At 37.0% G+C, this 72,089-nt stretch overlaps 4 protein-coding genes across 7 annotated transcripts; all 4 read right to left on the bottom strand.

The window, feature by feature from the left end:
- Nucleotides 1-57: 57 nt before the first annotated feature.
- Nucleotides 58-4,111, bottom strand: LOC141647529 (UDP-glycosyltransferase 87A1-like). 2 transcript variants are annotated; one of them, XM_074455744.1, is made up of 3 exons: nucleotides 3,582-4,111; nucleotides 1,536-2,088; nucleotides 58-1,079 (listed from the first exon to the last, which is right to left on the bottom strand). In XM_074455744.1, the coding sequence occupies exons 2-3, from the start codon at nucleotides 2,038-2,040 to the stop codon at nucleotides 211-213; spliced, it is 1,374 nt and encodes a 457-aa protein (XP_074311845.1). In that variant the 5' UTR covers nucleotides 2,041-2,088; nucleotides 3,582-4,111; the 3' UTR covers nucleotides 58-210. The 2 variants fall into 2 exon arrangements, with proteins under 2 accessions (XP_074311845.1, XP_074311846.1); XM_074455745.1 differs by having other exon boundaries at nucleotides 1,536-2,085.
- On the bottom strand, nucleotides 2,334-3,582 carry LOC141647530 (UDP-glycosyltransferase 87A2-like). Its single transcript, XM_074455746.1, has one exon. It carries the CDS (start codon nucleotides 3,271-3,273, stop codon nucleotides 2,524-2,526), a length of 750 nt encoding a protein of 249 aa, XP_074311847.1. The 5' UTR covers nucleotides 3,274-3,582; the 3' UTR covers nucleotides 2,334-2,523.
- Nucleotides 4,112-29,461: 25,350 nt separating the features above from the next.
- LOC141647528 (UDP-glycosyltransferase 87A1-like) lies at nucleotides 29,462-65,858 on the bottom strand. Of its 3 annotated transcripts, XM_074455743.1 has the most exons (4): nucleotides 65,785-65,858; nucleotides 55,130-55,404; nucleotides 30,938-31,502; nucleotides 29,462-30,590 (listed from the first exon to the last, which is right to left on the bottom strand). In XM_074455743.1, exons 3-4 carry the CDS (start codon nucleotides 31,434-31,436, stop codon nucleotides 29,725-29,727), a joined length of 1,365 nt encoding a protein of 454 aa, XP_074311844.1. In that variant the 5' UTR covers nucleotides 31,437-31,502; nucleotides 55,130-55,404; nucleotides 65,785-65,858; the 3' UTR covers nucleotides 29,462-29,724. The 3 variants fall into 3 exon arrangements, with proteins under 3 accessions (XP_074311844.1, XP_074311843.1, XP_074311842.1); XM_074455742.1 differs by lacking the exons at nucleotides 55,130-55,404; nucleotides 65,785-65,858 and adding an exon at nucleotides 31,829-31,913; XM_074455741.1 differs by lacking the exons at nucleotides 55,130-55,404; nucleotides 65,785-65,858 and having other exon boundaries at nucleotides 30,938-31,630.
- On the bottom strand, nucleotides 33,995-36,978 carry LOC141648926 (uncharacterized). Its single transcript, XM_074457633.1, has 4 exons — nucleotides 36,899-36,978; nucleotides 35,895-36,080; nucleotides 35,199-35,763; nucleotides 33,995-35,107 (listed from the first exon to the last, which is right to left on the bottom strand). The coding sequence occupies exons 1-4, from the start codon at nucleotides 36,976-36,978 to the stop codon at nucleotides 33,995-33,997; spliced, it is 1,944 nt and encodes a 647-aa protein (XP_074313734.1).
- Nucleotides 65,859-72,089: the final 6,231 nt, after the last annotated feature.

The following is a 72,089-nucleotide window of genomic DNA, read 5'->3' as shown; positions in this document are numbered from 1 at the left end:
GGAAATTTCAATTCTCAAGTCGGGTCAGTTTTGCTATGTCTAGCCAAGGGCATCAAATGATATGAACCAAAGTCCCTTTAAAAAGATCCTTTATGTTGAAGGAAAATAACCAATTCACTTATGTTAAGAAAACCTTATTGTTTGAGCAGGAAGTAAATTCAGAAGCAAAACGAAATGGAGTACAAAGTAGAGCAAAAGTGCCAAGTGCTGTTAAATGGAGTTGATGAAAGATTCAATATCAGAAGCAGCTGAACCTCCTTCTGCAACTGCCCTTTTAAAAGTATTGCTCAACTTTTCTGCACGTTCAACCATCTCTTTGCGGTCATCGCTTTCCGGGTCCATCAATTTCTTCACAAGTCCTGCTACCTCTTGGCTAGTCACCACCTTTTCTGGATTAACATCGTTCTTCGTCACCCGCAAACCAATCTTCATATCATTCACTAGTAGCTTACTATTTGGGATTTGATCCCAGAATATAGGAGAAGTCAGCATGGGCACACCTGCATAAATGCCTTCACAAGTAGAGCCCCACCCACAGTGTGTCCAAAACCCGCCTACTGAAGGATGGCATAACACCTTCAATTGATCACACCAAGGCACCAAGAACCCGGTCTCCCCAATGCTGTCTGTTAATTCAGGACTAACACCCCGGGTAACCCATAAGAATCGAACACCGCTGTCTTTGATCCCCTTAGCAAACTCATTTGTCTGAGCACTTGAAACTGAGAGATAACTTCCACCGTGTGAAATGTACAAGACAGAGTCTTTAGGTTGAGCATCCAACCATTGGAAGTAGTCACTCTTGTATATCATTGAGTTTGGTTTGAGGTCGAAGTACGGTATCATAGGGCCAATGTGGTGTACTGGGAATCCCAGTTTGGCTTTTAGACAATCTAACGCGGCTCCTTCAACTTCATAAACTGAAGTGCAGAGAGCATACTGAGCTTTTTTTAGAGCCTCCATCGAATCCAGGGTTCTAGGATAGGTAATGTTACCCATTCCATGAAAGATTGTCGTCAAATCTGCTATAGTAGTTGGAGCATGTCCCGGAATGTAGTCCACCACTTCATGTCCTCTTTCTGACAACAAAAATTATGTTACCGATTAGCAATACAAGGACCATTAACTACTACTCCGTATATAAGAGTTTAGTGATCTGGTTAAGATGGACGCCATTGTTGCCCTCACCTAAGACGAGATGTGTTCAGATTTACAGACCATAAACATTGAATGAGCCATAAACATTTGATGTCGTAAACCAAATTTGAATGCATACTCAGAACAAAAAGGTACTCCAAGATTGTGGTATCATATTTGAATGCATACTCCAAATTTGAATGCATACTCAGAACAAAAACGTTTGATCATATTTCTTCCGTTTTCTCTCCAAATTTGAATGCATACTCAACAAGCTAAGAAAACTCGGTTGCATCAAACCGCTACCCAGAACAAAAAGGTACTCCAAGATTGTCGATTCGGGGTGACATAAATAGGAGTGAGTGATGAGAAGCAATACAGAATGGAAAGGAAATTACCAGAGATATCAATAGGGAAGTGGCCATGTTTAACCAACAAATCGAAGTGGAAGAACATAGTGAGGCAAGAAGCAGACATAGTAAAAAACGCAGCCAGCGGAATATTCCTGCGGATACCCACGTCAACAGGCCAAGAAAGATACGAGTCATAAATAATAGCACTAGGTGGCTGCTGGAGGCTGTCCAGGAGTTGCTCAAAGGGATCCTGGAGCTTGGTGTTGATTGCTTCTATAAAACCAGGAAAGTCATCAGCTCGAACAAACTCAGAAGGGATTACCTGAGGGATGGCGGATAAGCGGATGTTAGGCGGCAGCTGAGACTCAGAGCTGAGGAGGCCGTGCCACTCCTCGGTGACTACAAATGTAATGAGCAGGTCCGGTTTAGTTTGGGCAATGAGTTTGCAGAGGTTCAACAGTGGGTTGATGTGGCCTCTTCCTGGGTATGGCATTACCAACAGGTGCCGCCCGGACCCGGTCATTGGTGTTTCTTTAAGGTTGAGCTCCATGATTGATTAAGGAGTAACTAGTGTTCCCTTTTTAATGCTTTTCAGCTGCTGCAGGTAAGAAGCATCTTGGAGATTAGTTCAAGAACCAACACTCAACATTCAGTTCAAAATATATTATTGTAGAAAAGGAAAAGCTGAAGAAATCATGCCAAACAAAACTTGTCTGCTTTCAGAGAGTAGAGTATCAAATTATATTTAATGTGAATAATGTTCAAATACCAATGACCGGGTCCGGGCGTTTTGAAAAGTGAAGGGGTACTATGAAGAAATCGCAAAAACATAAGGATACTAGGTAGAAAATCTTTTAGATATATAAAAAGTAACCGCCTCTTATATGTGAGGTGTCACAATACTGTTATTGCGAGACCGTCTCATAGGAGAATAAGTGATTTCTAAAACATACACATACACACAAACTCCCTTTCTTAGTCTCCTAATATTACATGGCAGTCGTCACAAATATAGCAAAAGTGCAGAGTGTTGTTAAATGGAGTTGATGAAAGATTCAAGATCAGAAGCAGCTGAGCCTCCTTCTGCAACTGCCCTTCTAAATGTATTGCTCAATTTGTTTGCACGTTCAACCATATCTCTGCGCTCATCGCTTTCCGAGTCCATGAATTTCTTCACAAGTTCTGCTACTTGTTGCCTACTCATCACCTTTTCTGGATTAACGCCATTCTCCATCGCCCTCAAACCAATCTTCATATCATTCACTATTACCTTACTATTTGGGACTTGATCCCCTATTATGGGACACGTCAGCATTGGTACACCCGCATAAATGCCTTCACAAGTAGAGTTCCACCCACAGTGTGTCCAAAACCCGCCTACTGAAGGATGGCACAAGACTTTCAATTGATCACACCAATGCACCAAGAACCCGGTCTCACCAATACCATCTGTAAATTGAGAACGCACACCCCGAGTAACCCATAAAAATCGAACACCGCTATCTTTGATCCCCTCAGCAAACTCGTTTGTTTGAGCACTTGACACTGATAGAAAACTTCCGTGTGAAATGTACAAGACAGAGTCTTTAGATTGAGCATCCAACCATTGGAAGTAGTTACTCTTGTATATCATTGAGGTTGGTTTGAGGTCGAAGTACGGTATCATAGGGCCAATGTGGTATACTGGGATTCCCAGTCTAGCTTTTAGACAATCTAACACTGGTCCTTCAAATTCATAAATTGAAGAGAAGAGAGCACATTGAGCTTTTTTCAGAGCCGACATTGACTCAAGGATTGTGTCTATATAGACAAAAACAATAATCAAATGCAAGACTGAGAGAATAGTATAACACTCAACAGTGTGTGGCTGGCTAGGATAGACTTCAAAGTTTAAAACTTTTTTCTGTAGAAAAGGGAAAGGCTGCTCTAATTTTCTATTAAAATCAAGGTGACGGAATCGTGAACCACACACCCCCTTTCCTACAAGTTTCTATTAATTAATTTGTCTTGAAAAGCAGCATAGCATCACATAAGCATCATGAGAAAAAGAAAAACCAATCCTATGTAGGTTTACAGGGAAACATCACTGACCGCAAATGACAGCAATCTGCAGAATAAACTATCAGAAAGATGTGGAGCAGGTAAACTCTTGATAGTGGACTGCTGCTCCAAAGTTTCTTCAGGTGTATATACATGGTTGCAAATCTTCTAACCGCCAATTTTAGACGGGTTCAGTGCAAACTAATCGCCTTATGTCATATGTGTCTTTGGGTGAAAAACCAAGAGTATACCTCGCATCTGACAACAAGAAGAAATAGTTTTTCTCCGCTGAAAGCTTGGATGTCAGGTCCCTGACAAGGAGATGCGACCATAATTCCTGGTTTTCCTGCTGCATATATCTTCGGTTGGCAGGGACAAAGCAGAGAAGACTAATGTCAAGATATATCCAGACTTGTGTTATTAGATGCATAAAACTCCACCACAGCATCAAATTAAAGAGAGAATGCAACTCTTTTATATGCTCAATCATTATAACTCCTAACATAAGGTGAGTTTATGATCATCACCCTCATGGACTAATGGCGGCCATTCAAACAGAATCAGATTAAATAAAAAGTGATGACACAGAATACTTGTATAATGATTGCACAAATTCTTGTTTTAGACGGATCATTTCCATCTTACCAAAAAGACGAGATTTTGTGATCATTTTATGGTCAAATGTAACCACAATGGTCCAGCTAGTGTTACAACTTATGGTAACTTGTTTTCCAAAAGTAGTCACATTTGGCTGTAAAATGGTCTCAAAATCCCGTAATTAAGGTTGTTTCATAGATGGATAAGTTCTAAATAATATAATGCGAGTTTGGGAAGTACGGAGTGTACACTTGCATAATTATTTACGGAATTATGGTATAGTTTTCGTTCGAATAACTATGAGGGGTGCGGAAATTAAATTCACGCAGCAATAATTAATTCTTTTAGAAAATCCAACCGTTGCAATTGTTCGGACATTCATTCCCCTATTTCCCGATCTTGCCTATATAAGTATATATATAGCCAAGGGATAAGATGGAAAAGATATAGAAAAGCAATCCATCTTTTGCATCTAAGAAATTATAACGATCTACACAAAATACTTCTCTGATTCTTGTGCCAGATAACAGAGGACACCGTCTTATCTCAATAGAAAATTCGGTATATAACCCTGGCACTAATATAGGGTCGAATTATTCTATTAGGAAAGCGAAGTCGATTCGGTGTGGTTTATTATTGTCAATTCTTGTTTCGTGCATACTCAATATCTAACAATCTAATAGAATAATTCTGAAATCTTTTAAGATGACGAATGTTAATGAAATGACAATGAAAGTTATCAACTGGACAAGTTTGAGGGTATTAATGAAATCCGTATACAGGACGTTGTCGACATATGGAATTAGGGAGGTTTGTTTGCGGTTTGATAAAGATGCCAGAATGATTCTAGCAAAGTTGAGGGTTAATGAATTTGGTTAGAAAATTGAATTCATTCATGGTGGTACGTATGTAATTGTATGCATCAAGTTGAATATGATGATCACAAGGCAATGTTGGCAAATTCAATATGGCAACCTGGCTAAAGATAAGTTTCCTTGCATTTGTTTTAGGGACGTACTAAATCCCGCACACTATTTTACTTAGGCTCTGTTTGGTAAACGGCGGATTAGTTTCAGCATAAGCAGATTACAAAAGCAGATTATAAATGATAGATTTTATGACCAGGTTTGACTAGCATATTATAATTATCATAATTAGTTTGAGTGTTTGGTAATTGGCAGATTACAATTAGTAGATTATAGTTTTCTTTGTAAAATGTTGTAAAATTTCCTATTTTAGAATATGCTAACCAATATGCTAGGGGAAGCAGCATATTGTGAAACAGCATATTGACCCCAAATATGTTGTTTCAATATGCTGTTTACCAAACACTAGAATTAGCATATTGATTCGTCAAACATGCTAAATTCCTTGAATATGCTAAAAATCGACCAATATGCCGTTTGCCAAACACCCCCTAATCCCACACATTTTTCCCCCGAATTCCGAATCTATCCTTCTCATTTCACACCCCAATCAATCAAGAGAGAAACAAAAAACCTAAATAAATTGAAAACGTACATTCGTCCTCCTCCAAATCCCCAACCACCCTCTCTGCATCGGCCAACCTCCCCCGCCCCTCCCTGCACCGAGAGTCATCTACACCGGCCGAACACCACTACCTATCCAAACCACTGCACCTGCCTTCCTGAAACACCTAACCACCTACGGATCGATGTGATAGCACTATCTCACTGATGTTCAATCTGTCGTACCGACAACGATTTTTGCTAGCAAACCCAGTAATGAGGGAATTACTCAGTATGTCAATGCTGCAAGTTAGAGTTTTATTCACTTGATCAGGGTTGGGACTTCAATGCATTAACCAAGAATTTCTATGCTCCCGAAACAAGCAATTGGATTTTTACAAACTGTGCCATTAAGGCATTAATTAATGTTGTTAGTTGCATTTTACAGACTGAGTCGAGGCAGAAATTGATTGCTCAATGGCTCTTCATACTTTCGATTAATGGATTAATTAAGTTTATAAGGGATTGAGCAATCAATTTCTGTCGATCGACAATTATTGATTGCTCAATCCGTTAATCAATATGTGCATTATTTTTCTATAGGCTGTGCTAATCTTCTTAGTCAATAATTGTGGATCTATTAACGGATTGATTAAGTTTAGGGAGAAAAGTCTTTTTAATTCTTTTTTAAGAGGAAGGGCAGTTATGGAATATTAGGGCAATACGTGTGTGATTTAGCAAACTAATGTGTAGGATTTAGCAATTGCGTTGTTTTAACACACGGTATTATTCAGATTATGACAAAACAAAGTAAAAATAGAAATTGTTATTGTATATTGTTCTTTGTTCTTGCCTTAAGACAAAGTAATCGTCTTATCCTACAGAGATTTCGTGCAACCCAAAGGTTATAGGGTCGAAATACTCCAAGGAAAACGCGTTTAGCGTGATTCGATTGGGTGTGATAAAGCGTTTTTTGTATCGTTTTATTTCCGTTATTATTGTGCCTTGTTTCGTTACATTTTTGTAAAAAAAAAAAAAACATTCTTAGAGTATTTTCGTTCTTTGATAATGACGGAAATGGTACGTACGATACGATATCAAAAGTTAGATAATCACGGACGTTTGACAGTTGGTGTTCTTGAATTTGTTTTGAAAAATTGACATAATCAATTGGAACTATGGACATGGATGAGAATTGCAAATTGTTATGGATGTCATGCTGGTGAAATTGCCAAAATGGAAGCACCATGTGAGATAAGTAAAAGAAATTTGTCTTTCTCTATATAATTTTTGATATTGCTTACGATCAAATTTATCACATTGATGTTCATTTAAATTCCTCCTGGTATTCATCTTGTTTAATCATGGTGAAAATGGTAGTTATCAAAATCATATTTGTTTGATACATGATGATTTCATGTATGGTAATAGTGGTCTTATTATGCATGATAACTGCTTTTATGATTTGTGTTAATAGGCAGTGAAGAGTCGAGGACGAGGGCACCTAAGAGGGGGAGGGGGTGAATTAGGTGTCTATTTAAAATTTAAGCTTAATGAAAGCTTCTCTTAAAACTCTTAAACACTTTAAACAATGCTTAGATGAAAGGAGAAGTCGATACTTAGAACTATAGAGTTAGAAGTATTCAACAACGATTCAGCAAGCAGAAGTTACAGTGTACTCAACAGTTGATTCTGTAAATAAAAACGTGAGTAGAGTGTGCAACGGAAATAAAACGAAATAGACACGACTAACGATGTTTTAAAAACTGGTTCGGTCACTACTCCGCGACCTACGTCCAGCGCTATTTTATTAAACGTCTCAGAAGTAAACTCATACAAACTAAGACCACCCCGAATAATAAAACAACTCCCCAACCTACTCCGGTTGCTAATGCTTAAAAGCTACTCCGCTTCCAAGACTTTTGCTTTGGACTACTCCGCCGAAAGACTCCTTGCTTAAAGCTACTCCGCAATAAGACTCTTGCTTTGGGCTACTCCGTCGAAAGATTTCATGCTCAAAAGCTACTCCGCTTCGAAGACTTCGTGCTTAAGGATAACTCTATCCTAAGACTTTGGTTCTACCCGTTTGTTACAAGACCACTTATCTCAATGTTGTTCACTCAATTGAACGGAGGAGATAAAGTTTAAGTACAAAACACGGGATCCTTGAACACGACTAAAACGACTAGGTGCAACAACAAACTCAAGTAAAAGACTCAAAAGATAAATAAACAAACTTGCAAAAGATTCAAAGATTTTGAAATGATAAACGGTTTTGCAATGTTAATTTACTCGATTGAAAGCTTAAGTCTTTTTCAGTTTAAAACTCGTTTGTTGCACACTTGTAAAAATGAATTAAGCAAGCTATTTATAATGTTCAAGTAGTATACTTTACATTAAAATATCTTACACTCATAAGCACAAGTGATTAAAATAATGTAAGTAGTTTACTTGGGCAACATGCAAAGCCATCCAAATTCCTCACCAAGAAACCGAGTATTCTTCCTCAAGAAATCGGTGCCTAAGATTGCAAGAAATCAGGTTGTGCACACATACAAAAATAGGCTGGGTTTTTCAACAAGAAACAAGCATAAATGGTTGATTGTGTTTATGGGAACCATAAACATTTCCATAAATGTAAAAGCAAACAACCCATTTATAGTAAGTGTCTTATTGTGCAAGCAAACCCCTTAGCAAGTCATTGAAAGCTCAATTTTCTTTAAAAGATTTCAAAATAATTCCAGAAAACATTTGTGAAAGTTGAAAGCACTTTAACAAAGATTCAAATATTTTCGAAATATTTCTTTCAAAGACGAGCCTTAATTAACTGTTGACTCAACTGTTGTTTTTGCACCTAAACGTAAATTCGTGTTAAACGATCACCTTACAACACATGACATTAGCACTAATGACTATCTTCATCTTTGATCTTCATGATGACATTCTTGATAACCTTGAATTGACAATTGGAGCTTCATGCTACATGGTTAAACTTAAGAGGCACACAATTAAATAACAAATGAGATTAATTTGTCTTAAGGCATCATCAACACTAACTTAATCAAATTGAGTTTCTTCAATTTCCCCCTTTGATGATTGCAAGACAAATAAAATTCAGTGTGCAATTCCCCCTTAATCCATGGTCAAGGTTAACAAGTCAAAACATGATCAAAATAAGATGCATAAATACATGGTCATTGAAAATTAGTCAAATTTTTCGTTAGCCTAGGTAGAACATTTAATCGCCAAGTAAACATAGTTACGGTGTACGCAAGCCTAAGAGTCATTGAATCACCACCTGCAATTTTAAACAACTTCCCCCTCTTGACATCATCAAGTAGGAAGAACACAAGTCGAAATAAGGATTAGAGTTATACAAAACAAATTGTTCAACAACTAACAACATAACCAATGATTAGCAAAATATATCACAAACATAAAGCCAAGGTAAAAAGGGATAGAAAGGCTTTTGTTTTGATTAGGCATTAGGCATGGTTATGGCAAAAGGCTTGGTACGGCATTAGGCATAGGCTAGGCACGGCTATGAGCAAAAGATCAATCATCAACTTCATCGGTATCCTCTTCTCCAACCAACCCGTGAACCATCTCCAAGAGTTCTTCATTTTGACCCTTAACCTCTTTGAGTTCCTTACGCAAATCCGACACTTCCAAACGAAGACCCGCAATCTCACTCATTTGAGCATGTTGGAGATCCAACAAGGCTTTAACATCCTTAGTGAGACGTGTCATAGAAGACGATTGCATAGAGGAGGAGGAGACATCCGTAGCCTTCATACCCGACCAAATTCGAGCAAGTTTATCACCATCAATTTTCAAGTACATTTGTGATAAAACTCCCGAGGTCATAGTGTCACACATGTGATCCACACCAAAACTAGTCGAGTCCACAACATCCATTTTCTCGAAAATGACCGATAACCACATCCCATATGCTAACACGGTGGAACTATCAACCTTACGCTTCTCTACTATCTTAGCAAGATGATCAATGTGAAAGAACATCAAAGCGGGTAGGTTAATTTGTAGGTGTTTAGCAAGATAATAAATCAGCCACATGTCTAGCACACCACACACACCACGGCTCTCATTACATGGAATCAAGGTTCGATAAATGAAATTGAAAAAGAACCGGTGGTTTATTTTGATTTCTCTCGGTTTGAGTGTGATAGGGGACGTAGCTTTGGGACTTAGAAACTTTGTTACGGTCAAGGAATTTATACCATCAATAGTCGGCCAATCACCCTTAGGAAATGAGGACAACCCGGTTGTAGGAATACCGAGCAATTTCCCGACAATTTCAACATTGAGACACAAGGGTTTGTTATTGATAACGGCGGTAAGACTACCCGATTGGACATCGACTTTGACCGTAGTATAAAATTGAACAATCTCCGCTAAATAAACTCGGTTATAGAGATTAAGAAGACTCTCCCACTTTTGTGCATGAATTGCATCTTTAAAGAATTTAAAAGCGGGGGACGAATCATACCATTCGAGTTCATAGCGACGGCCCGATTTAAAGTTCCCTTGGATGACATGCTTGCAACAATCAAATATATCCTTTGGAAAGCGATACCCATGAAGAATCTCGAGTGCCTTGGACTTGTTCTCATCAAGAGGTTGCTCAATAGCAATCATAGCACTATTCGATTCATCGACTTCCTTTGCCATTTCCTCCACTTTCCTTTTCCTTGAGATAACCCGAGTGGACATTCTCCTTGCTTTGCCTTTCGGTTTGGGAACGGTTTCCACCTTGAATAACTCGTCATCATTGAAGACGGCATTCAATTTCTCCGTGTCAAGTTCCGTTTCCACAACCGTTGCCTCACTCACGGTTTTGCCTCTCCTTTTTCTCCTTTTATTTCCAACCAAATCTTTCAACATCTCATCATCACCAACACTTCCCTTCGATTTCGATTTCGATTTCCCATTACTCTTCTCACCGGATTCCTCAACAACATTCTCAACACTCTTTTCTTTTTCCTCACTTTTTTTCAATTGATTTTTCAACACTCTTTTCTTTTTCTTTTTCAATGTTTTCCTCATTCTCCTCTTCACTTTCATTTTTCTTTTCCTCACTGTTTTTCTCTCCTTCCTTCTCGGCATCCTCATCAACAATCTCCTCATCTTTTTCACTTTCCTTACCAACACCAACATCAACTTCCTCAACTTCTTGAATGATTGGATTTCCATCATCATCAACTTCACCAACAACCCGTGTGCTTCCTTCTTCACCCTCGGTTTCGGTTGCATGCGGCATATTCAAATCGAATTTTTGATTGAACACCCGACTTGAGAATCTCTTAGCCTCGGCAGCTGTTTTAGGACGATTAGCAACTGATTTCTTTCTTGTCATTGGGGCGTTTGGCACAAAGACTCTAGGTTTCTTTGGTGGTTTTTTATTTTGGGCAGTTTTTGATCCAAGACTTTCGATTTGCGGTTCAATCGATGGTATTTTCGATTTGTAGGAGTCTCGGATTTCCTTCAAGGTTTTCTTAGTTGATTTTTGAGGCATGATTCTTATAGTGAAAGTAAAAGTGACAGTTGGGAGAGGTATGCTTTTGACGGTTTTGGAGAATATTTGGGGAAGGTGTAATTTTTTGAAAATTTTGAAAGTGAGTAAGGAAGTCATGATTTAAGAGACATGTAGTAAATGAGGTGAATAGTGTTTTAGGCTTTTTTATTTGATTGGTTGAGAGGAAGGTGGGTGTAACCGGTTAGGTGGGGTTTAGGCGGCTAGGACATGGGTAATGGGGAAAGGAGATTTGATGGTTAGATGATGGTTGAGTGGCTCCATGTGAACAATATCTTTACCCATTGGATTTACATGCAAATTAATCATCTAATTCATTGAGTAATACTAACACATAATCACTTATAAAAACAAATGTAACATCTACTCTAGTCAATCATCGAGGACAAGTCGTCATAAAATTTTACGCGGAATCCAACAAACCAATTTCCAACCGAAGTTTTACGAATTGTTCTCTTTCAAGCGGTTTTGTAAAAATGTCGGCTATTTGATCTTCCGTTCTACAAAATTTAAGACGAATTTGACCTTTTTCCACATGATCACGTAAAAAATGATGTCTTATATCAATATGCTTAGTCCTTGAGTGTTGTATAGGGTTCTTTGAAATGTTAATGGCACTAGTATTATCACAAAAGATAGGAGTTGAATCAAAGATAATACCATAGTCCCTTAGTTGCTGTCGAACCCAAAGAACTTGCGCGCAACACAATGCGGCACTTACGTACTCGCTTTCAGCGGTGGAAAGAGCAACGGTGTTTTGTTTCTTTGACGCCCATGAGATCAAACACGGACCTAAGAAAGTAGCCATCCCGGATGTACACTTTCGATCAACAACGCTTCCGGCATAATCTGCATCCGAGTATCCTAAAAGCTCTAAAGGACAATGTGAGAGATACCAAAGATACAAATTAGACGTTCCAACTAAATACCTAAGAATACGTTTTACGGCAATGAAATGCGATTCTCTAGGACTAGCTTGGAAACGAGCACATAGACATACACTATATAAAATATCCGGTCGACTAGCGGTCAAATAAAATAATGAACCGATCATACCTCGATACATAGTTTCATCAACTTTTTTACCATTCTCATCTTTGTCAAGCTTTGTGGACGAAACCATAGGTGTAGAGAAAGGTTTAGAATTAGTCATACCGAACTTACATAGCATATCCTTTATGTACTTTTGTTGATGAATCATCACACCATCTTGAGTTTGCTTGATTTAAAGTCCAAGGAAGAAACCTAGTTCTCCCATCATACTCATCTCAAACTCAGATTTCATTAGTTCCGAAAAGTACAAATAAAGGAGTTCATTCGTTGCACCAAATATTATGTCATCGACATAAATCTGTACAATCAACAGTTCACCACACTGTGACTTTATGAACAATGTTTTATCCACCGATCCACGCACAAAACCATTTTCCAAAAGAAATTTTGACAAGATATCATACCAAGCTCTTGGAGCCTGTTTTAAACCATAAAACGCCTTGTCCAATTTAAAAACATGGTTTGGAAATTTATTGTTCATAAAACCCGGTGGTTGCTCCACAAAGACCTCTTCTTCTAAATAACCATTTAGAAAAGCCGTTTTGACATCCATTTGAAACAGTTTGATGCCTTTGTGAGATGCAAAAGCTATGAGCATACGTATGGCTTCAAGCCTAGCTACTGGTGCGAAGGTTTCATTATAATCAATTCCTTCTTGTTGTTTAAATCCTTGCACCACTAGTCTAGCTTTATTCCTTACGATATTGCCCGAATCATCTAGCTTATTGCGAAAGACCCATTTGGTACCAATCACGGTACAAGCAGTAGGTCTAGGGACAAGATGCCATACCTCATTCCTTCTGAATTGATTTAGTTCCTCTTGCATTTCCATCACCCAACTCGGATCTTCAAGTGCCATGGTGATGTTCGTCGGTTCAATTTGTGAGAGGAACGCATGAGATGCAAAGAAATCATTAAGGGATGATCTTGTTTTCCTTCCCGAATTCAAGTCACTGGTCAAGTTAGAAAGGGGGTGAGATTTTTGGTGTTTCCACTTCTTTGGTACGATTAAGAATGGTGAGGCTTCTTGGGGTTCTGACTCAACAGTTCGCTCAAATGTTGGTTCTGGTTCATTTTGTGTTTGAGGGTTTATTTCTGTTTGTTCGTTTTGTTCAAGTGTACCCTCATTCCCCCTGGATGTCGTAGCCTCATTTTGTGGTTCAAGTGGTTCTGTTCTCCCTGTCTCTTGGCCAATTCCTTCAATCAACAGTTGATCCGACTGTTGATTCTGCTCCTCTTGTTCGTTTTCCTCGTGTACATCATCCATGTCATGTCGGATCATTCCAAGCTCATAGTCTTCATCATCTTCATCATCCTCTTCCTTTGTATTAGAATGTAAAAGATTAGAGTCATCAAATATGACATGCACACTTTCTTCCATTTTCATGGTTCGTTTATTATACACTTTATAAGCCTTGCTACGATCCGAATAACCGACAAATACGGCCTCATCACTACGAGCATCGAATTTACCCAAATTATCCTTTCCATTGTTGTGAACAAAACATTTGCTACCAAAGCATTTCAAATAGGATAAATTAGGCTTTCTTCCTTTAAGCAACTCGTAGGGTGTTTTGTTAAGCATTTTTCGGATCATAACACGGTTATAAATGTGACATGATGTGTTGACGGCTTCGGCCCAAAAATTCTTTGGCAACTTACTACTAATGAGCATAGTCCTAGCCATGTTTTCAAGTGTACGGTTCATACGCTCTACAACCCCGTTTTGTTGAGGTGTAGCACGCGCGGAAAAGTTATGGCTTATACCGTGCTCATCACGATAAGTAATAAATGAGGAATTTTCAAATTCGGTTCCATGGTCGGATCTCAAAGATATGAGCTTTTTATCAAATTTGTTTTGGACCTTTTTCAACCAAATTAAAAATTCATCAAATACTTCATCTTTAGAACTCAAATAGAGAAGCCAAACGAATCGTGAGAAATCGTCAACAATCACACATAAGAAACGACTACCTCCTTTACTTCTAACACGCATAGGACCACATAAATCAATATGAAGTAACTCAAGAGGTATGTACTAACGAACTTTTTGGATTTAAAGGAGCTTCTTACTTGCTTCCCCTTAGCACAATCATCACACAAACTATTAAAGTCAAATTTCATATTAGGAATGCCGTCGACTAAGTCAAGTCGCTTAAGGGTGTTCAATGTTTTAGCATTTACGTGACCTAATCTCTTATACCAAAGCCATGGGCCGTTCTTTTTCAAAGCACTCATACAAGACATGGTACGACTAGACAATGCAAAAAGATTAATCAAGTAAACATCTTTAACACGTTTTCCTTCAAGAACAACTTCCCTTGTATTACCATCTAAGACACGACATTCACTAGCACAAAATTCAACGATATTACCATTATCACACATTTGAGATATGCTAAGGAGATTATGCTTCAAACCTTTGACAAGCAACACTTTGTCGACACATTGTGACGATGACTTACCAACCTTCCCGATTGCAATAATTTCACCTTTCTTATTGTCACCAAACGTCACGGTGCCACCATTGTAGGCTTCTAGTGAGAGAAATTGGTTTCTACTTCCCGTCATATGACGTGAACATCCACTGTCCAAGTACCAATTGCTGCTGCCTCTCACTAATGCCTATAAGAAATCAAGAGGTTAGTTTAGGAATCCAAACGAATTTGGATTCCTTTTTGTGAGTTGCATTGTTAATCAAATCTTTGCGAACCCACTCCTTTTTAGCAACCTTGATGTTCTTATTTAAGTCGTTTAGTCGGTTAGGACAACCACTAAAGTCATGACCAGTCTTACCACAAAAGTTGCAAACAATATACTCAGGAAGGCCTGCATATTTTTCTCCTTCGAAAATCAGTCTTGCTTGGTTCCTGGTTTCTGAAGTTACATTCATCAATCACTTTGGAAACCAAGTCCAGCTTTCTCTTCAGATTTTTGGGACTGATTTATGAGGGAGTCTAAAATGTTTTGGCTACCTTCCCATTTCCTGTAAAACTCTTTAGCATCATGCAACTCTTTGGTCAATGTTTCAATTTTAGCAAGATGGTCAAGATTTAGTTTGCCTACTTTATCGAAAGCGGATTTAGCATGACTACATTCATCACTAAGCAACATAGCAATTTTTTCAAGTTGCTTATTATCATGTCGACACGAGGTAAGGTCAGCTAGCAGTGAGTATCGTTCTTTAATCAAAATATCAACTTGAATAATTAAAGGCTCGTTTTCTTTTTCAACATCAGAAACAACAATTGAGGCAACTGTTGATTTTGACGAGCTAGCAATATTCGTGAGAACAAGGTTTTCTTTCCTCAATTTTTTAATTTCTTTTCTGAGTGATGGAATGATGTTACTTTCTTTTATCTCGTCTAGACACTCTCTAAGACTAACATTTTCTTCAGCAATTTCCTCAATTTGAGTTTGCAAGTCATAGAGTTTATCATTTTTAGCAAGACTCTTGTCAAGTACATCATCAAACATCAAACAAAGCTTATCCTTAGAAAGATTTCTCACCTTGTTCTTGAGATTCATTACCTCGGTGTCGGAGTCATCGCTGGAGTCGTCGGAGTGCGCCATAAGACAGAGTGCGGATTCTTTCTTTGAAGACTTGGGTCCGTCAAGATCAAGACGAGTTGTCATACAAACTTTGGCATCTAATTCTTCCTCAAGGACTTCATCCTCATCGGAATCAGATACACCCCATATTGCATACATGACTTTATGCTTAAAATCTTTCTTTGCAAAATCTCGTTTTTCTCTAGATTTGAACTCATTCCACTTGGGGCAATCTTTGATAAGGTGACCTTTCTCACCACATTTGAAACAAGCCACCGTGGAATAAGATCTCTTTTTTTGAAAACGTTTTTTGTTAGTATTGTTGAACTTCTTAGGATTGTGACTATTGATCATATCCGCCATGTTACGTGAGTACATGGCTTGCTCGTCATCTCCATCATCTTCCTCATCACTTGAGGTTGATTTGAGAGTGAAACCTCTAGCTTTGGAACTTTCACCCGAGCGCTTTGCGAGACTTAACTCGTGTGCCATGAGTGAGCCCATTATCTCATTGAGGGACAATTTGGACAGATCTTTAGCCTTCTCAATAGCCGTCACCTTCGGTTGCCATTTATCACTTAGGCTACGAAGGATCTTTCGGACTATATCCTCGGAATCAAACTCTCTACCTAGACCTTTAAGTTCATTAACAATACTAGAAAAGCGAGAAGAAAGACAATTGATTGACTCATCTTTCATCATATTGAACATCTCATATTGTTGCATGAGAAGGTCAATACGATGCTTCTTGACTTGGGACGTTCCTTCATATGCAAGATTTAACGTGTCCCAAATCTCTTTAGCCGAGGTACATCCGGAGATGCAATTGATATCTTGTTCACCGATGCCATATTGAAGAATGGACATGGCTTTAGAATTTTTCTCGACTTTACGATAGTCAGCCTCGACATAACTTTCCTCACTTTTCACTAAGACTTTGTTCCCATCGAGTCGATGAATCCGTTATAGCAAGGGGACCCTTTTGAATAATGACCCAACACTCATAATCCGTACTTTTGACGTAGTGTTCCATACGGTGCTTCCACCAGGAGTAGTTATCCCCTTTGAAGATAGGGTACTTAGTATGTTTCCCGTCCATGACTATAGGATCAACTCACTGGTAGTTAACCAGTTATCAAGAGCACAAGGCTCTGATACCAATTGAAGAGTCGAGGACGAGGGCACTTAAGAGGGGGAGGGGGTGAATTAGGTGTCTATTTAAAATTTAAGCTTAATGAAAGCTTCTCTTAAAACTCTTAAACACTTTAAACAATGCTTAGATGAAAGGAGAAGTCGATACTTAGAACTATAGAGTTAGAAGTATTCAACAACGATTCAGAAGCGAAGTTACTGATGTACTCAACGATTGATTCTGTAAATAAAAACGTGAGTAGAGTGTGCAGCGGAAATAAAACGAAATAGACACGACTAACGATGTTTTTAAAAACTGGTTCGGTCACTACTCCGCGACCTACGTCCAGCGCTATTTTATTAAACGTCTCAGAAGTAAACTCATACAAACTAAGACCACCCCGAATAATAAAACAACTCCCCAACCTACTCCGGTTGCTAATGCTTAAAAGCTACTCCGCTTCCAAGACTTTTGCTTTGGGCTACTCCGCCGAAAGACTCCTTGCTTAAAGCTACTCCGCAATAAGACTATTGCTTTGGGCTACTCCGCCGAAAGATTTCATGCTCAAAAGCTACTCCGCTTCGAAGACTTCGTGCTTAAGGATAACTCTATCCTAAGACTTTGGTTCTACCCGTTTGTTACAAGACCACTTATCTCAATGTTGTTCACTCAATTGAACGGAGGAGATAAAGTTTAAGTACAAAACACGGGATCCTTGAACACGACTAAAACGACTAGGTGCAACAACAAACTCAAGTAAAAGACTCAAAAGATAAATAAACAAACTTGCAAAAGATTCAAAGATTTTGAAATGATAAACGGTTTTGCAATGTTAATTTACTCGATTGAAAGCTTAAGTCTTTTTCAGTTTAAAACTCGTTTGTTGCACACTTGTAAAAATGAATTAAGCAAGCTATTTATAATGTTCAAGTAGTATACTTTACATTAAAATATCTTACACTCATAAGCACAAGTGATTAAAATAATGTAAGTAGTTTACTTGGGCAACATGCAAAGCCATCCAAATTCCTCACCAAGAAACCGAGTATTCTTCCTCAAGAAATCGGTGCCTAAGATTGCAAGAAATCAGGTTGTGCACACATACAAAAATAGGCTGGGTTTTTCAACAAGAAACAAGCATAAATGGTTGTGTTTATGGGAACCATAAACATTTCCATAAATGTAAAAGCAAACAACCCATTCATAGTAAGTGTCTTATTGTGCAAGCAAACTCCTTAGCAAGTAATTGAAAGCTCAATTTTCTTTAAAAGATTTCAAAATAATTCCAGAAAACACTTTAACAAAGATTCAAATATTTTCGAAATATTTCTTTCAAAGACGAGCCTTAATTAACTGTTGACTCAACTGTTGTTTTTGCATCTAAACGTAAATTCGTGTTAAACGATCACCTTACAACACATGACATTAGCACTAATGACTATCTTCATCTTTGATCTTCATGATGACATTCTTGATAACCTTGAATTGACAATTGGAGCTTCATGCTACATGGTTAAACTTAAGAGGCACACAATTAAATAACAAATGAGATTAATTTGTCTTAAGGCATCATCAACACTAACTTAATCAAATTGAGTTTCTTCAGGCTGAATAGCCATCAAACTGTGGTATGGTTAACATTTTAACATGTTTGTCTAATGAACCACTGCTTGCAAGTTTTGATAATTTAATGATGATAAATGGCCATATATCTTAGAGTATGTGGTGAAGTTTTATGCCGTATCATGTTATGGTGTGACTGGAGATTATTGATTATCACTTTCTAAGTTGAGATCTGTGAATAATATCATTTGACAATGGCCATGATTAATTATGATTATGGTTCATTTGATCGTAAATTCTCACAAGTGTATATGTCTTATTGATGACATGGTTAATAGTGGTTATACTATGGTTTGTAGATATTGGGTTTTAATATCTATGTTTCATGTTTTGTTAAATTGGCATTGTTTACAAAATCACAAATGGATGATAATGATACTGGTTATGGTACGATCATGATAGTCGTTATTATTAATTTATAACATGACTATGTACTCACTTTAAACATGCTAGTATATACGAGTATTTAATTTGAGCATTTTTAATTAATGAGTGGTTTAAACTTAATATGGTGTAATATTAAGTGGTTATCTTTTTATGTCTATTTATTATATATGACATGTTTAACAGTAATTTCTTTGACTCGCAATTCACGTGATGTTACAATAGTTGAGTACTATCAGTTATATGAATTGTGTGTGTATTATATAACAATAGTGGTGTACTATTGAATGCACAACAAGGTCGTAGCTGTGAATGTCTCTAATGAATCATTATCCTTGATAAGATACACGGTAATGCGAAATAGAGCGGTATAATATAGTGCTTGTATGGCTCGTTAGCAAGTGTATGTATTGGTTTTGGATGGTGTCAAGTTTCGGTTCATGGTGACTTGAGACACCCTAAGTTGATCAAAGGAGAAGTTGGAGAATCAATCATGCAAAGAGACATATTTTATGTCGTTTTCATCTCATTGTTGTTAGCCCTTGTAACTTATTTAGGGAATGTTCAATGAGATGGGTTTTATTAGTTTCAAACTTTGATAAAGTTGATTATTGAACATGAATAGTGTATATCATGTTGAATATGTTTTTAACATATATATTCGTTTGATCAATTGGTTTAAAATTGATCATGGTTCTTGTTGTGATTATTAATGTGTAATAACTTTATGCTCATATGAATATTAGAGTGATTAATAGTTTATTAAAGATGTTTGATCATCATATGTTTTAATAATCATGTTAGAATTTGTGTTGACTATGATTTAGTTGAGTAACATTTGTATTTGATGATTGATAATTTATTAATATGGTTTTTGTAGTGTTTTTCACTATGCTTGTTTTCTAGTAATTATGCTAGTATTGTTTTCATAAGTTTTTATTATATGGTGTTATATAATGTGTGAAAATGAGCTACTGAGTGAGAATGACTTTATTTTGTCTCTTGAATGTAATACATGAAAATGTGGATATTAAGCGGTAGCATATGGATATACATATGTGGCTTGATAGCATGGTGTATTGATATAGGGCGGTATTAAGGGTCCGCAAAATGGCACCTTAGGTAGCCTAATTTTCAAAGAGGAGATGAAACTCACCCATATAGGACATAAATATTAAAGTTGTGTTAAAATCTCACATTGATTGTTTATATATGTGAATTTAATATGTAAAGTAATATTTATGAAATATGATGTTTTGATCAATGGATCGGTTATTTAATAATATTGTTAGTGTGCTAACTGTCTTGTAATGATTGCTTAACATTGTAATGTCTTGTGTAAAGTATTTAAAGTTTGCTGATATAATTGATTTTCTTATATAATCTCGAGAATAATGGTTTGTGATAACCATAGTGAGATTATGTAGTTATGGTGGCAGCATTGAAAGTACAACTATTGACAATCCGATTGTGGATTTGTCATTTGTTTTAGGATTAATGACAAGTTGATCTTTGACATAGACTAAAGATGATTTACCTTGTAAAAGGTGATTCTGTCATTGTGTTCTTCTATGAAGGACATAGGGGAGGTAATATGATCCTTGGTATTAGGATCAAGTGTGAGAATATGATTACTATTCTACGGTTAATACTCCCAAGGGTCGAGTATGTCTCTTTTATTCTATAGTGATAGTGGAGTCATTACTCGGGTTTTCACAATGGCTTAATTATTGCGGTTTGACAAGTTGAGTCAGTATACTAGTATAACTAGTACTCATCTTTAGTAAGCTATTAGGCAAGTGTGAAAATGTATAAAGTAAACCATAAATTATGGTTTGTCCTATGTCGTTTTTCCTTCTGTTATAGAGGGAAAATGTTATGTAAATTTGATTGATTTACCAATGTAGATGGTCTTTTCTGCAAATGGTAGAATATTCTTACCTATGGAAGACACCATTAGCTTACGGGTTTCCAAGAAGCAAATTTACATTATGAGTTTGATATTGGCGTTGGTATGTGTAGTGTTAGCATAGCCGGTTAAGGCTAAATAGCTAAAGAAATTAATCTACGGTATTACTTACAAGTATTAGACCAATTTCATTCATGATTTTTGATAGTGAATCACAGTGTGCAACGGGGTGTTTGTTATAACGTAGTTTATGGACTATCATAAATGGGAATTGATATTGGTTGTTTTGTGAGATCTCAGTTTTAGTTGATCACTTTGCATAAAGGGTCAATTAAGGACTTGGTTATTAAGTCGGTTGACGGGATGGGTCTAAAACTCTTATAGATCCTTGGCGATAGGATATCCAATTCCCCTCTAATACAATGTTAGAGGCTGAATTCAATGTGCAAGGTCTATTGTTAAGAGATTGAACCACACAATAATTATGTCCCGAGGTGTGTGCTTAGACTTGCATGTTGTAAGGTTGATCTTTTGAAAAAGTGTGTTTGCAAGGACACGATGAAAAGAATCAACCTATGTGAACATGAAGTACAGCCGCTTTAAGGGAGTATGGGTTTGACTCCTAAAATGTTCGTGAATAGATATGGCCATATGGGACACTAGGCTTGTAATTAAGTGTCGGTTTATGTAATTTTTAGAAGTAAATTAGTTTATGTGTGAGTTATCTTCATGTATTCAAAATGGGTAGAAAGGGTTCACTGCTTAGTCACACCCCGATACTCGAATATTTGGAATGTGTAATTTCACTAAGTGGAAATTCAATATTCGTGACATTTTCATTTATGCATAAATTGGTATGTTTTTTAGCTGTTTAATCTTGTATTACGCTTAAATGGGGGAGGAATGTTGGTGATTTAAGAGTAATTACCGGTTTATTTTGGCGTAATTAAGGTTGTTTCATAGATGGATAATTTCTAAATAATATAATGCGAGTTTGGGAAGTACGGAGTGTACACTTGCATAATTATTTACGGAATTATGGTATAGTTTTCGTTCGAATAACTATGAAGGGGTGCGGAAATTAAATTCACGCAACAATAATTAATTCTTTTGGAAAATCCAACAGTTGCAATTGTTCGGACATTCATTCCCCTATTTCCCGATCTTGCCTATATATATATATATATATATATATATATATATATATATATATATATATATATATATATATAGTAAGGTTCAAATGAGTCCCTTACATCTATTGAGTTCCTAAGTCCTCTTATGGGCCTTTGGATGGAGTGGATGAAGAGTTGAGATTAGATCTAAATGAAGGGCCACAAATGAGCCTCAACCAATTACCTCCTTAAATCAATCATCTCCTCACTAATCCTCACTAATCATTCATCCCCTTCTCATACACACATCTCCTCTCATTCTAACACCCTCATCTCTCTCCCTGCTCACTTCTCTCATCTCACATCTCTCTCAATAAACAAAACAAAACCAAACCAAAACAAAACCAAACCAAAACAAAACAAAAACAAACCAAACAAATTTGAGAATTAAAAAAACAAGGCACTTCCTCCCTGCGTCCTTCATCCGGCCTCCTGCCGCACCCGACAACCACCCAACCGCCGCCACCCACAACTTCTCGTCCCCAACACAACACCAGCCGCCACCCACCATTCCACCCACAAAATAGCCCGCACCCACCACCGACACAACACCAAGGCGCCGCCACCACTACGTCCGGGTAACACCAGCTCCTGTCGAGCTGACATCACCGTCACCGCCTTTCTCGCTTCATTTTTTCAGATCTGATGCGGGTTGGGGGTAGTTGTCGGCTTTATCTTGTTCGTTTTTCTTTTCTTTTTTTTTTTTTTTTCAAAATGGGTGGCCTGAGATTCATCTTCTCTTGCTGAAATCCGTCTTATTTTTTTTTTCCTGATTATGTATTTTTTAAATTTTAATTTTGATTTCGATTTTTTTTTAAATTTTCGGATTTTTTTTTTTTTAAATTTCGATCTGGTTTCACAAAATCTGATTTGTTTTTTTGTATTTTTATTTTAAGAATTTGTGTGATGATATTGGAATTTCTGTTGCAGCATTTTTCGATATTGGTATTTAATTTTGTGTTTTTCGATTTTGTGTGTTTTCTATTTTTTTGTGTTTATTATTCAGATCTAGTTGTTCTAATTTTAGATTTTTATGTCGGTTTTAAAATTCAGATCTAGTATCTCCGCCTTTCTCGCCTCATTTTTTCAGATCTGAGGTGGGTTCGGGGTAGTTGTCGGGTTTAGTCGTGTATCTTGTTCGGTTTTTTTTTTTTTTTTTCTTAATGAGTGCCTATGGTAAGATTCCTCCTTTATTTTTCATCTTCTGATGTATGTTTCACGATAGGGTGTCGTCTCATAATATATATTTCAAATCTTGTTAAAATTCGTCTTGAAATATTGTTTTGGTATATATATCTATATTTCTAATCAATAAAATAAATCGATTGTTCGTGGTTTAAGTCGTCTTTTTTGCTATCTCGGTTTTTTAAATCTAGTTTTGAAGTCCACCATTTTCATACTTATTTGTTGATTTTTTTCAGATCTAGTTATTCTCATCCTTATTTCCGTTTTTTTTATTTTTTTATTTTTTTATTTTTTTATTTTTTTATTATTTTAGATCTAGTATAGTTGGTTTTTATTTTGTTTTTTTTGATTAAAGTTACATAAACTTTCATGTTATGGTGTATGTTAGTTGGGGTTTAAAGTTACATTCATCCTTATTGAAGTTACATATCTCCTATATTGGAGTTACATTCAAATTTATATATTCAAAATCACTTTAGTCATTGGATATATTAATTTGAATTTATATTGTGTTGGTTTGAAATTTAAATTACGACTAAAGTTACCCGATTTTGGACTAAAATTACACAATTTAGGACTAAAGTTATACAAAAAATGACTAAAGTTACACTGAGACTAAAGTTACATAAATTTCAATTAGTTTATAAAAAAGGACTAAAGTTCCTCAAATTTGGACTAAAGTTACACATATTTGGACTAAAGTTACAGTCGTCATATGCTAAAGTTATATCAAATTGTTTTAAAATTATATAAATTTAAATTTATATATTCAAAATCAATTTAGTCATTGGATATATTAATTGAATTCATGTAACTTTAATGTTTAAAGGGTGTAACTTTAGTCAATAATACTATAATTTCAGTCATATAGTCCATTTTATATATTATATTGAGTTTATGTAACTTTAGCTTGTTCTGAGTGTAACTTTAGCCACTGACAGTGTAACTTTAGTTCATAATAGTGTAATTTTAGTCCTTTTTGATAAATTCATTGGAATTCATGTAATTTATATATTTTTAAGTATGTAACTTTGGTCATTAATACTATAACTTCAGTCGTGTAGTTTATGTAACTCTATTTATTTGAGTGTAACTTTAGTCCACTGACAATATAACTTTAGTCCATAATAGTGTAATTTTAGTCCTTTCTTATAAATTCATTAGAATTTATGAAATTTTAAGACAAGCATATATTTTTAGTCCTACTGTAACTTTAGTCCATGATGGTGTAACTTAAGATAAAAATAAACAAATTATATGAAATCTATATTAGTAGATCTAAGATCAAAATAAAAGTATCTCACAAAATAAAAACGAGATTTAAAAACCGGAAATCTTAGAAAAAAAAAGTATAACAAGACGAGATTTGAAAAGAATAAATAACAAGACAATAATCAAAATTAAAAACAACAAAAATTAACAAATAAAAATAAACGACTCAAAAAAAAAACAAAAAAAAAAAAAAAACCGAGACCCAAAATCTGGGAAAAAACGAAATTTGAAAAAATACCCGTAGTGGGGTAGGCGGTGGGGGGGGGGGGGGTGGCGATGGGGGTTGGCGGTGAATGAAGAAGAGAAGAGTGGATGATTTATTTGGGTTATTGGGTTTTTGGTTTTTTGGGTTTTGATTTTTTGGGTTTTTGTTTTATTTATTTATTTGGGTTTTTTAGTTATTGGGATTTTTGTTAGGATTGTAGAGAAATGAGAGAAGAGTATTTTTTTTGTTAGGATGAGAGAGAAGTAAGTTGAGGAATAATAAGGTAAGAGAGAGAGAGGGGGGAGGGTATATGTAGTGGGATTAGTGTTTAGTTAGGGAGTAGATAAGGGAGAGTCTTAATTACCCCCATAATCCTCATTTTGCCTTTCAATCTAAGCCCTCTATTCTACAAGATCCAAGGGCCTCTAAGAGGACTTATGGACTCAATAGGAGAAGGAGGACTCTCTTGATCCTTATACTATATATATATATATATATATATATATATATATATATATATATATATATATATATAAGTATATATATAGCCAAGGGATAAGATGGAAAAGATATAGAAAAGCAATCCATCTTTTGCATCTAAGAAATTATAACGATCTACACAAAATACTTCTATATTACTTCTCTGATTCTTGTGCCAGATAACAGAGGACATCGTCTTATCTCAATAGAAAATTCGGTATATAACCCTGGCACTAATATAGGGTCGAATTATTCTATTAGGAAAGCGAAGTCGATTCAATGTGGTTTATTATTGTCAATTCCTGTTTCGTGCATACTCAATATCTAACACATGACTTTGTCTTGCAAAAGCTTAAAGGCTTGGGGTTGGACTCCGCTCCTATTAAGCTTTTCATTAAGGGCATGAAGCCTCTCCAACTGTTCCTCCCCCCATGGAGGTTCAGAGATTATACAGAACTTGATCCCCTCACCGCTTCAAATCCAACTCTGGATCCAGAGGGGCCATCTGTCTAAACAAGACAGGGACTTTCGACTTGGATTACCAGTTTTTCATTCACCACTTCCTTCAGAAAGATTTGTAGGAAGTTTTACTGAACTCTTTCATTCATTCAACTCGTCTGGGTCGAAAGCATAGATGAGAAAAGCGAGAACTAACTATCTACGGATTATAGGAGCGCTTCGCCTTTCCTGACTGAGTACGAAAAAGTCATACTGGTATCAACCAATGTCCTCAGGAACCACCACAAGCAGGGGTATGAAAAAAAAATGTAAAGGTATCTGCAGACTTTTATTCATTCCAGTTGCCAGTCAAAACTCAAAAGGGGGTATAACATAACTACATAAGCCACCAGTCACATGTTCGAAAGCGTGTCAGATCCTCAAGAGATAATGTTCCTTCCCTGATATATCAACTGTGATTAGCTAATTGCTATTCGCTTCAACACATTTGGGGCAGCCACCCCGGTCGAGACCTATTCACCAAAGGGGCAGCAACCCCGTCCCCGGGGCGGCCTCGAAAGAAGCAAGAACATGCCAGATTACAGCCACCCCGGTTCACCGGGGCTGTCACCCCCTGACCAGGGCCGAGACAACCAAGGCCAAACATGCGAGTTTGATTGATTTTAATGCTCCATCATATTACCTTTTCACAAACTCGGAATATGATTAAATGAGTGTGCACTCCGCACTCCCAAACCCACTATATGGCATTCCGAGTTCACCGTTCTTTGAACCAAATCCCGACCACACTAAATGGAACGACGATTTCACTTAAATCACCAACAAAATATAATCGTAACCAAAATATGTACACACCAAATGCCCAACCAGGCACAAACTCTCAATAGCTCTCTTCATTGACCAAATTTAACCACCAGGCAAAGTAACCTAAACGTCAGGAAATATAACCAATAGCACATCTTTTCAAACTACAAAGCATAACCAATCGCACATCTTTCCAAACTACAAAGTATGTCAATCCAGCAGAATCCTATACCAGAGTAACTCCTCTATATCTCAGGCAATACATCATACATTTACCATGAATCCTACACCAGAGCTACTCCTATTTTAGTCAATGAATCAAACATTCAAGCAGGACTATCAGTGACGGGACCAAGATTTGGAGTTAGGGACGAAAGTTAACGGACTTGTAATTCCATAAGGTAAACTATGAACAAATAAGTAAATTTTAACTAAAAGTTAAAATATTAATTTTATTGCTCGGGGCCTTGGGGGCGAGTTTAGTAGAGCTACTCTGGAACTCTTTGACATACTATCAATCAATATACTTAAAAGAGGAATTTTTCAAGCGATGTTAGTGGTTCAAATTTTATGAATTATTTAAGTTATAAAATATTAAAATAAGATAAATATATTAGTACTTAATTGTAAACTATTGAAAAGTTATCTACTTATATCGGTTAAAAAAAATATAAAAAGATAAATATCTAATTTAAATATTGATTCAACTCTATTAATGGACATAGGACTCCTCGGTCCTCATAATATCAATCAATATGCATATGTATATATGTATTCTTCCAAACAATTGTAGGCTTTGTAGCATTAAGTTATTTTACATTTATGTTTTTTTTTGTCTATATGAACGAATTGTATAGCTCCTGTATTTTTATGTCCATTAATGAGCAATGAATTTATTCTTTCTTCCTTACTTTGTCATTATTTGATTATTTATGTATTGATTTCTCCCTCTTGATTGTACGGTTTCATGTATTCATTTGTTTCTTCAATCGCATCTAATACTTCATTATTCATTGTGGTCTTAATTTTTGTCACAGGTCACATGACTTAAGCAGGGCAATATTAATGGACACGAATACTGATTAAGATGTATACACTCTTGATACTGTAAGCTATTGCTCTTATATACGGATTACGGAGTATATGGTTATTACTATTATTATCTTTGACGTGTTTTAATTTAATAACTCTCATGCAGTATGCTTATAATGCATGGCCATTGCATTGGTGCATAATTCTATCTTTATAACTATGCTCTATGCTTCAACTCTTATACTAATCTTATAAACTTGATTTGTATAGATTGTAGCCGAATCGGCCTTTCTTTAGAGTCCTCTAAAAAGGGCTCTGATATCATGGTAGAATTCGATAGAGGAAGGTTCATAGAAGATAATTGTATTGATAATTGTTCGTCACATAAATTGTTAATTTACCCATGTATAAAGCAACTATAAACTATTTACTGGGACCGGGAAAGTAATAATTAAATAAAAAATGAAATTGGTTAATGGGTTTGCCATGTTATTATTATTTACTTCTCCGGTAAGTGCACAAGAAAATCTAATTATGATTGTTATTCTAACTATTAATAATCTAATTTTCGCGGCGGAATTACTTAATATTTGAGAGTAGGTAGTAAAAAGTTCACAAACCAATCATTTACAACGACTCTTACAATTTGGCCTGTGATTATAGACTTTGCAACAAATAGAGAGCATGATAATTGCAATTTAATTAAGATTATAACATAAACGAAGACAAACATGCCTCAAACACGACACCTATTTAAAAGATCACAAATTTACTAATAATTAGAAGGTCTATATAGTTACTCTTAACAGTCTCACATAAAAATGGTTACGCTTTACAGTCTCACATAAAAATGGTCTATATTCAATCACAAATTCTTAAAAAAGACGATAAGACACAAAATAAATATAGTCTATACTCAATAGTATTAATAATCATACTAACACTAAGTCTCATGATAATTATATCACTGTTTTGGTCTCTTCAGTTGGATTAGGGAATGAAATCTTACAATTTGCTTGACGAAAGTTAAAAAGTGTTCACATCTTAGAAATTATTATTGTGTATAACCCGGGCAACCCCTGACATGAAATCTATTCATACATAATTGAAGAATAGGAAAGAACGTTTATCACAAATTGAAAATAAACTACTGCAAGAATTTGATCAATAATAGAATAGGTTATATAATTTTGAACGTAAGAGAATTCTAGCTGCGCAACTATACAATATCTATTTGAGTAGGATACAAGGTCTATTTGTATACCTAAACATCTTTTATATTATGAGCATGATAGATATCGTTTTCCTCAATATTGGTTTGTTATTATACTGTTACTATATATTTAAGCAAAAAGCATTTCTCTAATATTACAATTTTGATCAAATCATATGTGTAAGAGATTTGCACAAATCACGATCCTAGGTGTCGAACCCCAAATATTATGCAAAATGGTCTACCCAAAAGAGCAATCAATAATTATTATGATGTTCTTTGGAGAGTAACAATTATCACACAAATTGACCAAAATATAGGTATATATTAATAATAACTAAAATGCTTTAAAGCAACAATCTCGATCAAGATAAATATTTAGAAATTAATTCTAGATATTACCCGGCCAACGGCCGGGCATGAAATCTAGTACAATTAATATACAAGAAAAATAATGATTTCCGATTTCAAAATCAAATTTCCAGAGCAGAGAACAGAACAAAGTATTAATTACAATTAATTGGTTGAATAAATAACAGGAGAGATTTCGTAACCGAATTATTAAAGCCGACATAACACAGAAGAAGAGTAAACTACATATGGACTTACTTGGTGTAGAGGGGAGAGAAGCAATCAAGAGTAAAAGAGCGCCAAAACAAGCAAATCATGTTGGTATAGGAAAACTGAATGGATATCGGAACTCGGAATGGTTTAATCGGCTTGCTATTTGGAATTAAGTATACTCGTAACATTTTTTTACTTTATCCGTCATCATATGTATTTAAATTTTGATCCGTCAACGTCAACAATTTTATGGTACTAAGACCTGAATTCAGAAGCAAAACTTCAACAAAAAGTAAGGAGGCAAGTTTCAAACCCGTACCTCTCAGTCTCCTTCAATAGAACATCGATAGAACTCCATCCCAATATTACATGGAAGTCGTCACACACATCATAATTCATAACCAGACATACTGAAAAGTAAAAATAATAATCAACCTCAAATTATTGAATACTGAACTCCCTTCAATTATACTCATGCCAGTCACATGGAAATGGGGTAAAATTGTACAAGTATAACAAATCTGCAGTGTTGTTAAATGGAGTTGATGAAAGAATCAAGATCAGAAGCAGCTGAACCTCCTTTCGCGACTGCCCTTCTAAAAGTAATGCTAGACTTTTTTGCACGTTCAACCATCTCTCTGCGCTCATCACTTTCAGGGTCCATAAATTCCTTCACAAGCTCTGCTACTTGTTGCCTACTCATCACCTTTTCTTGATTAACCCTGTTTTTCATCACCCTCAAGCCAATCTTCATATCATTCACTATTACCTTACTATTTGGGATTTGATCCCAGAATATAGGACATGTAAGCATTGGTACACCTGCATAAATGCCTTCACAAGTAGAGTTCCATCCGCAGTGTGTCCAAAATCCGCCTATCGAAGGATGGCACAACACCTTCAATTGATCACACCAAGGCACCAAGAACCCCGTCTCACCGATACCATCTTTGAATTGAGAACTAGCATCCCGCATAACCCACAAGAATCGAACACCGCTCTCTTTGACCCCCTCAACAAACTCATTTGTTTGAGCACTTGCAAGTGAAAGAAAACTTCCTTGTGAGATGTACAAGACAGATTCTTTAGGTTGAGAGTCCAACCATTGGAAGTAGTCGCTCTTGTATATCATTGTGTTTGGTTTGAGGTTGAAGTATGGTATCATTGGGCCAATGTGGTATACTGGGATTCCCAATTTAGCTTTTAGACAATCTAACACTGGCCCTTCAAATTCATAAATTGAAGAGAAGAGAGCAAACTGGGCTTTTTTCAGAGCCAACATTGATTCCAGGACTCTTGGGTACGTAATGTTACCCATTCCATGAAAGATTGTCGTCATATCTGCTATAGTAGTTGGAGCAAGTCCCGGAATGTAGTCAACCACTTCATGTCCTCTTTCTGACAACAAAAATTATACTCCGTATTAACTATTAGCATTACAATGAACAAATAACTACTACGTACTGTATCAATTAGAGTTTAGTGATCTGGTTGAGATGTATGCCATTGTTGCCCCATAGTAACAACAATATCATCCATTGCCTCAAAGGCTCCCATCAATGACGAGATGTGTTCAGATGTACCGTGTACAAATCGATCACACACATTGAATTAGCCATCCTAAGTTTAATTATGTTTTCTCTTATTCTACAAATTTTGAGAAACAAATGACTAAACATGAAAACTGTGTTGCAATTTGCATCAAACTGCTCTTTCACAACAATAAAGAATGGAATGGAAATTACCAGAGACATCAAGAGGAAAGTGGTGATGCTGAACCAACAAATCAAAGTGGACGAATACAGTGATGAAGGAAGCAGACACAGTAAAAAACGCAGCCAGCGGAATATTCCTTTGGATACCCACGTCAACCGCCCAAGAAAGATACGAGTCATAAATAATAGCAGTAGGTGGCTGCTGGAGGCGGTCTAGGAGTTGCTCAAAGGGATCCTGGAGCTTGGTGTGGACTGCTTTTATGAAACCAAGGAAGTCAGCAGCTCGACCAAACTCGGACGGAATTACCTGAGGGATGGCGGATAAGCGGATGTTAGGCGGCGGCTGAGGCTCAGAGCTGAGGAGGCCGAGCCACTCCTCAGTGACTACAAATGTAATGAGCAGGTCCGGTTTAGTTTGGGCAAGGAGTTTGCAGAGGTTCAGCATTGGGTTGATGTGGCCTCTTCCTGGGTATGGCATTGCCACTAGGTGACGCCCCGTCATTGGTGTTTCTTTAAGGTTGAGCTCCATGATTGATAAAGGAAGAACTAGTCTTCTGTCTACCTTAATAGGGATTCGCGTTTTAATGCTTTTCAGCTGCAGGTAATCAATCATCTTGGAAGATAAGTGGCTATATAGACAAAAACAATAATCAAATGCAAGACTGAGAGAATAGTCTAACACTCAACAGTGTGTGGCGGGCTAGGATAGACTTCAAAGTTTATAACTTTTTTTCTGTAGAAAAGGGAAAGGCTGCTCTAATTTTCTATTAAAGTCAAGGTGACGGAATCGTGAACCACACACACCCTTTCCTAAAAGTTTCTATTAATTCATTTGTCTTGAAAGGCAGCATAGAATCACATAAGCATTATGAGAAAAAGAAAAACCAATCCTATGTAAGTTTACAGGGAAACATCACTGACCGCAAATGACAGCAATCTGCAGAATGATGTAAAATCCGAGCTGTGTACTAAAGTTTATTTATTTTACATTTATTTTGTCTTGAAAGGCAGCATAGCATCACAAAAGTGCTGAGAAGAGTCAACACTCAACGGAGGGGTATATTTATTTTTGGGTTATTTCATGGAAATACTATGAACTATGAGTGCCCTTCTCAAATTATTATGACCTATTGATTAACTACGATTACTATCTACTATTATACTATTCACCACATACTAGTATTAGTTGATAGGCAACCGGTTTAGCAGGTCTTTATTTGAAAGCCACCAGGATCAACTCTCACTTAAACAACTGTCCCCTTTTGTATCTTCTCTTACTCTCACCATAATACCTCCCCAGATTCCCAGAAAAATTCATCAATCATCACCATTTTCTCCATTTTCTCCATTAATCATCCTTACTAATTTGACGCACGCAATCTCCATTAATCATCAAACTTCCCAGAAACCCTATGTAACACCCCAGAATTTCTCATTCTGACATTTAAAATTTATTTAACCGTTCGATTACTTTATTTTATATTTTTAAATTATTTAATTTAATTGATCTCCTTTTGAACATAAATTTTATAAAGGTCACATTTTCACAAGCTTGTTTATATAAAATAAATATTTGTGTCGGATAGTATTAATAGAGATAATAATAATAATAGTTTCCCGTCTTAAGTTAATATAGACTCGAGACATTTTTCCGTCTAGTTATAGACCGTCACTTTTTCACTTGTGAGACTAATCTTTTCTCAGACTAACCATATATCGACAACACATACCCCTCACCTACTTTATTACACACTACATTATATATTACTATTATTATTATTATTATTATTATTATTATTATTATTATTATTAGGCTAATTTGATAACTTATACCTTGAATAATCCATTTTTTCAAATCTTATACCTAAAATAACTTTCTTTAAAAACTTATACCTGATATAACATTTTCTTTTATACTTGATACCAAATTAGACTTCCGGTGAGAAAAATTGCCTGAGTTCGGTGGAATTCAAAATTTGGACATAAAATGTTGTTTTTTATTCCAATATTACCCTTTAGTTTGTTTATATAACATCCATCTACTCTTTACCTCTTTTATTTCATCATTTATTATTCTCTATCATCTAATTATTCCCAAATCCATCTCTTTCAATTTCATCTTTTCATCAACACTACAACGTATTAAGGTAAATTTTTTCACTCTATATTCTTTTATTTTTGTTCTAGATTGATTAATTTTAAAAGTGTGTGATTTTTTTGATTAATTTATATCTAGAACCCTATATTAATTAGGGTTTATATCAATTTGGGGGAAATTTGATATTTGCATATATGTCAACTCGGAATGTTGGGTTAGAGTCTTCGAGCAAAGTACGAAGGTGTGGATGTGGTGTTCCTTTGGGTCTTGTAACAACTTGGACGCAAGACAACCCTGGAAGACGATTTTGGGGTTGCAAATTCTACAACACAGTAACTGATTTTCGTGGTTGTGGTTATTTCAGTTGGTACGATGAATCCCAAAATGAATGGCAGAAAAATGTTATCAACCAATTGTTAATGGAGAAGAAAATATTGCAGCTTGAGAACAATATCTTAAAAACGGAGACTACACATATGAAGGAACAAATGAAGAATTTGAGGGATGATATTGAGATGTTGAAGGAGAATAGGAAGTGGGTTAACAATCAGGCATCATCTAGCAAAAAGATGTTGAGAAGCAGTGTTTGGAAGATCTTATTTGTTTGCCTTTTGGTTGTTGTAGTCACTTATTTTAGTAGTAGTTATTAGGTGTTGTTTAGCTGCTGTTTAGGTGTTATTTAGTTGTTGTTTGTACTCTTAATAGCTCAATTTATGAGCCAATTTTCTATATCTTGTATTTCCCGAATGGTTATTCAAGTATTAATGCAAGTAAGTGTTGAAATTGTATGTCTAAAACATGTTGCCATTACAAGAGCCAACTTTTTGCTGCAACCAAATTACTTGCTGAAAATGGTAAACTTGTTCATAACACCACAAAGGCATGTCAACAGAATGCATTACATTAGCCTAAAAATTGATAAATTGGTCCAAAACATAAAACATAACTTGTCCAAACACAATACATAACTTGTCCTAACAATTGAAGAACTAATTATCTAGGACATTAACACTAGCTTGACTTTCTTGGATTATTGAAGTAGCCATTTCAGAAGTCATTTCCTTGTGTGCTTTCCTTCTTGCAATATTTTCTCTTACCTTCTTAGACCATTCAGATTTGCTTTTGGCTCTTGCAACCATAGGTTGTTGTTGATGCTCAGGTTGAGTTTGATTCTTTTCCGTGGTTAAAGTTGGATTTTTGCAAGTCTTGGTGTTATGACCAAGTACACCACAGTTACCACATGCTCTTTGCCTCTTTGGCCTCTTGACAGACTTGCTTGTTCCTTCTCCAGCTTCTTTCTTCCTCTTCTTGTGACTTGGTCTTCCAGAAAGTTTTCTATGAGGAGGTGGCAGTGGCTCATCTAGGCCAACTCTATCCCATTGGTTCACACAAGGCATAGGGGTGATGGACTGTCCATAAGCCCTCAAATAAGTGGCTCTAGAATAAACTTCATCAACATACATTTTTGAATTCCCTCTATTCTTGATAATGCAGGATATTGCATGAATGTAAGGGAGGCCAGTCAACTGCCAATGGTTGCAGGTGCAACTCTTTTCCTTCAACTTGACAGCATGTTGTTCCCCTCTATAATCAACCTCATACTCATAATTCAAACCTTCTAATACTGTTCCAAACCTTGCCTCATTCTCAGCCCATTTCAAATAGTTCTCCACATAAGGCAATTGGGTACCCTTCCAACTTTTCAAACCCTCTCTTTTCTCAGAATGTCTTTTCATTACATACCTTCGTATCCATTCCATATGAGTTAAAATTGGTTTGTCTCTAGCATCTTTTAAAACTGAATTGAAGGTCTCACAAATGTTGTTCAACAACAAGTTGGACTTACAATTGGGACTGAAAGCATGTCTAGACCAGGTTTGAGGGGGGATTGCTGCCAAGTATGCATGAGCAGGTTTTGAGAGAAACTTCATACCTTCCATGTGTTTGTTAAATTCAGCCTTTGTTGTACACCTTGCTGCACTCCAAAATGTATCTTTTAAAAGTTGACCTGTGAATTGCAACTTGAAGTTGGCCAATATATGCCTTACACAATATCTCACTTCAGCTTTTGGGGTAATCACCTTCAGTGCATCCACCAATCCCTGCATTCAAATGTTAAAACATCATAAACAGACAACTAAAATGGAAATTTTTAATAAAAGACAATGAAAAGATTATATATGTTTGTTATACCTTCTGTCTGTCTGACATAAAAGTAAGGCCTTCACCATCTTCCTTCCCCAAATCCTCAACTAATAACTTTAAGAACCAAGACCAAGTAGTACCATTTTCTACTTCCACAACAGCCCAGGCAATGGGATAAATGTTGTTATTTCCATCCTTACCAACTGCTACCAAGCACATACCTGGGTATGCTCCTTTTAAATGACACCCATCCACTCCAACTAATGGTCTGCATCCTGCTAAAAAACCATCTTTCACAGCCTTAAAACATAAATACATCCTCTGAAAGATAGGAGGGGGTCTTTCAATGTTATCCACCATAACAATTGCAGTGGATCCTGGATTATACTTCCTCACAGCAGCCACATAGTCCCACACTCTAGCATACTGATCAGCCCCATCACCAAAGATCATCAGTTTGGCTCTTGCCCTTGCCAGCCAACATAATCCATACTTTACTTCAATACCTAAATCTCTATATATTTGCTTTTGAAAAGCAGATAATTTCCAAGTTGGGTCACCCCTCCATGTTTCAAGATATCTTTCTGCCAAGTACTCAGATGGTACCCACTTCCTGCCAAGTCTTTATTAGAGTTCTGCTACTACTTAAATCCCTCCCATACTTCTTATACCTCACCCACTTCCTGCCAAGTCTTTATTAGAGTTCTGCTACTACTTAAATCCCCCCCCCCATACTTCTTATACCACACAAATGGTACCCCATCTGTACCAATCAAATTATATGCAGCTTTAAAGATGAAGCCATTTGTTAACTGATTAACTGAAATACCAGCCATTAACTGCGTACTACCTCCAACATATTCAGTTTTACCATTACTGAGTATAAAGTTACCCCCAAAGAACATTCTAACAGTAAGAAGCATCTCCATCCTACAAACCCATTAAATAGCAGAAATTCAAGTGGATTTCAGAAAACAATAAGAATTTAAGAAGATTACAGCATAAAAGACAAGTAAATCCTAAGTGTATACACTAGTACAACCTAACAACTTTAAATATGAAAAGGGTAAGAAAAAAGCACAAATAAAGACCTTAATTAAGTAAGGTTATGAAGAATACAGTACAAAACATCAAAAAAACCTTAACTATGAAGAGAAGTTTAGGGAATAGAGCTTTACATACCTGAATAATTGGTTAGAATTGACTGGAGATAGGCACGATGAATTTGATTGCTTGTTTGTAGATGGTGATGCGATTAATTTGGGGCTTCTGATTAGATTAATTTAATTTGGGGGTTTTTAGATTTTTAGGGTTTTTACATCGATAAGTTTAAAGGTGGAATGGAATAATAAGAGGTGAAGAGGGTAAATGAACACACATCCTTAAATAAGGGCAAAACGGTCAGTAAGCAATTTTTCTCACCGGAAGTCTAATTTGGTATCAAGTATAAAAGAAAATGTTATATCAGGTATAAGATTTTAAAGAAAGTTATTTTAGGTATAAGATTTGAAAAAATGGATTATTCAAGATATAAGTTATCAAATTAGCCTTATTATTATTATTATTATTATTATTATTATTATTATTATTATTATTATTATTATTATTATTATTATTATTATTATTATTATTATTATTATTATTATTATTATTATTATTATTATTATTATTATTATTATTATTATTATTATTATTCATTATTATTATTATTTATTGTTTTTGGTGTACGTGTCCCCTGCATCCCCCACCCTGGCTTTTCCTCATTTCTCCTTCTCCTTTTCGAGTAAGCAGCAGCAGCAACAATGAACAACCAACAACAAACACCCATTTTCGTTCCCTCCAAACCCGGTTTTCTCTCTCATTTCTCAACCAAACTCCATGAAATTTTCACCAATAGCTTCCCCATCTCCTCCTCCTCCTTTATATGCAAGAAAGAACTCAGCTTTCGTCTGGTTTCTTTTCGACCATCTTTCAAGGATGCGATTTCTGGGCTAATATCTTCCATGTTTGGGTTAAGAATCACCCTTGGATGGTTCCTTGGACGTCTAAGAGATCTAAACAGGTAACGGTGATAGGTTACTCGACAAAATGTCAAACTTTCGTCTTATGGGTCGTTTTATGTGCTTTTATTCGATAAAGTTCGGTTCTTGCGTCTTTTCTCCTTCATTTGTAAAGTCCCGTCTCATATTGTTGTTGGTAAAGGCGGTTTTGGGATGGTTGTCCTCTGTTTTGGGGACCGTCGTAATAGTGGTCAATTAGATGGGGTAATGGTGACTGTTGAGTGAAGATATGAGACGGTTTGGGTGCGTGTTTGATCTCTGCTCTAGAACGAGTGGAGTGAGTTGTTTTCGGGATTTTGAATCTTGTCGTAGCTGTGCTTTGGTTCCGTCTTGGGAATGTTTAAGAACTCGTATTTAGTGACTCGGTTTTCCTACTTTTTCGCTGTAAAGTTCGAGCCTTTAGTTGCAGCTGAAGTCAAATACGTCCGTCTCAACCTTGCTTACACTCCCGTCTTATTTTGACCCGTGTGGACTGTTTTGAACTCGACTTTGGGAGCCGTGACAGAGCTGAGTTGGGCTCTGTTTTGGGCATGAGATTATGATGTTATGGGGACAGTTTTGGGACGGGAATAGGGCGTATGTCAGGGTTGTTTGAACTCTGTTTTGGAGCGAATTTTTGTGGTCTTTCGGGACCGATTTAAGCTTGCTTTATATGTGTCAAATTCCATCTTGTTTATACTCGAACTTCTCGTGTTAAATGCCTAGTTGTACACCGTGTTAGCACGGTTCTTAGTGACCGTTTCTCGGGCTGCTGAGCAGCCGTGACCAAGTGTTTGTGGGGTCTTCGTAGGCTGGCCGTGGTCGTACTCGGTGATGCTCTTGTTTGCTTAGCCTGGTTGCACCATCCCTCCTTTCTTTCTTCCTTGTTTCTCTTGTTCTCTTAGGTGTTGGGCATGACTCACTTGGGCTTGACATGTTCTACCATTTGGGTTTGCCATACCCTATCCTTTGGACTTGTTAGGTTTTATGAAATAGATTTGAAATGTTTATTAGATTGGGCTTGTCTTCGGGACCGATTTAAGCTTGCTTTATATGTGTCAAATTCCATCTTGTTTATACTCGAACTTCTCGTGTTAAATGCCTAGTTGTACACCGTGTTAGCACGGTTCTTAGTGACCGTTTCTCGGGCTGCTGAGCAGCCGTGACCAAGTGTTTGTGGGGTCTTCGTAGGCTGGCCGTGGTCGTACTCGGTGATGCTCTTGTTTGCTTAGCCTGGTTGCACCGTCCCTCCTTTCTTTCTTCCTTGTTTCTCTTGTTCTCTTAGGTGTTGGGCATGACTCACTTGGGCTTGACATGTTCTACCATTTGGGTTTGCCATACCCTATCCTTTGGACTTGTTAGGTTTTATGAAATAGATTTGAAATGTTTATTAGATTGGGCTTGTCTACATCTTATGTTATTGGGCCACACTCATTATGGGTACTTTTGGTGCCAATTTCGGGTTAATTGAAATGTTTAAATTCCGTCTCTTGTTTTATATAACGTAATCCGTTAAATATAGTTTATCTATATATTTTTCTCATATGAATTATAATTATGGAATTCATTATTTGATCATCTCATTCATATATATAATGACATTCTTTCATTATAATACGCATCTAATTCAATCACATATGCTTTGTAAGTAGTGAATTGTCTATCTTACATTTGAGCAATTTATAATTAAATTCTTGCTTTGCTCATTATAAATGGTTCATTTCCGTTTATTTACATTTTTATTCAAGTGACAAATATTGAAGAGATGGGTTACTCATTCATGTTCATGAATATAATTTTGGCATGAAATGTCTTACTTGAATTATCATCGGTTCATTACACGTAGTAGTCTCTTTCCAAGTTGATTCGTATCGCTTGGTTGAGTTGTATTCTTGATAATGCCCTTATGCTATACCGTATTGCTTGACTTATCTTTACGCCTCTTTCGGACTGTCCTGCCGATTGTTGGTTTAGCTCATATCTTCCGCCTCTTTCGGACTGTCCTGCCGATTGTGGGTTCTCGATTTCCGATTTAGGGTTCGGGTCTTGGATGCGGACTGTCCTGCCGCATGTCGAATCGGGAACTGTCTTTGTCCCGAGAGTCTGGCCAGATTTAGACTAGGACTGAGTGTTGGGAGTACCATTGTCGTCCTACCAGGGGAATTATATATTGATATATGAGTAGTAAAGGTCTTGCTTGGTTATAGATATTGGTATTTGTCTGTTATTTGTCTTGGTCCTATCGGACACTAGGGGTGAGCTATAAGCCCTCTAGTTGCGATATGATCGTCGGGATTGATGTTCCCATCCGTTCTTATGGTGAGATGCAAGCCATAAGTATGAATGTGACATTAGTAGCCACTTCCCGTGCAATGTTTGCTAAGTGATTTTCCAAATAATGGCTACGATTTCTATTCTTGTAAATTGCATTGGTTGATCCCTCACTTAACTGATTCACATGATTCGGATTGTAATCCCATATCTATGTTGTGTTTCTTGAAATGCGTGCTTTTGTATAATGACCGTGTTCTTGTCTTTCATATTATTTAATTGTTTCACATGATCAGTTGAATCTTTATTAAGCTAATGTTGGCCTATCTTGTTCCATCTCAATTATTTGCCATGTTTACATATAAACTTGATATTCTTATCTTTTGTATGTATCTTATATGACTTACCTGTTTTAGTTCCTGGTTATGTTCGTTTTGACATTTTGTGGCTGGGAGAACCTTGAGTTACTCCCCACTGACTGTGGCGTTCATGTTTACATGAATGACAGGTATTAGTGATGCATTCATGGAGTGAAGACATGTGTGAGCTAGCGAGCACTTCGGCCTAGTAGTTGGTTTATTAGGATTGTTTGGACCTACCTTTTATTGTATTGTCATTCGAGGGATATATTTTCCCTCACCTCGACTATCACATTTGTATAATTTAAACTTTCTTTCCGCATTCTTTATTTATGTTTTGGATTTTAATGAACCCGCGCTTTAAATTTGAAAAGTTTCAAAAATTTCCTAATTTCCGCTTGAATTTATAAGTTATGTTTTCTGCTTTATCGCGGGGTGTCACAGTTGGTATCAGAGCCTATGTTGCTCCCGACGCACACACGTGTACCCCAAACTTAAATGTGAACTTGACCTTGAATAATGAATGAGAGATGGGTAGACTTAAGGACCTAAGGTGGTAGTCTGTATTGTGTTTGCTCTTTGTTAGGTTCTAACATGTTTGTTGAATGTCAATAATTTTTTTGCTCTTGGATCATTGACCGTGAGCTTACCTACGTGAAGATCCGGACTTGGTGCCTTTGCCGAGAATTGAAGATTGTTCAACCTTTGACGAATGCTTCTTCTTCCTCGAAGATATTTCTCTTTTGTTGTGTACCTTGTCTTATCCTTTGCTTCTCAATGCTTATTTCTTCTCCTAAACTCTATTTTCCTTTTCCTTGGAGGTTACTCTTGTACCCTCCCAACTTGTGCTTTGTTCCTTACTTATCCTCACTTAACGCCTTTTGATGGTACTCTTTCTTTTGTGGAATGTTGACCTTGGTTGAAAAGTTTGACTTTTGAGGAGATTGTTTGTGGTTGACCCATAACCCTGGTTTTGAGAGGTTGTGATGTTGGAAAGACTTAGGTAGTGTGATGAGACATACTTAATGATTCTTATACCTAGTTCCTTGATAAAGTGAGTGTGCTTGTTTAGTGGAATTATTAGTGTTGTAAAGTGTGAGTTGCATATGTTACTAAGGTTATAGAACTTGGCCTTGTTGTTTATACTTGGAATTCGAGAATTTGGTAACTCGAGTATTGTTGTTTGGGGCTTTGACATGGCGTAAAGTTTATGATGAGGGCTTGGAAGGAAATATCTTTAGGACGTTGTTGGCCATTGGTGATGAAAGTGTTACTTGGAAGTTTGAGTTGAGCTTGAGGATAGCATAGTCGGTATACTTTTGTGGGTGTTGTGATGATTACATAAGAACCATGTTAGGCGAGAGTTGCTGTTAGTTTTGGAATCTCATTTGGGTATTCACTTTGCGGTAATGAGGATTAGTAGCCAGAGTTCTTTGGGATGTGATTATAAATTGGGATCGATAGATGTTGAGGATTTGAAGTGGTGAAATCACACTTATAGTGAAGTACCTTGTTTCATGGAATAGCTTAAGATGATGTAACATGAGTGTTTGGAGGAAATCCTTGGGAGTGATGTAGTTATAAGCCTTGTTGTTAGGAAGTTTTCGGAACCGTTCAGGATGATGTTGTTGTTGGAGATTTGAGTACCAGACGTTTCCTTGTTGTCTAATTCCCTTTCTTCTTTGACCATAAGCGTTACCGTTCATACCTCTCTTCCTCGCCTCATCTTGCTCCTCCCTTAAGTTTGATGCTAGTGACCTATCAAAACTCTATCTTTGACATCCTTGTTGACCTTACTTCGATTCTTATCCCTAGGAAGTTCATCATAGTTCTTTTGATTAGTTAAATTTGAACTCTCTTAGCGTACCTTATATTTTGATGTCTAAGTTACTTTTCATTTCGTACAATTTCTAAATATTTCAAGCTACCATTTTCGATTCGTTGTTAAAAGTTGATTTTACTTTTGGAAAGCCTTACCTATTTTAAGGATTTGAAAATGAAAATTCGATTTAATTCCATATTTGTTCCTTGAGTATAGACTTCTCTACCATGATTTTAATTGCTAAACCTGATATTTCTTTAAATTTTAACCAATTTCTGTTAACCTTGATCTATTTATGATTTCTTTGTCAAAGTTTAATATTACATTTTCAGAAATTTGACTCCCTTTTGAGTTTAAAAGTGAAATCTTCATTTCTATTTTGGCTTTTGCAAAAGAAAATTTGAGTGGATTACCTTTTCTTTTGGTTTTAACGTTGATAGGATGTTAGAACTCGTTATTAGAGACGTTTAATAACTTGTTCTACGCTTGTCGGCGAGTGATTTTTGTTTTAAACTTGTCTTTGACTTGGAAAGTTAGCGTTCTTGTGTGCACGACAAGAGCAATTTCGTTCCATAAATGAGACCTATACTTTTGAAAACTCTTCATAAAGGTTTTGAAAGCATTTTGATCTTCGATTTATACAAATGATTCGCCTTTTGACCTTATCTTTGATTTGGAATGTGATGTTCTTGAATACGTAACGAGAACACTTCCGTTCCTTTGATGAGAATCTGGTTCTGTCGGAAAATTTGATTTGAAACTCTTGAAAGAATTTTAATTCTTACGATAAGTAACATTTTAAATGTTTTGGTTACCGACTCCAAACTTCCAGTTTTATTTTTATAACCTTTCTTTTCTACTTTCAAGTTTCGAGGACGAAACTTTTTAAAAGATGGGGTGATTGTAACACCCCAGAATTTCTCATTCTGACATTTAAAATTTATTTAACCGTTCGATTATTTTATTTTATATTTTTAAATTATTTAATTTAATTGATCTCCTTTTGAACATAAATTTTATAAAGGTCACATTTTCACAAGCTTGTTTATATAAAATAAATATTTGTGTCGGATAGTATTAATAGAGATAATAATAATAATAGTTTCCCGTCTTAAGTTAATATAGACTCGAGGCATTTTTCCGTCTAGTTATAGACCGTCACTTTTTCACTTGTGAGACTAATCTTTTCTCAGACTAACCATATATCGACAACACATACCCCTCACCTACTTTATTACACACTACATTATATATTATTATTATTATTATTATTATTATTCATTATTATTACTCCGTATTATTTATTGTTTTTGGTGTACGTGTCCCCTGCATCCCCCACCCTGGATTTTCCTCATTTCTTCTTCTCCTTTTCGAGTAAGCAGCAGCAGCAACAATGAACAACCAACAACAAACACCCATTTTCGTTCCCTCCAAACCCGGTTTTCTCCCTCATTTCTCAACCAAACTCCATGAATTTTTCACCAATAGCTTCCCCATCTCGTCCTCCTCCTTTATATGCAAGAAAGAACTCAGCTTTCGTCTGGTTTCTTTTCGACCATCTTTCAAGGATGCGATTTCTGGGCTAATATCTTCCATGCTTGGGTTTAGAATCACCCTTGGATGGTTCCTTGGACGTCTAAGAGATCTAAACAGGTAACGGTGATAGGTTACTCGAAAAAATGTCGAACTTTCGTCTTATGGGTCGTTTTATGTGCTTTTATTCGATAAAGTTCGGTTCTTGCGTCTTTTCTCCTTCATTTGTAAAGTCCCGTCTCATATTGTTGTTGGTAAAGGCGGTTTTGGGATGGTTGTCCTCTGTTTTGGGGACCGTCGTAATAGTGGTCAATTAGATGGGGTAATGGTGACTGTTGAGTGAAGATATGAGTCCGTTTGGGTGCGTGTTTGATCTCTGCTCTAGAACGAGTGGAGTGAGTTGTTTTCGGGATTTTGAATCTTGTCGTAGCTATGCTTTGGTTCCGTCTTGGGAATGTTTAAGAACTCGTATTTAGTGACTCGGTTTTCCTACTCTTTCGCTGTAAAGTTCGAGCCTTTAGTTGCAGCTGAAGTCAAATACGTCCGTCTCAACCTTGCTTACACTCCCGTCTTATTTTGACCCGTGTGGACTGTTTTGAACTCGACTTTGGGAGCCGTGACAGAGCTGAGTTGGGCTCTGTTTTGGGCATGAGATTATGATGTTATGGGGACAGTTTTGGGACGGGAATAGGGCGTATGTCAGGGTTGTTTGAACTCTGTTTTGGAGCGAATTTTTGTGGTCTTTCGGGACCGATTTAAGCTTGCTTTATATGTGTCAAATTCCATCTTGTTTATACTCGAACTTCTCGTGTTAAATGCCTAGTTGTACACCGTGTTAGCACGGTTCTTAGTGACCGTTTCTCGGGCTACTGAGCAGCCGTGACCAAGTGTTTGTGGGGTCTTCGTAGGCTGGCCGTGGTCGTACTCGGTGATGCTCTTGTTTGCTTAGCCTGGTTGCACCGTCCCTCCTTTCTTTCTTCCTTGTTTCTCTTGTTCTCTTAGGTGTTGGGCATGACTCACTTGGGCTTGACATGTTCTACCATTTGGGTTTGCCATACCCTATCCTTTGGACTTGTTAGGTTTTATGAAATAGATTTGAAATGTTTATTAGATTGGGCTTGTCTACATCTTATGTTATTGGGCCACACTCATTATGGGTACTTTTGGTGCCAATTTCGGGTTAATTGAAATGTTTAAATTCCGTCTCTTGTTTTATATAACGTAATCCGTTAAATATTGGTCCTGCTGCTTACCGTTTAGAATTGCCTCCAAATCTGAGCAAGGTTCACAATGTCTTCCATGTTTCTCAATTGAGGAAGTACATTAGTGACCCTAGCCATATCATTCAAGAAGAGATTTTTGAATTGGAGCCTAACTTGGTGGTTGAAGAAAGGCCAATTCGGATTCTTGAAAAAGCCAACAAGCAACTTAGGAGCAAAGTTGTACCTTTAGTCCGTGTTCTTTGGCGTTGTGGAAATGTCGAAGAAGAGACTTGGGAAACTGAAGCTTCTATGTTAGCTAAATATCCTGAATTATTCTCGTAAGGTATTCCTTTTCTTACTCTTTTTCCGAGTTACTAAGCCATGTTTAATCATAATTAGTAAAGATATTATTCTTACTATAGAACTTTAAACTAAAAGTTTGAAAATACTTTTATGATTTGCAATGGTTTTAACATTAATGAATGTTAAATCTCGTTGTTGGTGACGTCCCAATAATGGGTTTTCTCATTTATTGGCGTAGAAATATTTTTATGTCTTGATATGAATGTGGATGTTCTTGTCTGATCAACGAGAGTATCACCGTTTCATTGAAAAGATACCTATATTTTCTTATAACTATAATTTCTCCTTCTAAGTTTCGAGGACGAAACTTTTTAAAAGGAGGAGTGATTGTAACGCCCCGTAATTTTAATCGTTAATATATTTCGGAAATAATTTATTAATCAAATAAAATTTGATATTTAAGTATTTAAAGTAAAAATAATTCAAAGAAATATAATTTTATTATATTTTGAAGAAAAGTATTTATTTTGATAGTTTCGAAATGTTTAAAAATAGTTTAAACCTTGTAAAACTTTTTATTTCGAAATAAGGGCGTATCGGGGGGGGGGGGGGGTAATGACAATTCTTTTGAACATTGGGTAAACGAATTTGGAAATGGGTCGTATGAATACTCAATTTTCTTGTAATCTCGTGTTTAAGAACTTTGGTCTTGTCGGAATTTACGTTTGACAAGCGGATTTAATTATTATCGAAACGAGTCAAAACCGACTCGTAAAATCCCGACTAAACCCGCACCTTTCCTCTCTTTCTCCTCTAACCCGCGGCACCCCTTCCCCCTTTCCCTTTTTTCTGATTTTTCTTTGTCTTATGTTCATCTTCATCAACAACTTTCCCAAAAACCAAACACCATTAAAACTTATACAAATTCAAGCTAAAAACCATCGTAACTTACTCATTTCTACTCGGATTTTCGCAAAATTTACATTTCCGGAATCCTCTCGTCGAGATCTACAACCTAGTATGTTTTAATTTCAGTTTTCTTGAAGTTGTTTTAAGACGAATTTTGGTAAATTTCGGTATTTATACTTATATATTGTGTTTTTATTGTTTAATTAGGTGAAGAATTGGAGGACGAGTTTGGGGACTCGTATATTGTTGAGGATAGCGGCTAGTTTCTTGTTAGGGTTTGGGTTTTAAGGTGCTAATTGCTCATTTTCTAGCTTAAGGTAACATATTTCGAGTTACTCGACGAAAAATCGTCACATGCTTTGATTTTTGTATGTTTTTGTGATTTTTAATTAAGTAGTTAATTTCACATGTTAAAATGATTGCATGCATGTTTAATTCATGTATTTTTGTTAGTTTTAGTTAACAAGTTAGTATTGGGAACGATTAATTATGTTTCAGACGGTCTTATACTGAACAAAAATGGAGAAATGGAGGTGTGGGGGTGGCGGCGAGCCGGCGGCGGCCCATGGCGGCCCACGGCTGGCCGGGTCACCCGTTGCTTGTTTCGTGGTTTTTCATGCAATATTTGTCATTTCGGGTTCATTAATGATATGTTTAGTATAAGTTACACTTGAGTACACTTTGAATTGAATCATGTTAGTAGTGAAAATTGTGTTAATAGTAAAAAGTATGCTTATTATGGTAGTTGACACATGTTAGGATAGATTTTAAAATGAAATTGTAATGAATAGGCTCAAAATAAATTTTATAGCAATAATTGCCATGTTTTGATGATTGTGCCAAAATCGAGCCTTAGTCCCTTTGATGATTCGATGTCGATTAATTGAGTGATTGGTCGGCCCCGCAATTTAACCCGCACTGTCCGCAGGGTCAGTTGCGGGTAAAAATTCGGTTGGATGAAATTTTATATGAATTGGATAATCGGCCTTTTTCTTGTTTTAGGCCATTTATTATATTTATGTTTCACATGTGTAGTTAGTTGATTTGAGTAGCTTCTTATATTGTAAAAATGGCCCTAGATTCCCTAAAGCCTTTAATATTGTTAAAATTGCTAGAATTGAAATGGGTATTGAATATCTCTTGCAGGTTGTTGTGTTTGTCATAGATAGGTCTTTATAGTCTCGACGTATATGTTCACCGCTTAATAGCCTTTGTGTTTCTGACTAGTGGATTTATATCCAAGTTGGGGCATGACCTCGTTACTTATTTTGATAGTAAGTGGTCAGCTTAAGTACTAGCCAACCCTTTGGTGGACTCCTTAGGGTACTCACTTTGTTTTAGAAAGATTGTGGGTCTTGGGTGCGGTGGTGTGTATCCGCATGTCTAGGTCTGCGCAGATTTTAGGCTAGGGTTGTGTTGTGTCTTGGCCATGTTTTATTAATATTAACCGCTGAGCCAAGATACCGGTTCGATTACCTTCCCTACCTCGTGGTATAGACTCGAGTTACAGAGTGACTATTGACCGTACTAAGAACTTATGCCTGTCTTTGATATATTGCCCTTTCTTGTATGGTGATTTTATGAATTGTAATAGGTGAGATGTAAGCCGGTTACAATTGATAAAGTTTGGATTATAATTTGTTATATGTTTCACATGATAGTTTAAATTGGTCAATTTAGTATTCATATGTTATAATACTTGGAAATTAGATTAATTATCTTATTGTTTACATGTTTTACTACATGTTACATTAATTATGACGATTCGTGGCTGGGAGGACTCGAAGTTACTCCCCACTGAATTGTGGCTTTCGTGTTTGTATAAAATGCGATTGACAGGTTGATGATGCTTTGTTGGGGTCACAGACGAGCTAGTGAGCATAAGGAACCTTGGACCTAGTTTGGCTATTCTTATAGTAAACCTTTTTCTATTTTGGCTTTGTATATAATTTGAAGGGACATATGTCTCCCTTTTCTATTTTGGCTTGTATCACTATATTCCCGCGTCTTTAGTTATGTATGTAAATTAGTTTGTTAGAAATTGCAGGTTATGGCACTCTTCTTCTGGAGATGTTTGTGAATGGTTTAGGAAAATTTTTGAAATTACAGGTTTTATCTAGTTGAACCAATTACAAACATATCCTGTCAGTTTTTCCGTAGAATTTACGTCTTTACTTAAGGCTAAAACTTAAGGGTGTCACATTATCTATATATTTTTCTCACATGAATTATAATTATGGAATTCATTATTTGATCATCTCATTCATATATATAATGACATGCTTTCACTATAATACGCATCTAATTCAATCACATATGCTTTGTAAGTAGTGAATTGTCTATCTTACATTTGAGCAATTTATAATTAAATTCTTGCTTTGCTCATTATAAATGGTTCATTTCCGTTTATTTACATTTTTATTCAAGTGACAAATATTGAAGAGATGGGTTACTCATTCATGTTCATGAATATAATTTTGGCATGAAATGTCTTACTTGAATTATCATCGGTTCATTACACGTAGTAGTCTCTTTCCAAGTTGATTCGTATCGCTTGGTTGAGTTGTATTCTTGATAATGCCCTTATGTTATACCGTATTGCTTGACTTATCTTTACGCCTCTTTCGGACTGTCTTGCCGATTGTTGGTTTAGCTCATATCTTCCGCCTCTTTCGGACTGTCCTGCCGATTGTGAGTTCTCGATTTCCGATTTAGGGTTCGGGTCTTGGATGCGGACTGTCCTGCCGCATGTCGAATCGGGAACTGTGCTGTCCCGAGAGTCTGGCCAGATTTAGACTAGGACTGAGTGTTGGGAGTACCATTGTCGTCCTACCAGGGGAATTATATATTGATATATGAGTAGTAAAGGTCTTGCTTGGTTATAGATATTGGTATTTGTCTGTTGTTTGTCTTGGTCCTATCGGACACTAGGGGTGAGCTATAAGCCCTCTAGTTGCGATATGATCGTCGGGATTGATGTTCCCATCCGTTCTTATGGTGAGATGCAAGCCATAAGTATGAATGTGACATTAGTAGCCACTTCCCGTGCAATGTTTGCTAAGTGATTTTCCAAATAATGGCTACGATTTCTATTCTTGTAAATTGCATTGGTTGATCCCTCACTTAACTGATTCACATGATTCGGATTGTAATCCCATATCTATGTTGTGTTTCTTGAAATGCGTGCTTTTGTATAATGACCGTGTTCTTGTCTTTCATATTATTTAATTGTTTCACATGATCAGTTGAATCTTTATTAAGCTAATGTTGGCCTATCTTGTTCCATCTCAATTATTTGCCATGTTTACATATAAACTTGATATTCTTATCTTTTGTATGTATCTTATATGACTTACCTGTTTTAGTTCCTGGTTATGTTTGTTTTGACATTTTGTGGCTGGGAGAACCTTGAGTTACTCCCCACTGACCGTGGCGTTCATGTTTACATGAATGACAGGTATTAGTGATGCATTCATGGGGTGAAGACATGTGTGAGCTAGCGAGCACTTCGGCCTAGTAGTTGGTTTATTAGGATTGTTTGGACCTACCTTTTATTGTATTGTCATTCGAGGGATATATTTTCCCTCACCTCGACTATCACGTTTGTATAATTTAAACTTTCTTTCCGCATTCTTTATTTATGTTTTGGATTTTAATGAACCCGCGCTTTAAATTTGAAAAGTTTCAAAAATTTCCTAATTTCCGCTTGAATTTATAAGTTATGTTTTCTGCTTTATCGCGGGGTGTCACACCCTAATCTAAATGATCCTGTTGTTTTTTGTTCATTGAAGGCGGATATTTTCAAATCGATCTTTGCTCTAATTTCCAATCACGAGGACACAAGTATTTTAATTGTTCCCTATTTTCTCCAATGTTTGATTTATGTCTATCATTTTTATTGTGTTTATTAATTATTTGTTGTAGTTGTTAATGATTTAATTTCTTGATTTGTTATTCAAATTTCGTTATTAATCAGGGAAATCAATTGAAAACCCTTACTTTGAAGTTATGGCATGGTGGGTGTTGTAGAAGGGGTGAAAATGGTCTGGTTTTTATGGGTAGTACATTTAGGACTGTTGGCATTGACGCAGATAAGATGTGCTGGTTTACATTAGTTGAGGAAGCGGAGAAATGTGGGTTTAGGAGGGAAGTTGATGCTATATTTTTCATGAACCCCAAAGATGGATTAAAAAGGGCTATTGATGACAGTGATGCTCTGCTTATTGGTAAGATGGTTGTTGATGAAAGAGTGAGTGAGTGTTATATAGTACCTGAGTGTGATGTTACTGAGTTAATGCAGCTGATAGAGTGTGGGGATGGTCTTACTTTAATGAAGATGCCAGCTAAAATGATTCCTAGAAGAAAGGGAAGTAGTTGTATAAAGGGACCACCTTTGTCTTCACCCTCTGCCACAATTGATACCCCTCCATTATTTAACACAAAAAGCACAAGTCCTAATCAAACAAGCAAAAAGAAAAGCAGAATCTCATCACAGCCAAACACTAAAAAAACCCCACCTACATCACAATTAAGCACCTCAAAAACCACAATCACAATAAAACCAAGCACTTTAAACCCACAACAACCTCAAAACCAAGCAGCAACAAAAGCACAACCACATTAAAATCCAAAAAAGCAAGCACTCAAACTGTCTTAAGAAGCTCACCCAGATTGAACTCAGAACCAGACATCATTGTTCATAGCTCAATACCACCACCTTCCACAGAACCAGACATCAATGTTCATGAACTGCCTTCTGAAACCTCATATAATTGCAATGAGCTGACCTTAGCAGATCTTTTTAATGAGTATGAGGCAAATGCTGATTTAGCTTGTGTAAATGCTACTGAATCAAGTGAGGACGAAGTTGAGGACCCTGGTTATAACCCTAACTTTGATTCTGAGGATTATGAAACTGAGTCAGATGTGGAATTAGATGATGAAGCTGAGGTTGTTAATGAAGCACTGAATGAAGGAGACTTGGATGATCTGTCTGATGTTGATGATGAGTTAAAAGAGGCAAGGGTTAGACTGAAACAATTCAATGCAGATGCCCTTAAAGTTGTAGAACAACTTCAACTAGAAGCAGCTGCAGGCAAACTGAGTGGACAAGAAAAAATAAAAGAGTCTTCAACCAATACTGAGCACCCTAATCAGCAATTGAGTGATTATGATGAGAGTGGGGATGAGGAAAATACCCCAGGTAACAGTGATAAAGAGAGTATACCTGGCAAGAGGGTTCAAGCAAGGGTTCCAGTTGTAAATTGTAGAACTGACTTCAACAAATTGAGGTGGTGTGTGGGAATTAGTTTCCTAACCAGAGAAGTTTTTAGAGAGTGTGTCACTAGATATGCCATTGCTCAAGGTAGAGATCTGACCTTTGATGTTAGTGACACTACTCATGGGAGAAAGCTTGGAGTAAGGTGCAAAAGAGGTTGTCCATTTAAGCTATATGGTAGTTGGGATAACAAAAGTGCAGCATTTGTGGTAAAATCAGTAGATCCAGGACATACTTGTCAAAGGACAATGGAAAGCAACAGACAACTGAAGTCTACATGGTTAGCAAAGCAGTTTATAGATGTATTTAAAGCAAAACCACATTGGCCTGCTGCTGACATCATAGAAACTGTAAGAAGAGCATATAAGGTTTTAATAAAGAAAGGGTTTGCATACAAAGTGAAGTATTATGCTCATAAGCTGTTACATGGTTCTATGAAGGAACATTATAGTAGGCTGGGTAGTTATATGGCAGCCCTTGAAGAGACAAACTCAGCAAGTGACTTCACCTTGTTTACCAACCCAAACATCACATCAAACCCTGCTGTATTTCAGAGGTTCTACGTGTGCTTTGATGCTCTGAAGCAAGGGTGGTTGCTGGGATGCAGAAGAATTCTGTCGGTTGATGCTTGCTTTCTGAAAACATTCTTAGGGGGGCAACTAATTGCAGTTGTGGGTAGGAATGGCAATGAGCAAATGTATCCTTTGGCATGGGCAGTAGTTGAAGGTGAGAACCATGAAAGCTATGAGTGGTTTTTCAAACAACTGAAGCAAAGTTTAGGGATATCTGATGGGGAAGGAATGACCATTATATCTGATCAGCATCTGGTATATTCCATTACTTTTCTCTCTTTTAATCTACATTGTGGCTTTACTTTTCTCTTATACATTGTTATTTCTCTTATACATGGTTATTTATTGTCCTACAGAGTATAGTGGCTATGGTAGCTAAGGAATTCCCTAGAGCTGAGCATAGACATTGTGCCAGGCATATATTTGCTAACTGGCACAAGACATACAAAGGGGAAGATATGAAGATTCTGTTTTGGGCTTGTGCCAAGGCCTATAATGAGCCTGACTTCAATGAAGCACTTGACAATTTGAAGGAAGCTGATCCTAAAGCTGTTGATGCTTTCATTGCTTGCAACCCAACTTTATTTTGTAGAGCATTCATCCAAAAGCACACCCAAAATGATGTCATAGTAAGTAACATGTCTGAAACATTTAATGCTTACATAATTAGTGCAAGATCCAAACATCTCATATACATGCTTGAAGAGATTAGGACTTTAATTATGCAAAGGCTAGTTCAGAAAAAAATTGAGATGGAGGGGAGTTCACATGTGGTATGTCCAAAGGTCCAGGAAAGGCTTGAAATAGAGAAGGATAAGGCTTCTATGTGTAAAGCCTTACCATCTAGGCCAACTCTATTTCAAGTGCATATTGGGATTGATCATGTAACTGTTGACTTAGAGGCTAGGACATGTACCTGTAAAAAATGGGAGTTAACAGGTATCCCATGCTTTCATGCTGTGAGTGCTATATTTGAAGTACATGGTCATGCTGAGGACTATGTGTCTGACTACTATAAGAGGGATGCTTATCTGAGGTCCTATAATCTTGGGATAGATCCTGCCCCTGGTCAAAGACATTGGCCAAAATGTGAGCTTCCTCTGAATCCCCCTCCCATTAAGGTAGGGCCTGGTAGGCCTAGGAAGAAAAGGAGGAGAGATCCTCATGAGGATCCAAAGAAGAAAGGTAAGTTAACCAGGCATGGCATTGAAATGACATGCTCTGTTTGCAAGTCAAATACACATAACAAAAGGAAGTGTCCTGATAAGGACAAAGCACAACCACCACTACCAAAAAGACCCATGGGCAGGCCTAGGAAATATCCAAGGGTTGAGGCCACTTCAGATGTCCAGGCATCACAGGCTCATCATTCTGCCATAGCACAACCAACAAGAGTTGGTAAGGGTGGAATAGTTATAGTGAGTGGCAGAGGAGGTGGAAGAGGTCGTGGAAGAGGTCGTGCAAGAGGTGATGGAAGAGGTGGTGGAAGAGGTGGTGGAAGATCTAGGGTAAGTAACATATTTATTTCATTTATTTACAAGTTTTTAGTGTTCTTGAGATTTTGTAAGTTCAGTAAGTTCACTAACAAGTTAATTTCATTTGTTTACAGCCACCTCAAGGATTTGGAGTGCTAATTGATCAAGAAGGGAATGCATTTACAAATGTAAGTATATCTACCTATACCTTTTTTGCAATAAATTGAGTATTTTGAGTCATGAATCAGTTCACTAACAAGTGCTTTCTTATTGGCAGCCTGTGGGTAGTACCAGTGGACCAACAAGCATCTTGGTTAATGGACAAGGAGGACCAAATACTCAAGAAACCGTCAACCAGATTGTTTGAGTTGTAGTATAGTTGTCAAGTTTGATAGTAGTAGTAATGCATTCTGATGTAGTACTGAAATCGTTAGACAGTCAGTTTGGTGTAATAGACAAGTAAATGTTTCATTTTGACAAACAAGCAGCATTATGTAATGCCATTATGTAATGGCCATTTTGGATCAGGAATGCAATGAAAACCAAGCTTTATTACCCAGCTTTGAGCATAAAATAACATCTCAGTTTACGTCTTCAAATTACATCTCAGGCTTTATTACACAAGATGTCAATTCTCGTCTCACAATTACAGCTAAACCATCCAAATAAAAGCAAAAAATATCCAAGAACTAATCAAGGCATACATAAGCATTTTTTGCCTTTTTGACTGTCTACTTAATTCATCCTTCAAATACATCACCTCCATCTTAAACATCTCCTTCTTTAGCTTCAATTTCTTCAATTTGTCATCATATATCTTCATTTCATAATCACTGAAATTCCGAGCACTTCCTACCTTCAAATCTTCCTCTAAAAAGAAAAACCCACAACCATTCTACATAATTGAAAAATATAAACCAACATATTAAAACCAACATTTTAAATCAAATCCCCATTTTAAATAAGATAATTAAATATCTAAAAAATTAAATAAAGATACTTACAGGCCAAAGAGGACAACCATAGAAATTCTTCCCAACATTTCGTCCTTTACCGATGGTCTTTATAACAGCTTTATAATTGTGGTTGCAAAATACCGCCTTTGAAGCCTTTGAACCGGAAGAAATGGATGATGATGTAGAAGATGAGCCCTTCATTAATGGAACAAATTTGGATGATAGATTAATCAAAAGAGGTGAGAGAAATAAAAAAAGGAGAAATTAAGAAATTTTAATGGAGAAATTTGGAGAATGTCGTTGCAAATGAAGAAGATGAAGATCTTAAGATCTTATAAAGGAAAAGTGGGACCCGCATACATTCAACCTTCACCAACCGGTTAAAAATTGCCCAATACTGTTCCATGATAAGGGGTATAATAGTAGATAGTAATCGTAGTTAATCAATAGGTCATAGTAATTTGAGAAGGGAACCCATAGTTCATAGTATTCCCATGAAATATTTTTACATTTATAAATAATAAGAGAGTAAAAAAAATATGGAGTAGGTAAAATGACTTAAAACAAGATTTTTTTTCCTAATCCTCACAATGAGTCTGGTTGTATAGTAGTATTTGTGTAATCCAATGAGTAGATTATACAACATGTTGTATGCAGTTGTATGATGTAGAATCCGAGCTGTGTACTAAAGTTTTCGAGTTTTGTTTAAAAGAATCTGAGCTATGCTGTAAAGTTTTTGAACTCACACACTTAAACATAAAAAAATAAACTCTTACAAAACTCAGAAAAATTACACATAAGCTCGGATTAATGTATAGGGTTGTACAATGCTTATTATACAACTGGTTGTATAGTAGTATTTGTGTAATCCTCAGGCCTCAACTGAAGTCATCCTCACTCACGAATCACATTAACTCGTTATCTTGAATTGTTCTCGTTGGCAGTGGTTTGGGCATCGTGGGTGGTTTTCGTAGGTAGTGGGTGCCATTGTCAACGGTTTCTATGTTGCCAGGTCCAGAATAGGTGGGGTGGTTGATTGTTTCCGTTAGAACGGTGAGTTAGTGGTGTCTAGAGCGGTAATGTGTGACACTGACTGGGATTGGTGTTTGTTTAAGATATTATACGAGTAATATCTTAATAGAACCCTGACAATATGCCAGATATTTACGTGATACTCCATCAACACCACAGACTATAATCAGGAAATTAAAAAACAGCATTAACCAATCTAATGTAGTTCTAGAGGGAAACTTCACTGACCTCAATAGCTCAAATAGAAGCAATCTGCAGAATAACTACAAGATAGATATGAAGCAAGTAAATTCTCGATAGTGGGACCACTGCTCTAAAGTTTCTTCAGCTAAATATACATGTGTAAACTAATCGCCTCACATTGGGGGGAAAACTAAGAGTCCACCTCGCATCTGACTAAAGTCAAAGATCTATCCAGACTTGCGTTAGATGCACAAAATTGCACCATAGCATCAAATCAAAGGTAGAATGCAAATCTTCTATGTTCTCAATCATTTTAGCTCCTAAGTATTAACCAAATAAACTCCATATCAAAACCATATCATTCTCATATACCTTAGAATTATTTGATTGTGTGAATATTGTACAATTAGGAAACTATTCTTGTATTTACCTTATTCACTCTACCTTGTATAGCTCCTCCTCATAATAATATACAATTCATTCTTACGTAAAACCCTACTCTTATATGGTATCCAAGGGCCTTCGATCTGCCAACAATCTCCGACCTCGCCGCAACAACTTCAAACGACAATCAACCTCCATTCCATCCTTCACCATGTCGACCAACACCACCCAAGACACCGTGGTTCCCAACCCCCACGACAACACCAAACCACTCACCTCCTTAAACCTTAACCATTGTGTGAAATTGAATGCGCTAAACTATACGGCTTGGCGTTTCCAACTGACAAACATACTATTTAGCTTTAGCCTTCTCGGTTTCATTGATGGAACCGAGATACCACCATCACCAACCATCTCTGATGAGACTAAACCGACAAACCCAACCCGGCTTATTTGAGTTGGCTCAAACAAGACGGCTTAATTCTTGGTGCTCTCATGGGCACTCTCACCGCGGCCCTACAACCAATGATAGTACGGGCCAAGTCTGCGAAAGAAGCATGGGATATCCTTGCTCACACCTACGCAAACCCATCCCGAGCGCATATTATGCAATTAAAAGAACGATTTGATTCCATCGTAAAAACCACGGATCAAACCATCTCCGATTACATGAACTCAATCAAAGTTTGTGTAGACCAACTAGCCCTTATGGGCAAAATACTCGACCCCGAGGACGTCATAGCTCAAGTTCTTAAGGGTCTTGACTATGAAACCTACAAACCAGTCATCACCACTGTTCGGGCTCGAGATACACCCATAACCTTTGAGGCTCTTCATGAGAAGTTTCTTCAACATGATCTTCTTATGAAACACGACACCACCACGCATCACTTTGCACCTTCGGCCAATGCTGCCTACCGTCATAATCACCAATTTCGTGGCAATTCCAGGCCAAACAACACTCCTGCCTATCCTCAAAACCCACCACCAAACACCTACTCGAACACCGCTGCTCCTCGGCCTTTCAAAGGCCGCTGCCAATGGTGTCGCGAAACCGGGCATGTCATTGCCAATTGCCCTCTTTTCAGGAAGCTTTACCCAAACATAGTCTTCCCTGCACCGGTTTATCGCCAACCCCAAGGAAACCCGCAAGCTTATGTTGGTGATTTAAGTGTAATTAGCGGTTCATTAGACGTAATTAAAGATTGGTTCAAGGATGGGTAATTTCTAAATAATAAAATGCTAGTTCGGGAAGTACGGAGTGTACGCTTGCATAATTAATTACGGGATGACGGAATAGTTTTCGTTCGAATAACTATGCGGGGGAATTAGTTAATTCCTGTCGGAATTTTCTAAATCCAACAGAAAATCTGAAAGGTTGAAACCCTTCAGAATTCATTCCCCTTTCCCTCTGCTTTCCCATTCTTCTCCTCTATAAATAGAGTTTGAGGGACAGAAGGAAAATACAGAAAAAAATATAACTTCTGCATTCCTGAACAAAGAACACAAACTGCTCAAAAATACTTCTTAATTATATCTCTGTATTCTGTGCCGAATACAGAGGGCAACCGTCTTATCTCAATAGAAAGTTCGATACAACCCAGGCACTAAAGTAAGGGTCGAATTGTTCTATTAGGAAAGCATAGCGATTCGGTGCGGTTTTCATTATTGTCTTTTCTGTTCGTGTACAATTTCCTAACAGCTCATATCGCTAACTATGGCAACCCGCAACCAAACACCAACTTCCTCCTCGACAGTGGTGCATCGCACCACTTGACCCACGATTTGGACACTCTTGCCTTTCACTCTCCTTATGACGGTCTCGACGATTTAATTATCGGTGACGGTTCCGGCCTCCCCATTGCGAATACAGGTTCTTTCACCAAATACAATCTTAATTTTACTAATGTACTTCATGTTCCCAAAATTTCTCGTAATATCATCTTGATTTCGCAATTATGCCGAGATAATAATGTATATGTAATTTTCTCACGTGACTCGTTTTTTGTTAAGGATACACGAACGGGGAACAACCTCCTCCAGGGCCGAGCAACCAAGGGGATTTACGAATGGACGCCACCTAAACCTATCTCACTCGCAGCCGTCAAGGACAAAGGAACCACGCCGATCTCGTGGCACCACAAATTAGGACATCCGACGTATGATGTACTAAAAATTATCAATAAAAGTTTAGATTATTCTATTAAAGACTATGAAAACTGTCATGCTTGTTGTGTGTCTAAGAGCAAAAAACTTCCGTTTTCTGCTTCATCGTTCCAATCACACGCACCCCTCGACCTTCTATTTTCTGATTTATGGACAAGTCCGGTTCCATATCGTGACCATTACAAGTATTATGTTATTTTTGTAGACCATTTCAGCAAATACATATGGCTATATCCGCTAAAACGCAAGTCCGAAACAACACAAGTATTTACACAATTTAAAGCATTAGTTGAAAATTACTTTAACAAACCAATACGTCGTTTTTTTTCCGATAATGGTGGCGAATATATTAAATTAAATCAATCTCTTCTCACCGATGGAATTTCTCATTTTACCACCCCACCACACACTCCGGAACAAAATGGATATGCCGAACGCAGACACCGTCACATTGTCGAAACCGGCCTAGCCTTACGTACCCATGCCGGCATGCCAACCTCCTTTTGGCCATTTGCATTTAGCACGGCAACCTATCTAATAAATCGACTACCTACAAAAACTTTACACAATGAATCACCATTTTCTATACTTCATAAAACACAACCCGACTACACTAAATTACATAACTTCGGGTGCCTTTGTTATCCATGGCTTCGACCTTACTCAAAGCACAAACTAGAAGATCGCTCCATTGCTTATGTTTTCATAGGTTATTCAAATACGCAAAGTGCCTATCATTGCTTAGACCCGAAAACCCACAAAATTTACACATCTCGACACGTGAAATTTGTCGAGGATGATTATCCTTTTCGACGCAATGCATCGATCAGTCCAGCTCCTTCATCTCCTGATGATTGGTGCACCTTAAGCATCCCACTACTTCCTCATCTCACCACTCCCACGCCTTCTCCAACACCCGTTCCCAACACCTCACGTGATCCTCGCCCACCCAAGCCTATCACCATTGTCTACTCTCGACGCTGCCACACATCGTCTGAACCATCAACCACGGCTGTCTCTACACCCTCCATCGACCCCACTCCTTATATTCCTACCCTTTCTACTGCGGCACCTACTGACCACAACCCCTCTTCCGCTGCCTCACCAAACCCGGACCAAGTAATGCGTCCCAATCGCACCAACACCGCTATCCCACCTCCAAATAAAACTGTCACTACCCGTCTCGACAATAACATTCGAAAACCCAATCCTCGTTATGCCAATAATCTTGCACATACCTCTCAAACAAATGACAATTTACCAAATACCGTTAAGCAAGCTCTCATTATTCCGCACTGGCGTAATGCTATGCAAGAAGAATTTCACGCACTCGAACGAAACCACACATGGTCTCTCGTACCTCCACTACTACAAAAAATGCTATAGATATCACTTAATATACCTCAGAGATTTTAAAAAAACTGATGTATAAATATAGACATCCGAGATTTTGAAAAAACAGATGCCTATACAAGTTAATATACATGAGTGATTTTAAAAAACCGATGTCTATTAAATTGGTTTTCAAAGCACATTAGATATTAAAATATCCGATGCCCATTTAATTCCCCAAATCACTTCAATTCCACACCCGTGGGCCATGACCCAACACTCTTGATATAGAGATAGAACATTCAGGATACATTCATCATTTCACCCTATATTCCCAAATCACCCATTCCTCTTCCCTTATCCTCCAAATCCGCCGCCACCACCTCCACAACCACCACCTCGCCACTTTCTGCCTGCACCAACCGCCACCACCAACGCGTTTCCTGAAGAAGAAGTGTCGCTCGTCATTATTGTTCGTCTATGTTCGCCGTTCAGAGTCTCGTTTGACCCACTGTCGTGCCGCCATCGGTTGGCCACCAATATGTAATGGGTAAAACTCTATACTCTCATACTTTGGTAATTATAGTTTTAAGGTTGAATTGTGGAAATTCATAATTAGGGTTTTGATGTTCCCCATCTATTATCGTTTTTGTTTGTGGAAATTAAAGTGAACTGATTAGTTTTAGAATTATCAGTTGCTTTTGCATCTTGATGTTATTCATCTGTGGCTCTGGTATTTGTTTTGATGCTCGATTCGACATATACGGTTGTGTTTGTTTGAGTCTGATTAGTGTAATTGCTAGTTTGCTTAGTTTTGATGTTCTGTACATGGGTGCTTAAAATTAACATGGAGTGTCATTTTCTAAGGAAAAAAACGATGAATTCTCTTTAATTTATCTCCCTTGAATTAGTGTAATTACTAAATAGCTTGTGTTTATATTCTCTGGTTTCTAGTGACATCGCAGCCGCAAAATGTTGATATAGGTACTCTGTATCCAATGACATAATTTGCGTCATTTTGTTTGAATTATTTTTATTAGTTTATCTCATTTGCGAAATGTGGTCATTGGAAGTGACACCGTTTCCTAGAGAACACAGTCAATACACCATCCGAACAAGCGTGTCTCCTTTGTCTCATTTGAGAAATGTTGAACGAAGTGACTATGTCTAGTTAATCAGGAGGACCATTTCTTTCCGAAGTCTGGACTTTGTGCATTCCTACTTATTTTGCTGTTAACATGCTTATATAATGTTCTGTTTCACTTATTTAAGTGATAATGATAGGCAAGATTGGTATAATTTGTTTTCTTTTCTTTTAATTGCAGATACTTGATGACATTCTGAGGTCGTTCCTACTCATCATCTAGTAAGCATGGGCAAATGTGCAATTGCTTATTCTGCATTGATTCTCAAGTGAGTGTATGATATTTGCATTATCCTTAGTAGATGATCTTATACCATAGTTATCTTGCCATCTCTCTTGTTGTCAGTTGACACTGGACGACTTTTCGTCAAGGTATAAATATTTCATGGTATCTTGTGAAAAAATTAGAAATGGTTAAGTTCATGTGTAGAAGTAAATTGGTTCTTCGGTTTTAGTATTTATAATTTTGAGAGTCGACTGAGCATTGCGTGGATTTCACGAAATGCTGTTTGGGAGTGGCTAGAGCCTAGAGGTAGAGATTAATGAGTGGCGTCCTATACCACATTAAATTGGGACCAGTTACGGATTGAAAAGGAAGTATGTTGATCTTGCTTCTTGATATTTATTATTTCTCTCTACGGCTTTGCTCTTTTTTTATTGAAAAGGAAGATCGAGAAAGGTAGTTATAAGTTCTATCAGCCTCCCTTAGGTTCTTCTGCTTATTTTTATTTATGTGTTCTTTGTCATTGAGTTGTAGCATGTAGCCTCGCAACACTGTTATAGTTTGGTACGCTAGTTGTTTGCGACTTAGTGTTTTCGATTCGAAATTACTGGAATTATTACTGCCTCTATAAGAATAAACTTGCTATTATGCTTTAGAGTTTCTATTTCCACTCTTGTATAATTTCTTTTACAATTAAGTTGATGGTTAATTGATTATACGCGAACTTTTTGGATACATGTACGATTATGCTTAAGCAGGTGGATTTCTTGATATTATTTGAGCATGCTGACATTTTCTTGCATCTTTAGGTACATGGACAACCATCATCACAAGACGAAATTGACGAGGAGCCTGATTTAGCAGCGGGCTATTTTCCGAATGTAATGTACTTTATTAGTTTGTGTGGATGATGAAACAATGTAATGTACTTCATTAGTTTGTGAGGATGATGGGTCAATTGTATGTATACTGTAATTATATGTGTACAATATTTTGCAAACTAGTCGGTTGTGTTGGTTTCATTGATAAAAGGAATGTAAGTTATTCGCTAATAAAACAATTTATTTTTTTTAAAAACAATAGAACAATATACCTCGGTTTTTACTAAAAACTGATGTTTATTTACTCAATAGACATCGGTTTTTAGTAAAACTCTGATGCGTATTCATGGAATAGGCATCAGATAAAATTACACCAGATGTCTATTTTCGAATAGGCATCAGACTTAAGACTGATGCATATGCAAAAAGAATATACATGTGTCAACTGTGCATCAGTTGCAAATCCGATGTCTATTGATGAAAATGTCTGATGTCTATGATGATTTTTGTAGTAGTGCTCGTTCGTCCTCTCAAAACATTATCGGATGCAAATGGGTTTTTCGAAACAAATACAATCCCGATGGCACACTTAAGCAATATAAGGCACGCCTAGTTGCCAAAGGTTTTCATCAAAGACCTGGAATTGACTATACTGAGACATTCAGTCCTGTCGTAAAACCAACCACCATTCGACTAATCCTATCTCTAGCTGTCACACAGTCATGGACTTTGCGCCAATTAGACGTGAATAATGCTTTCCTTCAGGGAAAATTAACCGACGATGTTTTTATGATACAACCACCCGACTTTGTTGACCAAGCAAAGTCTGATTATGTCTGTAAATTAAACAAAGCGATATATGGCCTGAAACAAGCTCCTCGAGCTTGGTACACTGAATTAACATCCTATCTAATTACATACGGCTTCAAACAATCAGTTTCCGACTCATCTTTATTTATTCTATATACTCTCACCACTTGCATTTATATGCTTATCTATGTCGATGACATAATTGTCACTGGACCACATCCCTTACATCTGCAACGATTTATCGACAACCTATCCCACCGCTTCTCGCTCAAAGACCTCGGACCATTATCATATTTTCTCGGGATTGAAGTTACCCCAAATGCACTCGGTTTACATTTGAACCAATCAAAATATATTCATGACCTCCTCACCAAATATAAAATGATCGATGCTAAACTCCACTCCCATGACTACATCTCCACCTCTCACTCGCGAAGACCATCTACCTGTACACGATCATTCTACCTATCGTGCCATTGTTGGAAGCCTCCAATACCTCTCTCTGACGAGACCTGACATCGCCTTTGCCATAAACCGTCTGGCCCAATTCCTACACCATCCCACTCAAACGCACTGGACCGCTCTAAAGCGCCTCCTTCGCTACTTGCAAGGGACTCAAACCATTGGCTTACAGCTATATCGTGACTCACCTTCTCGTCTTCATGCCTTTTGTGATGCAGACCACGCAGGAGATAAAGATTCTTACGTCTCTACTACGGGCTATATCATCTACTTAGGTCGCAATGCCATTTCCTGGTCGTCCAAGAAACAACAAGGCCTTGCTCTATCAACAACCGAAGCTGAATTTCGCGCCATTGCTTCCGTCACAACCGAAACCATATGGCTTCGAAATCTCCTTACCGAGCTACACATTACTGTCACCACACCTCCGGCAAGCTTTTGTGACAACATTTCTGCAACACTCTACATAAAGAACCCCGTCTTTCACTCTCGCATGAAGCACATGGCTCTCTCATTTCACTTCGTCAAACAACAGTTGCTTCATGGCCAAGTTCGCATTCAACATGTCGCAAGCAAGGATCAACTAGCTGACATCCTCACTAAACCACTGCATAAAACGCATTATCTCGAGTTAAGAAACAAGATTGGACTCACTCATCGGACGTCCATCTTGCGGGGGCGTATTAACCAAATAAACTCCATATCAAAACCATATCATTCTCATATACCTTAGAATTATTTGATTGTGTGAATATTGTACAATTAGGAAACTATTCTTGTATTTACCTTATTTACTCTACCTTGTATAGCTATAAATACATGTACTCCTCCTCATAATAATATACAATTCATTCTTACGTAAAACCCTACTCTTATACTAAGAAAAGGAGAGTTTATGATCATCGTCCTCGTGGACTAATAACGGTCATTCAAACAGAATTATTAAGTAAAGAATGATGACATAGAGTATGTAAGTGCATAGTAGTTGTAATATACAAGTTAAGAAATGGACCATAGACACTGGTATTTATTGAGCTCCTGGCAATATAGATTTTAAGACACACAGAGATCATTACTAGAAGACACTTGTAAATATATTGAAAATTATATGAGGAAGATAATCTCATAAGTTGCAGTCTGAAATAATAGCCTTTTACTTGTCAAGTCCTTTTTAAAATTGCACCTTAAAAAAGGTTGAGACCAATATTGTATCAGCAAACTACACATTTAGCTAAGAAGTATAGAAAACTGAAAGAGGAAGAGAATACACATGCACAAAAACTCAGCGCTCACTAGGATTGAAAAAATACTACTCCAGTTCCGAAGGGAATGACTATAAGTGAGAAATCATGTTTGATGATGCTGTTCATACAGCCACGCTGTTAAAACGATAGTCTGCAACATATAAAAAAAAAACCTAATGCTCAAATCAATTACTACCATGAGTGAAAGGGAGTTTATACGGTAATGAACTAACTACTTTGTCACCGTCAAAAATACACCCTGATACTGCCATACACACACATATGTACATAAAAAAATTAAAACTATAGTGAGCCGAGAATAAAACCAGGTTTCTAGGTATCTCTGTCATGTGAACTAAATTTGATTAAAATTTATGTTCCGTCGTCCATAGTCAATCCATTAGACATAGTAAAAAAAGGACAGATCACATATCCCAAGGGCCAAAAACAAAAACACAGCCATACTTGAACATTGAAGGGATATACCTATCGCGATAACTATCTACGGATTGTAGGAGCTTCATATCAGTCACCTTTCCTGACTGAGTAGGAAAAAGTTATACTCGTATCAACCAATGTCCTCGAGAACCACAAGTAGGCGTACCAAAAATTTATAAAATAAAAATAGCACAGGTATCTGTAGACTTCTATCGATTCTAGTTGCCGGTCCATCGATCCCATATTAGAAAGCATGTCAAATCCTCGAAAGATAATGATGGTTTTCCCGATGTATCGTCTGTTATTGGCTGATTACCTATTAGGCTTTTACATTTGACAATCAAAGTGGGTATTCTGAACTAATATGCCAACCTGCAGTAGCACTATCTTAGTAACTAAGAAACAAATACTTGAGTAAGAATGTAAGATGGTCTTCTTATTGCTTATTGTACGACTGTGCTAGCAAAACCTCTTTACTTAGTAGAGCAAAAACTAATGGCCACTAAGGTCTACTCCTGGTCCTGTTTCTGTTACAAAAATGTTCACGCTTTTAGAAAACATCTCATTAGTCAGTAGTCCGTACATGTAAGTTAAATTCCAAGTGTTTTTCTATCATTTGCAATGAGCAAGTCCAAGATGACTCTAATATAATGTACCCTCCTTATCAAACAATCATTCCAAGCATAAAAGGTTGTACTGTCTCAATCATCAACAACAATTTAGCCGTTAAACATATAGTCATAAGACTCATAACGATAAACATATCCTCCGATGAGGCAAAACATATAACTTATACGACTTAGCCCGGGGTAACCTATACATTCTAAAAAAAGAGATGGAATACGTGACTTATTAGGTAGTACACTGCCTTCATCTCTACTAGGGTCCAATATAACCGTAACCAGAATATGTACACACAAAACGCCCACACCCAATCAGGGACATACCCTCTTCATTAAACAGAATTAACCACCACTCAAAGTAGCCTAAACTTCTGGAAAACCAACCTACTGCGCATCTCTCTAGATGTCAAATTTTGTAAGTCCAGGGAATCCTATACCAGAGCTACTCCTAATTTAGTCAATAAATCAAACATTCCAGCGGGATTATCAGTGGCGGGATCAAGATTTGAAGTAATGTCTAACTTTTCATTGCCCGAGGGCGACCTGATACAGACCACCCCCACTAGAGTACTATTAGCCCATCGTTTCGACATTGGGGAATATTACTTGGCTATTCTTACATATACAGTCGCTTCAATATACAATCCAATACAAACTTTTGTAAGTAGAGCACTAGAGCTACTCAGGAACTAAGAAATACTATGCAATTAATGTACAAGAAAAGGCCTTTCTACAGGCCACTGCATTCTATTTATTTCAACTCCGTTGACATATTTGATTCAAAGCTAAACAAATGATTGGCAAGTATGCTTAGAATCAAATAAAATATCATTTTCGATTTTAGAATTAAATGTTCACGGCAGATTACAGAATAATGTAAGGAGTACATTTAATTGGCTAAATAAATCACAAGAGCACAAATTCATCCTAAACTTAAAACGGGTCAAGTATTGTAGATGAAACTTACTTAATATCCGTCTTATACAGTTATACTGAATTATATTATCCGACATTACACACAGCAGAAGAGTAAATTAGAAATGGCGGACTTACTTGGTGTGAAAGGGAGAGAAGCAAACAAAGAGTAAAAGAGCGCCAAAGCAGGCGAAACATGGTGGTGTAGCCGTAAACGAAAACTTACAAAGGGATGCTTCGATAGATCATCTATAATTCTCCATTCATTTTTCTCATAACTTTCCTCTATTAAATTACTTCATTTATCTCCATTATTTTTAACTTTAATTAAAATTAAAATACTCTTTAAAATGAGTATAGTGACTATAGTCTATGAACCGGTAAATAAATGACGGATATAAATGAAGAACAATTATAATTATTGGAAGAGGTAAATTGGTTAAAATTGTTTAGTTACTAAATTGCGTGCTATCTTAAAATGAAATTATGTATGGTAACGGTAAAAGTAGGATTTATCCTAAAATATCTCGAATAGCTAGCTACAACTAAACATGGGCATGGGTCGGGTTAGCGCTCGATCGGGTTGGGCTCCTCGACTCATCCTGAAACCAACCATGTTTGGTGGGTGGATGGGCTACACAGGCGCAAACTCAACCATGAGATTTTAATATGTTTATAAGATAGTTATTTTTTTATCAGAATAATAAAAATGGGCTTCCAACGTAGTTCTTTACTTATTTGACCTACCTCACTTACTTTAACGATTAGTTTTGGATGTGGACTTGTTTAAGCTCGATCTATAGCTTCTGATTCAAGACAATGAGGAAGGCCTCGTGACATTAGAGGGGTCACGTCGAAGTGCTTATTCTACGTCCTGGTTTGAGAGTGAGCTAACCCAATTAAGAAGGTCTCATACCAGTAAGAGGCCACGCTAAATTGCTGATTCGGCCTCATGTGATTACAGGTACTAAAGTGGTCAAAGACAAACTGAAGAGGCGTTGGGGTGATCATCTGGAAAGAGTTTGTGAAATGTCTTCTTTGGGGAAGAAGATATAGAACTTTTAAAACCTTCAATTGCCGAAGATGAACGTGGAAGAGGTGATGTACGATAGGCTCTATGTTAAAGAGATCTGATTTCTTCTTGAAGGGACGAGCGACACACCATTATTGTTGCTGAGTAAAGATCAACAACCTTTGCTGAACTAGGGAGTTGAAGTCACGAGCAAGTCTATCCCTAAGACGACAGAGATATCTCCACTCAACGAGGGAGTCTCACTGGAGTTGAGTTGTAGATTTTAGCATTGCCGAAGACGGGGATAGTTTAAGTTGGGGTAGGGGCAGGGGAATGTGAAAATCTGTGCACGCGCAGTGTTCACTTTGACCCTTAGAATTTTGATTATGAACTTACACATATTTTATTTTTTTGTTTTTTTTTTAGTTTCTATTACTACTTCAATATTACTTCCTGCATGCATGTCGAATATTAGAGCTAGATCTTTAGTTTAAGATACGTTTTTAGACTTTTAAAAAATGTATCGCTATTCTGCATTTCACTTTCAATGTTCCATGCTACAAGTCATGTATTACTTTAAGGAGTGGCGGTCTTCTTGCCTTAAACCTTGATCAATATCGCTTGTCTTTTGCTTTTAATAATCGTATTACTTACTTTAATTGCTTTTATGTGTTGGCCGTTGACGTTCATGGCTAGGTCTACCAACACACACCAAGAGTCCTGAGAAGAGTGCTAGTGGGCGATCCCCATTAGCACGAGACCTTTGTTGTAACAGCCTCATACACCAAGTGCCTTACCAGGACCACCTAATGCACGAGAATGCTACCATCTCGGCTACCCGAGGTAATGTATATCAAATTGACCATAAAAGAACATACTTTAGATAAATAAGTTTAAGTGATTATGTAACAAAACCAACTATAAAGTACAATACAATTGTTTCAAACCAAAACCAACTAAAGTAAATAAAATGTCATGACACAACATCGAAAGACTACTATCAGACTCGTGGTGACTTCATCCCCAGCTAATCTCGCGCGCATCCACACTATACCTGCTAGACAACTGCTCACACCCCCCGAATGGATCACCATAGCTTTAAAACATTCAAACGGGGTCAGTTACTGTATAAACAATATAAAATAAACAACAACAGATACACAGTCACAATCTCCAACACCGTCACATCACCAATCATCTGACTACACACTAAAGTGTGTAGCCCTGCCAGAATATCCATCGCAACGGATATTCCTCACCGCCAGTGGGGGACCGCAGCCGTTCCCACCTAAGCCCCGCTCATCTCCATCGAGCGAATAACCCATGTTCCTTAATGTGCACATCCCCTCTGTGGCGGGTTCCACATAGGGCGAATCAAGGGCGTGAAGCCACTCCCGCAAGTGACTCCACTCAGCCGAAGGCGCACCTCGAGAACCATAGACAATCAACAAAAACCAATCACGATATCAATTCGAAACAATGCCAATACCAATTAAGATATGATCATCATGTCAATCAACCAAACAACTGTAACACCCCCATTTATTCAGGAGCCTCTAGCTAGACATTCCAAGTAAATGAAAGTGTTACCATCTCGGTTTCCCGAGGTAGTGAATAACAAAGTCCAACTCACCAAAGTACTTTAAAGTAAAACTTAACAATTACATGTTTATTATAACTTAACTAATTAAAACTTAATATAAAATAATTACAACTCGCAGCGGAAATAAATAAAGTGATATAATTATTCTATGTGATCTAGACTTCAACTATGGTCCAAGTCAAGCTCTCATCCCAATGCTTCTAAGTCAGCTAATCTTTAGTACCTGTCAAATCTGCTCCCCATAAAACGGTTCACCGCAGGTGTTCACGAATAAACTGTCAACCACGAGGTTGAGTAGGAATAACTAACAACAGAAGATAACAATATGAATATGTATGATATGACTTAATAGAATCATTCAGCCGAGTCCACCACTCGCACCACTATTCATCCCGCCAATCCTTGGCTGGGGCAGCCTCAACCCGAAGGTGAGAAAACACACTACATTACTATAATGTAATGTCTGTCTCAACATACAGTTGATTAATATCCACCAGATGGCCTGCAGACCAATCTGGGGCCTGCCTCGAGAAATCACGATTAAAATCGTATGCCAGAATAAATCTGAAATACGTCACCCGAAGGCTCTTACCATGACGCCTGCCAATATAACCTCAATAATAATCTACATCACCACGAAGGGATGTCTGTCAGTATTAAACTGAATAACCAATGCAATAACAGTAACTCCATCATAACTAATCCAACCAGCCAAAGGCTTAAATCCATCCAACAAATATCCCAGCACAGAATGTCATATAATTAACCGATATTCAATAAAGCATTCAGTTGAGTAGTTATCCTACCTGATAAGAAAATATTCCGTATACAACGCTCCAAGCAAAGCAAAACAATCCAACACGTAGAAACCCAATTAAATCGTCTCAACAACTCCGTCACCTAATAAAATATCATTAATTATTCCAATATTAATTCATTTATACCTTTATTTATAATTCAATATTAATTATCATTATTAATCATTATATTTTATTCATAACTTATTATTATTAATTATTAAGATATACAAAAACCCGGGTCAACTTAACTTAGAACCCGACACACGTGTATTAACTATTTAATTAATTAATTATCCCGACTCAATTAATTAATCAAACCCGACTCAATTCGAAGCCCGAGTAAAAAACCCAATAACACCCTTAGCTAAACATGGTTGAACCCGTGTCAACCACCACGCCAAAACCCGAGTTCAACACCCTCTCACGGCCACCATTAACACCAGCCACCACCTCCACCGCGAGCTAGCACCACCAGCTCCCCCACCGAACCCAGCCACCTCGCCTCAACACCTCACCCTTACCTCCACCTTCACACGAACTCCTAACAGCACTCCTCTGACCCGACACAAAAACCAACTCCGATACCTCATCTACCCAACACCACACCACCTCTGGCCAACACCGTTATCACCACTGACCAACGGTGGTTCCAGGGGTGGTCCCACATACCCTTGACCCGACGACAACCACCACAGCATCCACCAAACACTAGCACCCACAAAGACACTCGACCTCCCCCTGTTTTCGCGTTTTACACCTGCCACCGCCACAAACAGGGACGAAGCTAGGACAAAATCGCCGCCGGGGCCGACTTGATCAATTTTTTTTATGCTTATTCTCATTTATCATAGGTCGTGACATATTATTTAGTATTGTCTATTGTCTATAAATATTTCTTCCTATTGTCTATTTTTTTATATTCTTTGTGAGAGTTATTTTAGTCAAAAGATTAAAAAAAGGTTTTTCTATCATGTGTTCAATGGGTACATGTTAAAGAGCCATTTAAGGAAATAATTACACCATTAACAAGAGTATATGTATGACGAGGAATAAGAAAATTGTTAAAAAAAGGACCAGTATAATACCAGTAACAAGATTTAAAAAAAAAACATCTCAAGATGAGAGCTATCCAAAAGTCGAACACGTGATCTTCCAAGGCATACCAATATCTCATGATTATCGTCTAACCACTATACCACTTGCAGATGTTTGACTAATTTTCTTGTTGTAGACTATATATGCCTTCAAAAGTCACCCGGGCCATGGCCCATTCGGCCAAAGGGTAGCTTCGTCTCTGGCCACAAACCACCACCTACGGCCACTAAAACACCCCCACGACGGTTGACTAGACCCTTATGTTCCAACCCTACCAACCCCATACCACAACACGACCCTAACGGATCGCAATTCGGGTCGAAACCCCCTAAAGCACCCCTGTTTTGCATAAACAATTAAAAGCGGTCAAAGTCGCCACCTTTGACCACCACACGCCACCCTACCGTCACCATTAGGACCGACTAACACCCTGAAACCACCACCCACAACCCTAGGTCAGATAGGTCACGCTAAGTGGGTCAAAATTGGGTCGAAGCCCACTGCTCCCCTGATTTAAACCCGCCTCCACAGCCCTCGAAAACCCTTCTGCCACCGCTACCCTACGCCTTCCTTGACACCACCACCGTACCAAATCCAACCCTTGCAATCCCATGTACCACCTCCCAAAGTGTGGTCTGATTCCGTCAAGGTTTGGGTCAGTTTCTAAGCGTCTTAAGATCGCTTCATATTCAGCTTAATAAGAAAATAAAAAGCGAGATTAGAAGTTTTACCTTAATTAATTATCGCTTGCTAATTCCGTCACCAATACTTTCTTAATCTCCCTCTGGTGAATTATTTTCAGATTTGATGAATAATAAAGACTATTGCTTAGGTTTACCATCTATTTATATTGATAGGTTAAGATTATAAGGAACCAATTAGGAAATATAAAATATATTTATTATTATTAGTAGTAGTAATTATCTGATCCCGACAATTAATCAACCAATTTACGCAACATATATAGTCGACCCAAGCCCTATAGCACATGACCCAACTCCAATCTCGTCTTTCTTTATTATTTTATTTATTTAATTACCGTCTCATAACAAATATTATTATTATTATAAATACAATTACTATTATTATTATTATTATTATTATTATTATTAATAATATTGTTATTATTATCGTATTACTATTATTATTATAACATAATAATCATTCACCATTACCATATAAATTATCGTATATTATTATTACCCAATTACCATTCCGACCCATTACTCTAATATTCTATTATTTTATTATATCATTCCGTCTTATTCACAATTATTAATTATAACCGTCATAATCAATTATTCAAATTACGTAAATTAGTTATATAAACTTCACTAAATTACGGAGTATTACAGTCTTACCCCCCTTAAAATGAACTTCGTCCCGAAGTTCGCCCACAACTACTACCACAACACTTATAACATCCTCATAACTAAGCACCATCCAACACAATTAAGCATTTTACGATTATCAATCACGCCAATCTTATCACAAGGTAACACAACAATAACTCAAAATATTCGTAGTATTACATTCCTTCTCCCTAAAAATAAACTTCGTCCTCGAAGTTCGGAATAACAGGAACAACCAAATCATTGTTGTAATGTCACAAAATAAGGAAAACACCTTGTAACATAAGACAACTATTATTTCCAACACAACTCCAATTAATGATTAAATGAATAACAAAATTTGTGATTTACTTCTTAAATGGCAAAACCAATCATATAGGATATTCGAAGTAATCTTTATTTAAACCCAACTACTTTACTTAACTACCAACGAATACATTGCCTGAATAAATAATAATCTATAACAAAATACGCATATATGTTTAGTTAATCTTTTCTTAATAATGATATCTAACTTAAACATGGATACAATTGATGGGAACATATATATAGGCTTAGGGAGCACATTCCGCATATCACTA

The sequence above is a fragment of the Silene latifolia genome, chromosome 3 (assembly GCF_048544455.1).
Source record: "Silene latifolia isolate original U9 population chromosome 3, ASM4854445v1, whole genome shotgun sequence".
Classification (NCBI taxonomy): Eukaryota; Viridiplantae; Streptophyta; class Magnoliopsida; order Caryophyllales; family Caryophyllaceae; genus Silene; species Silene latifolia.
This window is presented reverse-complemented; position numbering and strand designations above follow the sequence as displayed.

Bases quoted from the DNA above. Each gene is read 5' to 3' on its own strand.
- LOC141647529 (XM_074455744.1), bottom strand. From the start codon at position 2,040: ATGGAGCTCAACCTTAAAGAAACACCAATGACCGGGTCCGGGCGGCAC. The intron at 1,080-1,535 runs GTAATTTCCTTT...TTTTGTTGTCAG, and splicing joins CTTCCCTATTGATATCTCTG to AAAGAGGACATGAAGTGGTG.
- LOC141647530 (XM_074455746.1), bottom strand. From the start codon at position 3,273: ATGTCGGCTCTGAAAAAAGCTCAATGTGCTCTCTTCTCTTCAATTTAT.
- LOC141647528 (XM_074455741.1), bottom strand. From the start codon at position 31,520: ATGATTGATTACCTGCAGCTGAAAAGCATTAAAACGCGAATCCCTATT. The intron at 30,591-30,937 runs GTAATTTCCATT...TTTTGTTGTCAG, and splicing joins CTTTCCTCTTGATGTCTCTG to AAAGAGGACATGAAGTGGTT.
- LOC141648926 (XM_074457633.1), bottom strand. From the start codon at position 36,978: ATGGGTGTTTGTTGTTGGTTGTTCATTGTTGCTGCTGCTGCTTACTCG. The intron at 36,081-36,898 runs GTGGGGGATGCA...ATGGGTTTGTAG, and splicing joins AGAAATGAGGAAAAGCCAGG to GATGGAGATGCTTCTTACTG. The intron at 35,764-35,894 runs GTATAAGAAGTA...AAGACTTGGCAG, and splicing joins GATGGGGTACCATTTGTGTG to GAAGTGGGTACCATCTGAGT.